The 72,089-nt window shown below is 37.6% G+C and overlaps 1 long non-coding RNA gene across 1 annotated transcript; it reads left to right on the top strand.

Annotated features, from left to right (window-relative positions):
• The first annotated feature begins 15,976 nt into the window (after window positions 1-15,976).
• On the top strand, window positions 15,977-55,461 carry LOC141506938 (uncharacterized). Its single transcript, XR_012474024.1, has 3 exons — window positions 15,977-16,128; window positions 49,861-49,927; window positions 53,577-55,461. It is a non-coding gene; the product is annotated as an uncharacterized LOC141506938 (long non-coding RNA).
• Window positions 55,462-72,089: the final 16,628 nt, after the last annotated feature.

The following is a 72,089-nucleotide window of genomic DNA, read 5'->3' as shown; positions in this document are numbered from 1 at the left end:
AATAGAATGTGAATAAATACAAATATCCACCAAAGAGTTAAATGCAAGTTTAAGATTGAGAACAAAAACACTTGGTGGGAGAGAATTCAGGAAAACTGCAGAAGATGGTATTGGAGGTTTATATTGAAGGAAGAAAGCATATAGTTTAGTAGGGACTGCTTTCCAGACCAGGTCAGCCAACATAGAGGCAGGGAGGGAGAAGGTGAAATGGTGATTCTAAGGAATAGGAGGCCAGTTGGGCTGCATCCCAGAATTCAGGAGGGGAATGAGCCCTACATAAGGGGCCAGTTCTATAGGGCTCTAAAAGTTGAACAGAGAAGTTTCTATTTAATTGTATAGGCAACAGGAAACCACTGGAATTGGTTGAATAGGGAAGTCAAATATCATATATGTGTGAAGGAAAATTTGACAGTATTGTATAAATTTCACTGGATTGGGGAGAGACTAATTGAAAAGACAAATTAGGAGGCTGTAACAATAAACTAAGGGAGAGATGATAAGGGCTTAAATTAGGGTGGTTCATATGTGAATGAAGTGAAGGGATTGGATATAAGAGATGTTGGAAGGGCAAACTGGCAAGATTTGACAACCAATTGGATATGTAGGATGAATGAGAATGAGTTGTCATATAATGCTGAAATTACAAATCTGAGACACTGGGAGTTTGTGCTGTTCACAAAAATAGGGAAATCTAGAAGACTGGAAAATTTAGGGGGAAAATAATGAGTTCAGTTTTAGAAATTGAGTATATCTCTCTGAGGTTTATTGACTGAAATGCCCAATAACAACTGATGATCTAGGACTAAAGCTCAGGAGAAAGTCTGGGAATTATCTGAAGAGAGATAATAGTTAAACTGAAGAGAGACAGACAGGAGTAAGGGAAAGGGGAGAAAAAATGGAAGTTCACCACCTCATCAATGCAGCCTCTGAGGCCGAGATGCCACAAAGTATAGATTCTCTGAAATTTGTACTAATTTTGGCATAAGAATTAACACCAAGAAAATAGAAGTTCTCTACCAGCCAGCACCACACCATTCATACATGGAACCATCTGTTACTGCAAATGGAAAAATTTTGAATGCTGTAGATAATTTCACTTACCTTGGCAGTATATTTTCCAGGGATGTATACATAAATGAGGAGGATACACACATTGCCAGAATTTGCTCAGTGCTTGGTGGGGGGGCCCTCAAAGGAAAATGTATGAGAAAAGAGGTATTAGACTGCCTACCAAATTGAGGATCTACAGAGCCATTGTGCTGACCTCATTGTTGTATGCCTATGAAACCTGAAGAGTCTACCAGGCCTATGGCAGGAAACTTAATCCCTTCCATTTGAATTGTCTTGGGAAGATTCTGAAGGTCACCCAGCAAGGGAAGGTATCAATATTGGGACACTGTGTGAATTGCCAAGCATTCAAACTCTGCTGCAGAGAGTATAACTCTTCTGGACTGGTCATGTTGTTAGAATACCAAACATTTGTCTAAAAGCCTATTTTAATGGGGAACTCGCACAATGCAAGGACTCAAGAAGCTATATAAGGACACTTTCAAAATATCTCTGAAGAACTTTGGAATCTATTGTGAGACTTGGGAGACATTGACACAGGATCATCCAGCATGGTGTGCCTTTATCAAAGAAGGTGTTGTGCTTTTTGAGCAGAGCAGAATGGTAGTAGCACAAAAGAAACCCTTTAGAGATATCTCCTTTCTAAATGTGCCCCACCTGTGGTAGAGCCTTTCAAGCTCATACTGGTCTGATCAGCCACAGTTGGACTTTGTACCTTGACCCCAACATAATGATGCTATTTTGATCCTTGTGGAGAATGGAGGGCAACAACCAACCAACCAACCAACCAATCTCTTGTTTGAACTATTGCAATAGCCTCCCAATTAGTCTTTTTTACCTTTAGTCTCTCTCCTACTTAATCTAACCTCCATACAGTTGTCAAATTATTATTCTTAAAACACCCAGATGTGATCATGTCATTTCCCTGCTCATTAAGTTCCAGTGGCCTCTAGGTCTCTTATGTGGCATCTAAAGCCTTGTATAATCTAACTCAAGTTCATCTTTCCAGGCTGTTGGCCTGTTTTAGTTGATGTTCTAGCCAAATAGACCATCGGCTATTCCTTGTTGATGACATTCCATCTCCCATTTCTTTGCCTACTCTTTGTCTACTTTTTGAAAAGATAGTCCTGATACCTGAAATGCACTACCTCCTCGACTCTGCCTTATAGAATTCCTAACTCCTTTCAAAGGTGATTAAATCAGAGAAATGCAACGTAAAACAACTTTGAGGTGACACCTTACAACTATTGGAGTGGCTAATATGACAAAAAAGGAATGTTGGATGTTGGAGAGGTGAGAAAACTGATACTAATGAACTGTTGGTGGAGATGATCCAACCTATCTGGAGAGCAATTTGGAACTATGCCTAAAGGAAGTGCCCAAACAGGCAGATCCTCTGATCTTTCAATACCACTGCAGTAGTCTCTATCCCAAAGACATCCAAAAAAGGGGAAGAGGACCTATTTGTACAAAAATATTTATAGTAGTTCTTTTTGTGGTAGCTAAGAATTGGAAATCAAATAGATGCCCATCAACTGGGGAATGGCTAAACAAGCTGTGGTATATGATTGTAATAGAGTATTATTATGCTGTGGAAATGACAAGCAGAAGAAAAAAGAAATGACAAGCAGGATCATTTCAGAAAAATCTAGAAAGACTTATATGAACTGAACATAGTGAACAGAACCAGAGAATGTTGGACAATATTGTTCAGTGAATAACTGGGAATGATTTAGCTATTCTTAGCTATTCAATGATCCAAGACAATCCCAAAGGACTCATGATGAAGCATACTATTGATAATGATTGAATAAGGACCATTTTTCATTTTCTTTCTTTTCTTTTTTTACTTTGTATGAAATGACTAATATGAAAATAATTTACCTAATTGCATGTATATAACCTACATCTAATTGCTTACCGTCTCAGGGAGGGGGGAAGTGGGAAGAGAAAGAGAAGGATAGAATTTGGAACTCAAAACTTTAAATAAAAATGATGAAAAATTGGGGCAAAGCCCAAAGTGGACCAAGTATCACTTCCTAAACATGACTTTGCCTGATCCTCCTAGTTGCTAATGCTCTTCTTCCACTAGATAAATTATTGTTGTTTCACCTGCATTAGTATGTAGAAGAGTGAATCAAAATACATTTATTAAATGCTTCCTATGTGCTGGTGTTGCAAATTTGTAAAAATTGAGATAGTTCTTGCTCTCAAGAGCTCCCACTCTAATTGGGGGGAAACAAACTGCAAAAAAGAGGGTAGATGGAGAGGTGACCTATATGACCTAAGGTTTCAGCAATGGTATAAAAGAGCTGGGGATCCCTAGGTTACATGGGGGGTTCAGATGAAATGTCAGGGTTTTTTAGGAAATAGAATCAGGGCAGGTAGTAAAATATGGAGGACCTTTGGGAGCATTAGCATCACCAACAGCAAGTCAGGTAGTCCTCATTCACTGGAAGGAATAGTGTTAATGACTTTCATCTCATTCATGCTGTTAGGATCAGAGAGGAAAAAAGGAAAGTTCAGAATCTCACCACCTTTCCTCAGTACAGCTTCTGAGATTGGGATGCCACAAAGTATGACTTGATTCTCTGCAGCTTGTGTTAGGATCAGTCAAGTAGCCCAGAGTCAGTCCATTTGTTGGGAGGAGAAATATGTGGTTTGGGAAGAATGACCATTTCCCCATTCCAGAGGTGGAAGGGGGAAGAGAGTGAAAATTTCCTTTTCTTTTCCCACCTCAGACTTTCACACCCTTTTAGACACAGCTACCCAATAGTTACATTGAAAATGTACATCTTTTGAAATTACTTCTCTATATCAAAGTTGTTTCACGCCAATACAATATAAGCACTTTGAGGACAGAGACTATTTTTCTTCTTTGGTGTTTTTGCACCCTCATGGACCCACATGGTCCTTGGAAAAGAGTTGTTTAATGCTTGTTGGATTGAACCTGAGTCTTATTTAAAGCCCAACTGCCTACAGAACGAATGAAGAAAATGAAAGTGAGACTGACATTCCTGCCAGAAGGGAGATGGGGGAAAATGTGTCCTAGGAAAGGACAGAAACAACTTCAGGAAGCAAATGATAGGGATGATCACCTTCTTTGCTTTGCCTAGTTAAGTACTTACTATTTGCTGAATGAATGAGTTAGTGTTTATACACCACTGTCTCTGTAACTTTTGAGTAACTCCCACAAATTATCTGGTTCAGGGAAGGGCACTTAAATGTAAGGTAGGTTTAGGATGAGGTGGAAGGTGATTATTGGCTGAGATCTCTCAACCTGCCTTCAGGCAGTTGATCCAGTACTCATTATTTGGTTAAATGACCTAATATAGCTGAATTGACAGACTTAAGCAGGATGTTATCCCAAAAAATGTGTTCAAAGGGATAATCACCTAGAAGGGGTGCTGAGACATCGCTCATCTATTTAATCTAACTGAAAGAAATATTAGGAGCCATGATAATAATAATAATAATAATAATAATAACAATAATAATAATAATAATAATAATAATAATAGCTGATACTTTTATACTACTTTAAGGCTTACAAAGGATTTCTTATATATTATCTCATTTGATCGTCACAACAATCCTGTGAAATGACTGCTATCATTATCCTCATTTAACAGATGAGGAAATTAAGAGGTTAAGTGTCTTGTCCAGGGCCACAAATCCAGTAAATGTCTGAGTCAGCATTCTACCCCAGGTCTTTTTGACTCTAGCTGGGTGCTCTATCACTTCACCATCTAGCTGACCTCAAAATTATTTTTGTTTGCCAGTCCTAAAAGCCAAATAAGAGAAATATTTCTTTTCCTTTGGAGAACTATTTCTCTCTGTCTTGACAATCCAATAAGAGTAGGACTGTGATAAAAGGTGCTTTTCTTGCATATTGTTTAAAATTATGAGAGCATTTGACTCACTGGCAATAGGAACTTAATTGAGATCGAATTAGCAAAGGGTACCTTAAATAATAAAGTCTGTTATTGCAAGGGTTGAATGCTGACTCAAGGAAGTAAATAATTTGCTTTATTAGTAACACAGAAATGTTCTCCGATGAAAAAAAAAGTGCCAGGAAAGAGAAAATAGTTAAACATTCAAAGCGTCACTGAACTGGAGAGAGGGGATCCTGAAATGTTTTTTGATATTTCCTACTCTAGAAAGGACTATACCCAAGACAACCTTACATCTTGGATTTTTTAGAAGTGCTGATTTCTAAAAAAGAAATACTACTTTAATAAGGCTTCATCAAACCACAAGTCCCAACTTTTTGGTTTGAAAAATTTGACTATTTTACCCAGACCCCTTTTCCAACAACATCCACCAAAGAGACAATCGGAAATTCTGTAAAGTCTTGCAATGTTGGTACCTCTACCCTACGTGACAAAATCTTGTTTGGTTCTTAAGGTAGCACCTCCCCTAGACTCACTCTTCTAATCCTCACTTGAATATGCAGGTTGGGTTCCCCAGGGATCAATTGACTTACCCTGAGGTTTCTAGGGATAACCCTGACAGTTGTGGCTTTTTATACTATCTCATTAAATCTGTATCGCATGTGCTTCCTTCAACAGGAATTAATTGACATCAATCATTTTTATTAAGGGCTTTTAAATAAAAGTGTTGAGCCTGAAGTTGGGAAGACACCTTCTTGAGTTCAAGTCTGGCCTCAGATATTTAACTAATTGTGTGATCCTAGGCATGTCACTTCAGCTAAGTGTCTGAGGCCACATTTGAACTCAGGTTCTCCTGATTCCAGTGCCAGTCCTCTATCCACTGCGCCACCTAGCTGTCCAAGTTTCAGTTTTCTCATCTGAAAATGAACTGAAGAAAGAAATAGCAAATCACTCCAATATCTTTATCAAGAAAATCCCAGATGGGATCACAAAGAGCTGAACATGACTAAAATGAATTAACAAGCCTTTTTATAATGGGATGTTTATTGAGAAGATATAGGAAGGCAATAAACTAGAATGTAATCTCCCCTTTCACATACAAGGTCTTTTGATCACTTGGACAGCAGGCTCAAATTTAAAGTACAAAAAGTAGCTAACACATGGATAGGGAAGAACTGGAGCTTAGGAATAGCTTCAGATTCCTGTTTCCGAGATTGTTTTTCCTTCAAGGAGCCCTACCAAGTTCATTTTGGGAATGGGGTATCAGTAATGGAATAGCCACTTCCCTTTCCTATTAGAGCTGGCTCCTTGATGTACTCAGTTTCTTAACTAATATGCCAGTTGCCAGGTTGGCATTGGACTCAACTACTACTGCTACTGTCTTTGGTGGACTTCTGCAAAGGACCCCATTTGTTGGGAGAACTTCTGATGGTTCTCTCCAAAATCATAAAGTTATAACTGAGTAAATTCTGTCTCTGGATACTCATTCATCTAAGATCCAGAAATGATGGTAACAAAAGAAATAGGCACCACAGCATCTGGATGGGAGAGAAAACAAATTGCCCTTTTCCTCATCCAGATATTGTGGGACTTGATGGTTGGAAGAATAAGTTAATGATAATAGGAAAGTTTGACAGAGGGTAAAATTTGAATGAGAGATTGGGATACCAGTATCATCCAGGCCAATGTAGGTCTTGATGCAAGTAAATGCTCTAAGGATGGTGGAAGAAGGCAAGGCATACAATTCTGTTAGGTGGGCAGAAGGAGCTTTGGGTGTGGTTCCCTTAACATCAGGTTGATGAAGAGGCAATTAATCATTAATTTATGGGTGCTAGTAAAACTGTACTATGGCATTTATCATTGAGACCATTAGGGTTGTTCAGCCTTAGTCAAGCCTAAAGACCACCCCATTTGTCTACAATGTGCTGCTAGACATTGGCCTACAGTGTAGTATCATATCAGGGAGTGACTGAGGCACCATAGTTTCCCTGGAGGGTTTTAGAGGGTAATGACGAAAAGAAGAGATATCATAAACTTTTGAGAGTCATTATTTATATAGGAACTTGGGGCAACCATTATGCCAATTGCTGCAGATAGGACCCTTGGAGCACTCTTACTTTAGCCACCCCATATAGTTACGCCCAAATAATACCTAGTTCCAAGAAGGGTAAAAAACTTTCTTTCCTAGTGATAGAGATGAAGTAGACAAGAATACTTCAGTATATCAACTTTCAACAGCCCTGCATGGCCATGAAATAGGCTTCTGGTACCTCTTTCCTGTGTTAACTTAAAGTGGTCCCTAATAAAAATGTCACATCTCTTGTTGAGATTGTTCTTGACCTAGCCAATGGGATGGACTCAGTATCTCAGGCCTGAGTGTTGTGAGGTTGCTGACCTTGAGAATACCTTTTTTCTTGTGCTTTCCCTTTAATTCAGCCATACTCCTATCAGGTCTGTATCCCAAAGAGATTATAAAATAGGGGGAAAGATTCAAAAGTACACAAATATTCATAGCAGTTCTTTTTGTGATGACAAAGAATTGGAAATTGAGGGAATGCCCATCAGCTGGGGAATGGCTAAACAAGTTGTGGCATATGAATATGATGGAATATTATTGTTCTATAGGAAACGACAAACAGGAAGATTTCAGAAAAACCTGGAAAGACTTATATAAACTGATGCTGGAGTGAACAGAACTAGGAGAACATGTACATAGTAACAGCAACATTGTGTGATGATCAAATATGATAGACTTAGGTCTTTTCAGCAATAGATAGAAATGCCATCCTCACCTAGAGAAAGATCTATGGAGTCTGAATGAAGATCAAAGCATACTATTTTCACTTAAAATTTTTTTTTTCTTTTTTGTGGCTTTTGCCTTTTGTTCTAATTCTTCTTTCCTTTTATTTTCAATTTTATATTTTTAATTGGAATATTTTTCCAGTTATATGTTATGATAGTTTTTCAACATTCATCCATTTGCAAATTTATGAGTCACACTTTTTTTGCCACCCTCCCTTTCCTCACCCCTCCCCTTGGCAGCAGTCTGGTAAAAGTTGAACATGTATTTTGTGTTTAACATATTTACATATTAGTCATTTGTATAAGAGGAATTAGAACTAAGTGGAAAGAAAGCTATAAGAACATAATAAAAAGTCTTAAAAAGTGGATATAATATGCATTCAGATTCAGATTCTGTTTTTTTTCTCAGGATGTAGATGGCATTATTCATAGCAGGTCTCTCAGAGTTGTCCTTGATCTCTGAATTGGGGAGAGGAACTGCATCCATCATAGTTGATCATCTCACAATGTTGTTGTTAATGTGTACAATATTCTCTTGGTTCTGTTCCCTTCACTCAATTCTGATTCTTCTTTTACAGCATGAAAATATGGAAATATGTAAAATATGATTGTGCATATATAACCCATATCAGATTATTTGCTATCTTAGGGCAAGAAAAGAAAAGGATGGGAGAAGTTTTCTTTCCCCCAACCCTCAGATAGCAAATACGTTGATAAAGGTTGTTATGTATATAGTTGTGTTACGCATATTTCTGTATCAATCAGGCTGTGAAAGAAGACCAACAAAAAAGGAAAAACCATGAAAAGGAAAAGGCAAAAAATTTTTAAAAAGTGAAAATAATATGCTTTAGTCTACATTCAGACTCTATAGATTTTTCTCTGGATGTAGATTGCATTTTCACGAGTCTTTTAGAATCACAAATCTTTTAGAATTGTGTTTGATCACTGAACTTCTGAGAGAGGCTAAGACCATCATAGTTGATCATCATGCAATGTTGCTGTTAATGTGTACAATGTTCTCCTGGCTCAGCATGGTCTTTCCATGAGTTCATGAAAGTCTTTCTAGGTTTTTCTGAAGTCCACCTACTCATTATTTCTTAGAGAATAATAATACTCACATTTGTATACTACAATTTGTTCAGCCATTCCTCAGTTGTTGGATATTCCCCTTAATTTCCAATTCTTTGCTACTATAAAAAGAGCTGCTATAAATATTTTTGTACATGTGGACCTTTCCCCATTTTTCATGATCTCTTTGGGATACAGACCTAAAAGTGGGGTTGATGAATCCATGGGTATGCACAGTTTTATTGCCCTTTGGGCATAGTTCCAGAATGGTTGGATTAGTTTTCAACTCCACCAGTGTCCCAGTTTTCCCATATCCCCTCCAACACTGATCATTTTTCTCTTCTGTTATTTTGGCTATTCTGATAGGTGTGAGGTGGTACTTCAGAATTGTTTTAATTTGTATTTCTCTAATCAATAACGATTTAGAGCATTTTTTAATATGACTTTAGTTAACTTTAATTGCTTCATCTGAAAGTGGTCTGGGAACAAGACATTTATAACTCACTTTTTCACAATTTAAAAAGGAAACCCAAAGGCTTATTAAACCAGATCTAATCCTAATGGGGGAAATCCAGAAAAGTTACAGGGTCTAATATTTCCAGCCCATCTTGACACAGGGAAACAGACAGGGAGGTCTGGTGAGACTAGGTAAAACAAAGGGAGAAACTATGCACCTAGGCAAAGGGGGGTTCCAGACACATACCTAGGGGCCAGACAGGTGGTACAGTGGATAAAGTTCTTGGCCTAGAGTTAGGAAGACTCATTTTCCTGAATCCAAATCTGACCTCAGATATTTACTAGCTGTGACCTTGGGCAAGTCACTTTGCTCTATTTGCCATAGTAAAATGATCTGGATAGGAAATGGAAAACTACTCCAATCTCTTTGCCAGAAAAAACCCAAATGAGGTCATGGAGAGTTGTACTGGATGGAAAGATGACTGAACAACAAAACTTGTCAGACATCACTGCATTGGGGACAGGTGAGAATGGCAGCTTTTTTGTCTACTACCTAGCTTAGGGTCACAGGTCCAGTATGGACTGAAAAGGGGATCAATGTAGATGGAAATGTAGGAGGAAAATAATATTCCCAAGTAAGGAGGTCCTGCACTGTTTGAAGAAAGAAGGAAGTTCAAAAATCTGCAGCAATGATGATGGTGTTTCAGACCTCTGGTCTGAGCAGGGTTTTAATTCTAATATCTTACCCAGCTTTCAGAAAAATAACCAGGATAGAGATTCCAGGCCAAAGAAAGCAGCACAGGATCAGTCCAGACCTCTTCTCCAGAAGTCTGGCAGAACCTAGTTGAAATTTCAGATCTAACATCTGAAAATAGACTGGAACAATGGCATATATAAAAAAAGAATTCCACCATAACAGTGGTAGATTTCCTCAAGACACAAGCAAAGATGAATAGAATGACCTCAGGTAAAAACTACAATTTGGGTACAAACTCAACAAGGATGACTAGCAGACATGAAGCAATAATTTTTTTTAAAAAGTTAAAATGTTTTCATAAATGAAATGGGAACACAACAGTGGATAGAGCATAGGCCCTGGAGTAAGGAGTACCTGAGTTCAAATCCGACTTCAGACACTTAATAATTACCTAGTGGTGTGGCCTTGGGCAAACCACTTAACCCCATTTGCCTTGCAAAAAGCCAAAAGCCAAAAAACAAACCTAAAGTAAAAAGGATGGGTGAAGGAGAAGACTGCTGATGTACATACCTTTCATATCTGGATAATGACAAAGAGTAAATTACAAAGATGAAGAATAGCAGTGAAGGTATTCCCAAACTGACAAAATCCAGAGGAAAAAAATCCAAGAAAATGGCCAGTAGTAAAACTCCTTGGCCTCAAACATTCATTACAAAAATTTCATCAATTAAGTAAAAGAAGCTAGAGAGCCTGAGGTAGAAGGGCAAATTTGATCTACAGGTATCATTGTGATGAATGAAACCCAAGACTGGACTTTGATTTTGGGTGGGTGTACCTTATTCAAAAGAAACAGGATGGGTTAAAGGGATAAGGAGGGGGATGTTACATATTATAAAAGTATATTCATATAAAACAATCTAGTGGTCAGGAGTGGGGGATGGGAAGATTATTAGGGAAATCCAGGAGCCAGAGGGAAGCTTCTGTGATAAAATGATCTCTATAACTCCAGCTTTTATAATCTACAAATATAGGGAAGGAGGGAATCTAGAAGGAAGATGCAAGATTGAATTCTGGAAAAAGAGAATGACATTATTGGAACTTTAGGCACCAGAATTCCTGCCAGCTAGCTGATGATAAAGGCAACTACTGAAAAGGGAGAGGAGAAAGCTGGGTTAAGAATGTCTAGTTAGTTTCTTGAGCTAAGGATTAGTTGTCACTGGGGAATTAAATAACTTCAACTGATTATATACAATATAGGCCCCCTTCATGTAAAATGTAATGGAATTTCCCTGTGCTTACTTGGGGTGAAAAGAAATGGAAAAACCTTAGCTCAAGCAGATGGAGTTTACTGCAGAAAAAATTCCATTCACTCTTGGTCACTAAGAAGAGAAAAGGCATGCCTGTCTGGGTTGCAGCTGTCTTCAAGGGCATTCTGAAGTGGCCTCTTGCCTCCTCTTCCTTGTCCTTTGTCTGCCTCTGGGTAGTGGGGAAAATGTGGTGATGGAGCATGATTCTAAGGAGCCAGAGCTAGAGATCTCTCTGAATGGCAAGGGGAAACATTGTCTTTCTGGATCACAGATAAATTTCACAGCTTTTACCTATTCCGGGAGGTTTCTGAATTAAAGTCATGTTCAACAGTTCTGAATGTATATTTACATTTCTATGCAAAGCACACATAAGCTTCACAGAACAGGAGAAGATCTTTTGTTTTTGGTTACAGTCAGATTTGGTATTTAGCAGGTCCCCTATATCCAAGGACCCTCCCAAAGGAAAGCCATAGGATTTAAAGATTATCTAGTTCAGGAGCTAGTAATCATTTTTAGGATTAATTTTAAGAACTTCTGGTAATCTAGTGAAATCCTTCTTAAAATGTTTTTAAATGTAAAAAATAAAATATATTAAGAGTACAAAGGAAACTAAATACATTAAAATATGATTATCAAAATAGTTTTTAAAAATAAAGCTTCTGGGTGGTACAGTGGACGGAACATTAGTCCTAGAGTCAGGAGGATCTGATTCAAATTTGACCTTTTGACCAGAGTGAGATTCTGGGCAAGTCACTTAACTCCAAAAGTTTCCCCACTCCAAAATCCCTCAAGCTCAATGACTCCTGATTTAGACTAATCTCTTCATTTATATTTCATTAATTAAGGAAGAAAATTAGGACTTGGGAGCACATTGTCAGTTGTATAAACAGAATCAAAATTTGAACTCAGCTCTCACATCTGATCCAATGTACTGCTAATTCAATTCAGTGTACTGTCGATTTTTTTTTAATGCTTCATTGTATATTTAAACATCATTAGTTCTGTTTTTGGGAAGGATAATTTTTTTTTATCATTAAGTCCTTCAGAGTTCTCAGCATTGCTGAGAAAAGGTTAAGTCATTCATTAACTGATCATCCTACAATATGGCTGTTACTTTGTATATAGTACATTTGCCATTGTATCTGCTCCTCTAATTGTTTAACTGAGAGTACCCTGTTCATCATTTCTTATAACAAATATTATTTCATCTTAATCACATTCCAGAGTTTGTATAACCATTCTCTTATAGATGGATTGCTGAAAATTTTGCATCTTGCCACCCTTACCTGGTCACTTGTTCTGGGCTAATAGAAATAATGTGTTGAGGTATCTGGCTTGGTTTATGTATGCATATAAGTACCTACACATTTATATACATATATTTATAAATAGCAGAATACTTCTGGTGAAACTTGAAAGCTTGTGCTTGTGCTTAAATAAGATCTTACAGGTAATTAAATTCAATCTTATTTTACATATTAAAGTTTGGGTACCCCCTCTTGAACATGGGACCCTAAAAATGTCACCTCAGGTTTACAGTACTCTGTGGGTTGGAAGTTATTCAAAATATATCCCATAAGTCCTTAACCATATGTTTACTTTTATTAATCTGCCAAAGGACACAATTAGTACAAAGCAAAGGTGGATAATGAAATGATAGAACACAAGTAGCAATAGAACATTTTCTGTACAAATAAGTACCTATACCAAATGTGAAAAAAGTGATACATGGAATCATACGTGGTGACCCATATCAAGAGTAGAGGTATGGTCAAGGGCAAAGGCACAGGGAGACAATTCTCACCTCTAATGCCTTAGGAACTCTAGTATCTTCTGGTGAAATCATGAAACAGAAGAGTTCTGGGGACAGAAAATATTGTTATCTTTTTGTGTTAGGAACAACTCTTGTGGATTTTTCTGCACTGTTAAAGTATTTACTATACTGTATTGGTTGAGTGAATGGCTTCAGACACATCCTGGGGGCAGGCATAACAAAACACTCTTCATGTTTAGTCACACCAAATATTAACTAAGCACTGCCCTTGCAGTATTCGAAGTAGAATCTGCTATTCCCACACCAGGTGTTTAATTAGGCCCCACTTTAGGAGTATGCATAATAGAGTCTACCACTAGGGTTTAGCCACTCCTTAAACACTACCATCCACCCACCACAGAAATGTATTTAAGCAAGGTTCTGGCTAGTTTGCCTCTTTTTTTCCTATGTGACTATGCTGGGCAACTGCTATTTGGTTTCTTTTTCCCTTCCTTCCCTTCTCCGAGCTGGATCCATGTGATCCCAGCTCCACGAGGTTAGATCTATATTGATCTACGCCCAGTCTTATGCCTCATGGTTGCTTTCCTTTCCCTTTATCATTTCTACCCCCTTTGTTATTTTCCTTTAACCAGCTCTTTTAGCTTAACCCTATCATCTCCTTAGAAACTCTCACTTTCTTGGCTATCCCCTTTGCTATTCTCCTCCAAATATCAATTTTGTTTAAGCTTAGAAACTCACTCTTTCTTAACTTGACTGTCCCCTTTGTTGTTTTCCCTCAACTGTTTTTTTTTTTGCTTAACCTTATTATCGCCTTAGAAATTCACCCTTTCTTAACTTGACCTTATAACCTCCTTAGAAACTCACCCTTTCTTAACTTAACTATCCCGTTTGCTATTCTCCTTCAACTGTGTTTTTGGTGAACCTTATTTACCTCCTTAGAAATTCACCTTCACCTCATTAAAGTACCTAAACTTGATTCCCATGTGACAACTCTCACTCCTTAGGGATCAGAGGTTTCACTTTAGCCCTTCTTTCCCTCAGCTTCTATCAGCTTGCTCTTTATGTCTCTTTTCCTTTAGCTAACAGCAATACTAAAACTTACTACCTTAACTGATTCACCAAAGAATCTAGCTTGTGAACTTTTGTAGTAGCTTGTAAACTTTGTGCAACCTGTGAATTAAAGTCTAGGCCTTTCTTACCTTTCTGAGTCAGAGTTGGTGATTTTGTCACCCAAAGGAATCACAGCTGTCCCTCTCACTAGCAACAATCATACCACTGCTCTTTCTGGGCCTGCATTTCTAGGCATAGCATCTGGTCTCCACTGTTTTCCTCTTCTCTGCCTCTCAGCTCTCTGTGCTCAGTATTTCACAGATCTCATGGTTGAGGTTGGATGTTTTCTCCCTTATATCAACTTGATTTCATCTTTTCAAGATCACTTGATGACCACTTAACTATGTACTTCAGTTGTATCCAACTCTTCATGACTCTATAGACCATAGTACACCAATACTGCCCAGGAAGTTTCTGGGCAAGGATACTGGTAATGGTTTGCCATTTCCTTCTTGGGGTAACTCCATTTTATAAAGGCATAATAACTGGAAAGGTTCTCCCTGATAAGGACTGTTGGAAAGCTGTTTAGTGATTCAGAGGCTAGGAGTTACTTCATTAAGTTAACAAAAACCAAGTAGAGTGACTAAGATTAAGGTAGTTTCCCATAATCCCAGATATGTATTTAACCTGGGGTTAAAAAGTTCCAAGATTTTCCTTTCTAATTTGGCATATGAACAGAATGGAAGTAGTAGAGTCTTATAAAAACAACCTTGATGAAAATCCAGCTAAGGAGAGTGAGAATGAAAGATCATAAAGGTAGGAGAAAATTACAGGACAACTGCTACTATCGATCTCATAGGGTAGCCTTGGGTTTCTCAGACCCAGAATCACATTAACTTCCCAGGACCTTTGTGGGAATTATAAGACTATCTGAGGATCATAGAGATATTGGAAGACTTTAAGGAGAGATAATCCAAAGATTGGACCGTTAGCAAGGAAACTCATTTTATTTTGAGATACCAGTAGGTTTTGATAAAGAGGCAAGTTTGGGGGTAAAATAAAATGGTAGGAAGAAAGGTAAAATCCAGACATTGGTAAATGAGTGCCTGAATCAGAGAATTAATGGAGAGAAAGGAATTATATGTCAGGAAGGGAATGGAGCTGAGGCAGATTGAACAGCAACTTAGCAGTTATAGCTGCGAGTGAGAGGAACCTTCATCATCATTATCATCACTACTGCCCCTCTTTCTTTTCCCTTCATGAGGTGACCTTAGCAGTGAGCTTTAAAATAGGCTTTTCTATTCTATTGAAATGTTTATACTTGATCATAGTAATTAATTACATGGTCATTAAGAGTAATTTTCACCAAAAAAGAGTAATTTTGTTTAAGTCTATTAATTTGGGGCTAACAATTCAATGAAGATGCTAGTTCATGGGAGAAAAACCTTTCCTGGTTTTCTCTAGAGTGCAGTACAAGTTAATCAGGGAAGAGTTTAATTTGTAATGGGTGGGCTGCAGGAGTCTAGAGAGACTGGTCAATGAACCCACTTAGCAAGTATAGAGCTCAATGTTGATAGAATCCTCCTGCAGACTTCAGGTGTTTTCTCTTTCCTGCATAGCTGTTTTTAAATTATAAGGCAAGGGCTGTTGTAATCTTCCTAGCAGGATGAGAAGTCTTTGCCCTTTCTTGCCTGATTGGGGCTGCTACCACATGCCCTATTAACTCATGACTTTGTAGTTATTTCTGTCCAAGTTGTCTCTATTCCTTCCTGCTTTAAGATGAAGAAATATTAGGCTCCCAGAGCCAGCATCCAGGCTGGAGTTTGTTGTTTGACAGCACAGTTGAGTGATAGAGATCTAATTCAGTTGTGAGTGGAACCCTTCCCACTGGCCAACTGACATCCCCCAAGATGTCAGGTCCTCAATGAGGGAAGAACTTCTCCATCAGCTATGCCACATTCAGAAGAGTTTTAGTTTAAGCCTACTCTCTCAAGGGACTAAGTACCATCACAGGTATTGGGCAAAGAATATTTATACTTCTATTCTTGCTCTATCTTTTCTATAAATATCCTTTTGAAAAAGATAACTGATGTTAAATGAAACTGGACACTAGTTATTACTAGTTGATATTAGGAAGAACATACTTGAATGAGTTTGAGCTGACAAATTAGAGAAAGATGTGCCCCAGTCCCTTAGGAGTACTCCTATAACTGAGAAGTAGTCACTGTCATCCTAGTTCAAGGATGTGACTCATCAATATGACTAGTCATTAAGAGTGGGAGTTAGATCTATAGTCATATGAAAAAATGCTCTAAGTCATCATTGATTAGAGAAATGAGAATGAAAATAACTCTGAGGTTCCACCTTACACCCATCAGATTGGCTAATATGACAAAAAAGGAAAATGATAAATGTTGGAGGGGATGTAGGAAAATTGAAACACTAATACAGTGTCCCAAATGGAGCTATGAATTGATCCAACCATTCCAGAGAGGAAATTGAAATTATACTCAAAGAGCAATAAAACTTTGTTTGATCCAGTAGTACCACTCCTAGATCTGAATCCTAAAGAAATCATAAAAATGGGAAGAGATCCACAGGTACAAAATATTCATAGCAGCTCTTTTTGTAGTGGCAAAGAATAGGAAATTGAGGGGATGCCCATCATTTGGGGAATGATTGAACAAACTGTGGTATATGAATATGATGGAATACTATTGTTCTGTAAGAAATCACAAACAGGTGGATTTTAGAAATACCTGGAAAGAATTATCTGAACTGATGCTGAGTAAAGTGGGGAGAACTGTGTGATGGTCAGCTATGATGGACTTAACTCTTTTCAGTAGGACAACAATCAAAAGACAATTCAATAAAAGCATTTTGATGGAAAATGCCATCCATATCCAGAGGAAAAACTATGTACTCTGAATATACTATTATATATTATAATATGCTATTATATATAATATACTAATATACAAAACATACTATTTTCACTTACTAAACATTTGGTTTTTTTTTTAAGAGTGGAAGTTGGGAGAAGGATCTGCAAAATTTATTTTAGGTACATATACAATTTTGACAGTTTCTGAGAATTCCACTAGGCTGCCTTTTAACCCTGAGATAAAAGAATTAATAAAGTGAAGGGCCAATTAACTGGACTAAGAGGCTGTTTTGAGTATTCAGCACAGTATAGATGAAGAGAAAAAGTGTTATGCTAACAAAGAATAAACTATTGAGTTAATCTTCTTTGTACCCTATTTCTCAACTGAGGCATTTGGCCATAATTAGCTGTCCTGGGAAGAATCCTGATCTTTATAAGTCACTTCCTACTTCTTCCTCCAGGAGAATTCCAATAGGCAACATAGCTCACTCTTTGAAGGAAGTAATAATTATTTTGTAAATAAACTTTATGTCCCCCATAACTCTGGGGTCATTGTTTTGTGAGTTCTTCACTCTGCTCAACTGAGACTTCAACAATGAGACAATATCAAAATTAGAAGTCTTTTGCAAGGGCCCATCACACCATGGTTGTTGGACCTGGAGGTTACAATGACCTCAAACTGGATCCACAAATTCAACAAGCAACGTGTTACAGCATTTCCACCTGCCTTGGAGCTTGTACGGATTGGTCCTGTCCCAAAACAATTAGGAAAGAACAAAATTAAAAGCCACCAGGGGGAGTACATGAATGAAGCCAAGAACCCTCTAGCTCCAAATACCGATAGCTAAGACAGCTGCAACTCTGTATTTACAAAATCCTTCCACTTCTCTTCCCCCTCTGCTCATTCAAACTTCAGCAGAGGTAGCTGGCCAATCTAGGATTTCCTCAGGCTAATGTGACTTTTTTTTCCACAGTATAGGGGCTTTTCCCACTTACAGTTATTATTAGTTTTTCCTATATCTAAGGAATGGCTTATGCACTTTAGAAGGTTATGAAAATAGCATCCTCTGTCTCCTTAGTTCTGGTCCTCACCCTCTGGCTTCTACTGTGGAGAAAAGCATATCATGCCCCATTTACTAGTCTGCTCCTGTTTGCCCCTTCCCCCTTCTCTCTCATTTCAAACATTTAGCAAACAACATGCTGAGGATTAAAAAAAAATCAGCTTAATTAGTACAGAACCTGAACATAAATTACTTGTTTGGAATAGCAATCATAAGGAGATAAAATTGACTTTCCTCCCTTTTACTCTAACTCTTACAAATTAAAGGATAGGAAGGAGGAAGTGAGTGGTAGATAGGTAAACAAGATCAGAGCTATCTTTTATACTGGAGCGATGGAGGTAGAGAAAGGACTTAGTCATCTCACCCACTGCTATCTGTGACCTCAGCCTGATCAGTTCTATGACTTGGATCTAGGTCTGGTCTCACCCATAGCTCCCAATTTGAAAATCTCTTCTACCTTCCTCTCCTGGCCATTGCTCTCTGCTCATGCCAAGATGGTTCAGGATGTGTCCCAGGGAGGTTCTATCCTGGTCTGTCTGTCCCACAAGGTGTGTTCTGTGGGGCCACCCTCTTGGCTTTGATCAAGAGTAAAACTACAGGAATTTAGGGAATTTTGGGTACAGTCATCCTGGTACTAGGCCCATCAAGTTTTCATGGCAATGACTCTGAGAGTTAGGATTAGCTCAGGGGTTATTAAATAACTTACTTGATTAAGTCATCCTGCTAAAATAAGTGCTAAGATGCCTTGGAATCTTAACTAGGTGAAACTAATCAAACTCAAACACAGCCTTTCATTTATATCAATCATAGGATTTAGATTAAGTATGAAAAATCCTTGGGACTGTATTGAAGCTGCAAAAAAAAAATTGTGTTGGATAGACCGAGGAAACCTGGTCCTGCCTGCAGAGACAATCTATAAATTATTAAGTTATTATTAAGCTGGAGTGTAGCCTTTCAGGAAAGCCCTTGAGGTGGAATCACTACCCACCTGGATGAGAAGGAGAAACCAGACAGACTTCCTATGAGAGTTAGCCTGGTTGTTGGGAGTTGACTATGGAGAAAAAAGAAAAGGCCCAGAGAACCCAGATGAGTTCAGAGGAAGAAACATGAGGATGACAAGAAGAAAATGGATAAATGTGGGAGCAATGCCCTCTAGTACCAGAAGAGAGATCTACCTGACAGACCAGAAGAGAATTGACTCTAGAAGAAACCATCTTGAGAGGAGGAGTTGTTCCTTCTACTTATCTAGGAGAGGGTGCCCCAAGTTTGTGGGGAAAGTTTATTTTGCTGCTATTCCTTTAATGCTTTCACACTGCATTTGCTTTGAGCTAATTCTGTCAACTTGTTTGTGGGGCTTGTAGGCTATTATAGTTTTTAGGATTATGGACCCCAGATGAATAATCACTCCCTGGGAAATTCAATCTTTAAGCTCTGAGGAGGTTGAATCAGGGAAAGAGATATACATAAATTTTATAGAGAAGATTTAATTTTAGATATAGGAATTAATTTTATTTATATTACATACATATCTACAGACATATATAATATACACATATGCATGTGCATATACATAAACATACAAAAATAAATATGTGTATAGGAATTAGGAGCCCTGGATTCTAGTTATGGCCTTGTCATAAATTTGCTCTTAAATCCCATTATTCTTCCCTTTTACCTTCTTCATATCTATTCCAACTTGAGGTATACCTTATGACCGGGAAAGGACAAACCATAACTCAAAGGAGAAGGTCTATAACTTAGATCTATAACTTCAGGAGGGAATAGTAGGGATAGTAAATAGTAATAGTGGGGAACTGGTTAATTGTCTTAATTGATCTGCCCTTTCTCCCTACTCTCTAGGATGTGAGGGTCTCCTTTGAGAAGCCTCAGCTCTCTGGTTCTCTTCTCTTTGAATCCCTTGCTCCTAGGCCTCAAACCTTATTGTCATCAGTAGAGAAGGATCAAGTATAGAGACTCATTCCATTCAAAATGCTGGTTTCTTCTTCCTTGCTAAGCACCTGTTATGTTTGTGATCCTCTTAGGAAACAAGAGAATTGACATGTATTTGAGACCGAAAATATTAACTGAGACAAAGAGAAAGGAAATATACATCAGAAAATGCTGCAGTCTCCAGGGACTGAGAGCATGCCTCAGATCTGCAGGACTGATGTGGTCCTTCTACCTGCAACTGTCCTTTTTGCTGGCTAGTCAAATTCTGCAGTGAATTTATCTGCAAAGTACCATCTACAGCTTGATGATTTCAGGTAGCTCAGAAGATGCCCTCTTCTCTTTCCCTGCTTCCTCTCTTCAAGGTTCAATTCCTGTGAGTCATTTAGAACACAAAAAGAAGCAAAACACAAACAGATGTTTCCTGATTCCTGTCTGTGACCCTGCTTTCTGTTAATAGGGATGACTAGCTCTTAACCCCACTTTCTTTGTTCTACTCTAAGGAGGAAACAATGATATTTAGACAAGATTCTCATATTTCATGAAGGAATAGTGGTTTAAGGAACAAAAAAAGACACCAACACAGGAAACCAAACTGGGTGAATGCATTTGTTCAGGCAGTGGGATAGCAGAGAAATTACAAGGCTGATCTCAGGTGTGCCCAACAATGGGATGGATGGGAGAACCCATATGTCGTCTGTGGTTTCTGTAAAAAGTAAGTCTGCATTACAAGGTCATGCATGGACTTGCAAATCTGCCCGATTTAGGACAAAAAGGAGTCGAATTTCACAAAGCAGGCAAGGAGAGTAGTAGCTTCACAGTAACAGTGAGTGCTCCACAGGAAATCTTTGATTAGAATAGGGAATCTTTGCCTATTGAAGACATGGGTATTCAACTAGCAGATGTTCCGACCCCCTAGTTTCAGTATAGTCCTTTTTGGCTGATTTTTCTTTTCGTCTTTCCTCTTATCTGTACTTGCTGTTTTTAGGAAAAAATAAACTTAAAAGCAGACAAAAAGACAAACAAACTTCCAAACAGTATACCTTGTCCAGAGAGCAGAAAAGGACTTAGAGGAAAAAAGAGCCATATATATATATATACACATACATATATATATGTATGTATATATATAAACAGGGAGCCTCAGTCCAAACAAAACATTGCCAGAGAGATAAGAAAACTTATCTCTCCCCATGAGCTCCTTAATGAGCAAAACATAACTTTCTATTTCAGAGATCAAATTTCTTAAAAACAAAAAAACAAAAAAAGAAAAGAAAAAAATCTGCAGTATACTATAATAATTCTATTAGAGGCAGAGCAGTTTAATCTCCTTTTTAAAATATTCTCTTGCTCTATCTTTTTTTTGTCCTCCCTCTTCAATTATTTTTCATCCTTTCATTCATTCAGTGATTGTTTTATTAAGTGTCTACTATGTGCAGAATACTCTGCTACATTTTGGAGATAGAAATGAAAATAATTAAGACATGATAATGGGCCTTAAGGAGTTTAAAATTAGCAGGAAGCTTGTAACACATATACAAATACACTGTAGCAATGGGAGGGAAGCAATATGTATGTTATGTATATTATATAAGATTATATAAAATTTCATTTTACTCTCATAACAACCCTGGGAGGTAGGTGCCATTATCCACATTTTACAGGTGAGCCAACTGAGGCAGACAGAAGTGATGCAATTAACTTAAGTTCATATAGCTAATAAGTGTCTGAGATAAAATTTGAATTCCAGGCCTAGCCCTGTACACTCAGCTTCCTCTGACAGTACAGAATAGAGTGTATTAGAGCAGAAGGGAGGCATCAAATGTTCTGCAATGATTTGAAGAAGAAAAAATCATTTCTGCTTGCAGGAATTAGAGAAGACCTCCTAAAGATCATACCACCTGAGCTTAATCCTGGAGGATGGTTTAGGATTTTAAAAGATAAAGGAAAGGGGAGGACATTCGAGGTTTTAGGGATATAAGTAAAGGTACAGAGGTAGAAAAACCTTCATGTTTATAACAGGTATAGCACAGGAAGCCAGTATGTGAACTATAACTGGAAAACTATGGTGGTATCAAATCTTGTAGGGCCTTAAATTTAAACCAAGGAGTTTGGATTTTCTTTAGTGGACAATAGGAAGGCATTACAGAATTGTTCTTGAGTCTTTTCAGTTGTGTCTGACTCTGTGACCCCTTTTGGGATTTTCTTGGCAGAGATACTGGAGTAGTGTGGCATTTCCTTCTCCAATTCATTTCGCAGATGAAGAAACTGAAGCAAACAGGGTTAAATGATTTGCCCAGGGTCACACAGCTAGGCCAGATTAGAACTCAGGAAGATGATTCTTCCTGACTCCAGGTCCAGTGTTCTAACCACTGTATCATCTGGTGGCTCTAAAAGAATTTTATTTTTTAGGTTTCTTTGCAAGGCAAATGGAGTTAAGTGGCTTGCCGAAGGCCACACAGCTAGGTAATTATTAAGTGTCTGAGACCGGATTTGAACCCAGGTACTCCTGACTCCAGGGCTGGTGCTTTATCCACTGCACCACCTAGCTGCCCCTTAAAAGAATTTTTAGAAGAGGAACGAACGATATTCGGATTTATCTCTAGGAAATATTAAGATGGCAACTATGTGAAAGATGTATTGGAAAGGCATGAAAATGGAAGTGGTAAACCAGGAAGAAGACTGTTTCAGTGGTCCATTGGAGTGTAATGGTAATGGGACTAGAAAGGGAGAGACAGATAATAAGAATGTGATATTGTAAAGGCTTTTGCACTTGGCAATTATTCATTAGATGTAGAAAGTGAAGATTACTGGAGAGTCAAATAAAATATTGATATTTATTGCATCAGTGACTGAGTGAATTGTAGTGCCAAACTGAGAAGAAATAAGGAAGCTAGAACAAGGAACCAATCTGAGACAAAAATCAGGTTCTGTTTTGGCTGTGTTGAATTGGAGATGCCAGGCAGATGGAGGATAACCAAGTGAAGGTTCAACACAGAAAGTTAATGTCTAGAACTTCACTGAAGATAGAAATTGGGAAAGCATCTTCATCAAGGTGGTTACTGAGGCCAGGAAAAAAAAATAGAATTAAAAGGAGAGAACTTGGAAGAAGGACTTCAGGGGTTAGAAGAGGAAGAAGGGAGAGAATATCCAGAAGGAGGTAAATAGCAATATCAAAGACTGCAGAGTAGTAAAAGAGAGTTAGGATAGAAATCGTCATTCTGAATGGTACATATATCACTATTAAATTGGACCCAGGTAGATAGAAGCTCATAAACCCACAGACTCATATTAGGAGGAGACTTGTCCTCTTTATTTTACAGATGAAGGCACCGAGTTTCAGAAACGTAATATGACTTGTCCAGTTAGTGAGTCAGTAAATATTTATTAAGTACCTAGGTCATGGGGAATACATAGAAAGACCACATAGAAATAGCTCACAGTCTGATAGGGGAGACAACATTAAAATAATTATGTATACAGGAGAAACTGGTGATAATCGTACAAGATCTATACAGGATATATTGGACATAATCTTTTTTTTTTTTAGGTTTTTTTTTTTTTTGCAAGGCAAATGGGGTTAAGTGGCTTGCCCAAGGCCACACAGCTAGGTAATTATTAAATGTCTGAGACCAGATTTGAACCCGGGTACTCCTGACTCCAGGGCTATCCACTGCGCCACCTAGCTGCCCCGGACATAATCTCAATGAGAATAAGTGGCACAACTTGATTTTGATTTTGGACCCCTTTATCCCCAAACTCCCAGTATCAAAAAATTGGAGAAGCAGACTTCTACATAGACTCCTAAATAGACCTTTCCTGAAGGCTTAGTAATTTTCCTTCCTGGAAAGGGCCCTCCTTCCTCTATTCAGTTAACCATAAACCTATTCACCTCTTGGAGAGTATGAGAAATCTGGAACCAGTCCTTATCTAGGCTTAAAACAAGAAGCCAGATATAGAAAAATAGAATCTGCTTATTATTCCCAAACCAAAACATGATAATATGTTTTACAGGAGTTGTCCATGGAACCTTGTCCTCTTTCAATGACAAGTTGATCCTTAAAGAAAATACCTAAGGATCTTTTGTGCATATCTCTAACCCAGGTAGAGAAACAATAAATGTCTTCAAAGTCAGACAGATTGACACAGAAAGAGAGATGCCACAAGAAAATATTTTTTTCCTTTTTCTAGCTCCTGATAGCTATTTTGAAAAGAATGATTTTATTTTCTCTCTCTGCCTTGGAGGGGAGCTCAGAGGATATTCTTGATATCTTCTCTCACCCCCAATCTTTATCTTAGAATTTTCTCTTTTTCTAATGCCAAGAGGCTCAGTTGAATTTTTGTTTTTGGAAGTTTGAATACACTAGCTAGTTCAAAAAAAGCTTTTGACGTTTTTAGACCTTTTATATAGAAAGATCCCTTAGTTTACAGAGACACAGACACACACACACATACACACACACACACATAACACACACATACACAAGGTAAACTGTGAAATGGAAATATATACATACATACACAAGGTAAACTGTGAAATGGAAATTCATGGTATTACGTTGTCTCCTCTTTTGTGAATGGAAATTTTTTTTGTCTTTTTGTATTTAAGTTCAAAATGAATAAAAAATTACTTTTCCTCAAATTACATGTGAAAACAATTTTTAAAACTTTTTTTAAAGTTTTGAGTTCCAAATTTTGTCTCTTTCCCCCTTCCTGAGATGGTAAATAATTAAATATGGGTGTAATCAGGCAATATTTCCTTATTAGTCAAAATGAATAATTTAAAAAAAAATTATCCCTTCTTTCTTTTTGAATTTTCTACATTAGATACTTTCCATGTTAAAAACTTCCATCTCCCTTGCAATTTTCTTTGATTGTGACAACAAAGAATGAGAAAGCAAGTAGATAGAGACTCAGCCTTTCATCATAAAGCCCTATTCCTATTTAATATCCCTGAGCTACTTGGAGTGATCATGTACTCAGGAGTCATACTCATGCAACCTGGAATATTTGAAAAAGACCATGACATTAGGGAGGTGATGCTATGACAAGCACATGAATCATATTTGAGTGAGGGGTCCTGTGCTAAGTCACCAGCCTCACTTTCTTCTCCAGAGTCAAATGGGTCCAGAGGCCAGATATGAATCAAGATGACTGGAGTTGGCCCTGGATGCGAGACAGTCAGGGTTAAGTGACTTGCCCAAAGTCACAAAACTAGCAAGTGACAGGTGTCTGAGGCTGGTTTCGAACTCCCATGTTCCTGACTCCAAGATCAGTGCTCTATCCACTGTATCATCTAGCCCTGAGAGGTATAGTAAGAGTTTGGTGTAATCATGCACTAAGTTGGAGTGTGAGCTCTCACAAGACTTTTCTCTTTCTTTACATTGGCAACCATGATCCCTTCAAGACCCTGGTAACATCCTGGGTTATGCCTCTTTTCTATCTTTTCCCATCCTATTTTGGAAGTATCTGTTTCTGCTCAAAGGATTTGTTTTTGTTTTTGTTTTGTTTGGGGAGGGGGGGTGGTCCTTTGCTGCCCTAGTAGTCTTCTCTTTACTCCTCCCGTTTATGTTCCTGCCCTTGGTTGTTTCAAGTTAAGATGCAGGCATCTTCCAAGGATTGTCTTGGGTCTTCTCTTCCCCCTCTATGCTATCTTGATTTGTAAGCTCAGTCCCTATGGTTTCATTTATCTTGTCTATATAGATAATTCCCACATCTACTTTTCCAGTCTCATCTCAATCCTGAGTTTCAGTCTCATATCTGAGACTTTTTTGCCTGGTGAACTTTTTGAATTGGAAGTCTCCTAGGCAGATCAAATTTAGCTTGTCCAAACAGAACCCACTATCTTTCTCCCCAAAACTCTGAGCTTTCCTACTGCTGTCTAGAGCACCTCTGTTCCCTCACTCATTCAGACTTGAATCCTCAATGGCATCTTTGACTTCTCCCTCTCACTCCACATGTCCAATAAATTGACAAACCCTGTGGAGTAAGTACATAAAAATGCTTGTTGACTGATAACATGGTTTTCCCTTGTATGAGTTAAACTATGTCAAACAAATGTCTACTTCTTTTGCATTGAATGACTATCCAGTTCCTATAGAACGTAATCATCAAATCTCTAATACACTGTATTGAGCTGAGAAAAGTGATATTGGCCCAATGAAACCATAGGAAGTGTCTTTATTTGCTTTGTCTTAGCTCCTGAACCCAAGACTTCCACACTCCTACAACAGAGGTGGCTGGTAGCTCACTGAATAGGGCACTGGGTCTGAAGATCTTCCCAGGAAGATCTGAGTTCAAATTCTAGCTCAGTCACTCCCCACACAAGTGAATTTGGGTAAGTCGTTTAACTTCTGACAAAATGGATCCATTGAAAAGGGAAATGGCAAATCACTCTAGTATCTCTGCCAAGAAAACCCTGAAAGGGGTTTTGAAGGGGTGACTGAACAACATTAACAACACCTTCCAAGGATTAAGAACTTGTTTCAACTTTAATTTCTGTTCCTAATATTTTCTCTGGGAGATATAGCTCCCTCTCATGAACCATAGCTCTGTTTAGTCTGCTTGCCAATGGTTTGTGTCATTTCATAATGGAAATGATTAAAGGTAACTTCTAGGTATAAAGTAGTTAGGTGTTTGAGCAAATTCTTATTTTGATGAACAAAGATTTACCTATTTGTCTATGAGCTGACATTTATACTGTCTGCTTAAAACACTTGTCCTGTTTTCAAAGAAAGTCTTGGGTGGGGCAGCTAGGTGGCCTGATGGATGATGTTTGTCCTTCATGCTTGAAAAACACCATTACAGCTGGGAGGTGATACCATGATAAGCAAATGAATTGGATTTGAGTGTGGTGGTGCTGTATTAAGTCACCTGCCTCACTTTCTTTTTTAAAAATTTTTTATTGTTTTTTTTTAATTTTACAATTTTTCCCCCAATTGGATACAGATGGTATTCTCTATTACAGATAACCCAAAATTGTCCCTAATTGTTACACTGATGGAATGAGCAAGTCCATCAAGGTTGATCATCATTCCTGTTAGGGCGTACAATGTTCTTCTGGTTCTGCTCATCTCACTCAGCATCAGTTCATGCAAATCCCTCCAGGCTTCCCTGAATTCCCATCCCTCCTGGTTTCTAATAGAACAACAGTGTTCCATGACATACATATACCACAATTTGTTCAGCTGTTCTCCAAGTGATGGACATTCACTCAATTTCCAATTCTTTGCCACCACAAACAGGCTGCTATGAATATTTTTGTTTAAGTGATGTTTTTACCCTTTTTCAAAATCTCTTCAGGGTATTTGTAGGGATATTGCTGGGTATGTACATTTTTGTTGCCCTTTGGGCATAATTCCAAATTTCACTCCAGAAAGGTTGGGTGAATTCACAACTCCAGCAACAATGCATTAGTGTCCCAAATTTCCCACATCCCTTCCAACACTGATCATTTTCCTTACTGGTCATATTGACCTGCCTCACTTTCTCCTCTGGAGTCATCTAAATCTGGATGATCATCACCATCACCATCACCATCACCATCACCATCACCATCACCATCACCATCACCATCACCATCATCATCATCATCATCATCATCATCATCATCATCATCATCATCATCGTAGATTTAAAGCACCAGTCCTGAAGTCAAGAGGACTTATGTTCAAATATGGCCTCAGATACTTACAATCGGTGTGACCTTAGGCATGTTACTTAACCCCAAGCCAACAAAAAAAAAAAGTGATGAGTAAAGTATAAGAAGGATAGGAAGAAGCCAAGTGCCAAACCAAGGTTTTATATTTGATCCTTGAGGTAACTGGGAACCACTGAAGCTTATTAAGTTAGGAGAGTGATCTGTATAATTTAACCTAGATTACCTCAAATAAATAAATTAAAAATAAAGACTTGGGATGATGTGAGCTGTTGGGTACAATCTATTGAGATAAATTATGGCTAAATCTAAAAGTTCTCAAGTTTGGGAGACTCATAGGATACAAGTAGAAACTGCTAGTGTCCACAAGCAATGCTTTGCTACCATAGAGTAAAATGTAAGGTCTCTATAGGCACTTTTTCATCTATGGACTGACTATATATAGCAAAGTACCTTTTATATAATTGGTGCATATTAAATGTTTATTAAAATAAAAAGGATAATGAAGGGACTGGAGAACATGTCATATGAGGATGAAATGGTGGGTGAACAGCCTACAGCAAATTTAACGGGGTGCAAGCTGTTTCAAGTATTTGAAAGTCTTTAATTTGGAGGAGTGATCAGACTTGTTCTCCTTGGCCCCAATGATAATTGGAAGTAGCAGTAGCAGATTTTGGACTGATACAAAGAAAACTTCCCTAATAATTTGAGTTATCTGAAAAATACAATGGACTACAGCTTTGGGAATTAGTGGGGGGTCCTGTCACTGGGTGAGGTTTAGGTAACAGCCTATGTGTGAGGAATGCAAAAGGAGAAACTCCTCTTCAGGTGTGGGTTAGATTAGGGTGGACTCTTGTGGGACTTCCCCCCTCCCAACCCTCTCCCCCTTCTCCTGTCTCTGAGCCCTTGCACTGACTTTTCTGGGCAGTGAAATTGTGTCTGGAGCAAGTACACTTCTTCCCTTCAGCCAGTCACCTCCCTCTTTCCTGTAAAACTCTGTTTAAGCATCATCTCAAATACTAATTTCTTGCCTTCCAAATTACTTTGTGTGCGTTTAATAATATAAAAACCCAAATATGATAAAATATAATATCATAATATATAATATACTAATTTAAATATAATTACTATAATAAAATATAAAATCTACATGTATACAATAGGGTAGGAACTATTTCTTTTTTTCTTTGTATTCTCAGTGTCTAATGAAGTATCTGACATATATTTGTTGTTGTTCAGTTATTTTTCAGTTTTGTCCAGCTCTTCGTGACTTCATTTTTTATTTTCTTGGAAAAAAATACTAGAGTGTCTTGCCATTTTTTTCTTTAACACATTTACAGATGTAGAAACTGAGGCAACAAGGTTAAGTGGCTTGCCCAGGATCACCCAGCTATTAAGTGTATGAGGCTGGATTTGAATTCAGGAAGATAAGTCTTCCGGACTCCAGCACCTTGTACACTATAGTACGCTCTAGTTGCCCTTTTGACATATAGGTCCTTAATGATGATGTGTGTGCTTTGTTCTCAAAGACCATGACATCATGGAGGTAATACCATGGCGAGCACTTCAATTGGATTTGAGTGCTAAGTCACCAGCTTCACTTTCTCCTCCAGAGCCATCTGGGTCCAGTGACCAGAAATGAATCGGGAATACTGGAGATGGCCCTGGATGCAGGTTAAGTGATTTCCCCAAGGTCACATAGCTGGTAAGTGTCTGAGGCTGAATCTGAACTCTGGTCCTCCTGACTTCAGGGCTAGTGCTCTAACCATTGCATCATCCAGCTGCCCCTAGGTGCTTACTAATTGATCTTGATTATCTGACTCATCTAGTTTAGAGTGGTCAAAGAAGTAGACAGTGAAGTAAGACAGTGTATTTATAAAAGTCCTGCTCCAATGGAAGACTAAATTTAAAAGGAATTTATTCAGGCAAATTATTGTAAACAATAGTCAACCGAACACCTATGTACTTTGACCTGTTCTTAAGTTTCAAGGCCAGTTGAGTACCAATAGGCTAAATTTGCTCCTTCCTGATAGGTTGAGACTGGGTGTCTCCTGATCCTTTATTTGTTAGATACCAAACCAGTTTCTCCATGGCTGGGACTCCACCCAAGCCTGACCTGTATCATTTCATTATTTCACATAGTTGGACCCATTGTAGGTACAGTGAGTGAGTCATGACCTTTGGCAACTTGGGGCCACTCCCTCCAGTCTTCCCCTGAAAATAGACTAGAGTCCATGAATCTGGGTCCCACTCTAGGCTTTGCTGATCTGACCCCAATTTTTAACCAAGATGAGTGCTACTTAGCCTCAGTCAGCTTTCCAGTGGTAACCCCTTATTTCATGACTCTATCTGGTCACCAGTAGCAAGTGCTAAGCAAGTGTGCCAACAGACACCCTACCCTGACTGTTGGAGAAATTGGCAGATCACTTATGCAATGGAACCAGCCCATTCCAAAGTCATGAACTAGGGCAGGAAGCTTTGTTGCCACAATTACCTAGACACCCCATTATTTGTGAACAGCAAGTTAATTTCTACACAACTTGGCATTTCTGGTTCTTCTTGCCTAGGGGAAATTCTGGTTTAACTTGGATCATTATGTTTAATACCAGTCAGTCTTTTTGTTACTTTAATGAACAGTGCCCACACTGGGGTTAAGCCAGCAGGTCTATGGAAAAGATTTCTCGTGCTTCTATACTTGAGAAGTCATACTCTGAGGGCCTCTGCTGGTGCCAGTGTTTTGGACACAACAAATGCTTTAGCACTTAGATTACTTACCCAATGTGGCTAAATACATCAAAGAGTTGATTCTAGTCAAGTGCTATTTGAGTTTTTGAGATTAGAAGTTCTCTTAGTATCTGCCAATTTTTGTGAAACTTTAGATTCAGAAAATATTGACTTGAGATTCAGGAGATTTCCCATCCTGACATTAAAGTCTCTTCATAATTTGGAGGTCACTTTAGGTCTAATCCAATTGACCTACTCCTCCAGCAGGGACCTAATAAGTCCATGTCTCTTTCACATCCCCAACAATAAAATCTGAATTCTTTATAATTGGGGGGCTGAAAAAGGGGAGAACAGTTTGGAGGAATCAGTGGTGAGAAGCAAAACAATTTGAAAATGGACAGGGTGAAAGGAGAGAGATGTATAAACAAGAAAAATAGGATGGATGGGTGTGAAATTTTTTTTTTACCAGTTTCTTGATAAAAGCTTCATATCTCATATATAGAGAATGGAGTCAAACTGAAAAGAAGACAAGTCATTTCTCAATTGATAAATGGTCAAAGGATATGAACAGGCAGATTTCAGATGAAACATTAAAACTATCTACAATCATATAAAAATTCTCTATTTACTAGAGAAATGAAAATTAAGACACCTTTATCATATTGATTAAAATTATTGAGAAGAAAAATGACAAATATTGGAGGTGAGGAAGGAAAAATTGGGATATTAGAGCTCTGTTGGTGGAGTTGTGAGCTCATCCAATCATTATGGAGAACAATTTGAAACTATACCCAAAGAGCAATAAAACTATGCATATCCTTTGACCTAATGATACCACTAAGTCTGTATCCTAAAGAGATTAAAAAGGATCTATATGTACAAAAATACTTAAAGCAGCTCTTTTTGTAGAGGCAAAGAATTTGAGGTGCATATCAATTGGGGAATAGCTGAACAAGTTGTGGTATATGATTGTGATGGAATACTATTATGCTATAAGAAATGATGAGCAGACCCTACAGCACATTTAAGAAGAGGGACAGAGTGAAAGGAGAGAGAAAATACAGTATATGGTAGTGGGGAAGTATGAATGGAAGGAGTTGAGATCAGCAATGGCAATGGTGAAAAAATATGGAAGTAGCTTTTGTGATGGACTTATAAAGAATATGATCCACCTGTGACAGAGCTGGAGGTGTTGGAACACAGACTGTAGCACATTTTTTATTACTATTATTATTTTTTTGTGGGGGATTGACAGGGCAAATGGGACTGGGTGGTTTGCCTGGGGCTGCACAGCTGGGTGATTGTTGGGTGTCTGAGGCCGGATTTGGGCTCCTGGCTCCAGGGCCAGTGATCTGTCTGCTGCGCCACCTGGCTACCCCTACTACTATTATTATTATCATTTTATTTTGGGTCTTTTTTTTGGGGGGGTTGCAGGGCAATGGAGTTGGGATGGCTTGCCTGGGGTCACACACCTGGGTGATTGTTGGGTGTCTGGGGCCGGATGTGGGCTTGGGAGCTCCTGGCTCCAGGGCCAGCACTCCATCCACTGCGCCACCTGGATGTACCTGTTGTTATTATTATTTTTTTATTTTAATTTTTTTTCTCTTTATTTTATCACTCATACAGGTCTATATTTTTTTGGGGGAGGGGGTATTATGTTTACTCTTAAACAAGAATATTTTAGTAATGTATAAAAAATTATCTGTACAAAAATGAGAATAAATAAATAAACAGAAGAAATGATGAGCAGGCAAATTTCAGAAAAAACCTGGGAAGACTTAGATGAACTGATTCAAAGTGAAATAAATTTTGTACACAGTATCAGCAATATTGTACAATGGTCAACTATGAATGACAACTAAGCAATACAATGATCTAAGACAATTCTAAAGGACTTATGATGAAAACTGCCATCCACCATTTCAGAAAATCCTGGAAAGACTTATATGAACTGATGTTGTGTGAAGTGAACAGAACCAGGAGAACATTGTACACATTAACAACAACATAGTGTGATGATCAATTATGATAGACTTAGCTCTTATCAGCAATACAATGATTAAATACAATTCTAAAAAATTTGTGTTGAAAATGCCCTTCAAATCCAGAAGAACAATGGAGTCTGCAGACCAAAGTGTGCTATTTCCCCTTTTAAAATTTGTTTTATGGGGTGGCTAGGTGGTGCAGTGAATAGAGCACTGGCCCTGGAGTCAGGAGTACCTGAGTTCAAATCCGACCTCAGACATTTAATAATTACCTAGCCGTGTGGCCTTGGGCAAGCCACTTAACCCCGTTTGCCTTGAAAAAACCTAAAAAAAAATGAATGTTGAAAATTATCTTTACATGTAATTGGAAAAATAAAATATTATAAAATAAAAATAAAGTATTTTTAAGAAGTAAGAGAAACATCACAGTCTCTCCCCTTTAGCTCTGAAGAGGGAACTATGACTTGGACAGAAATTATAACAGCTATGTAAGCTTTGTATCTTTTTTCAACTCCAACTTAGAGTTTCTTTCAAAAACCTTGCCACTTTATGGTTATCCATTCAGAGTCTACAGCAAAGGAATATTTCTGCACTCCTGATATCAGTCTGATCTATATACTCATTAGGTCAAGTGAGGCTACATCCAGTGTTTCATATGATACAAAGGACCTAGAACATTCCTCTCATTTCTCTTATTTTTATTTGCTCTGTCCTTTGATAGTTTACAAATAGTTTTGATAGTTTACAAATGAGGCAAATTACTGAGTGAAAGGATTCAGAAATAAATTTCTACAATGGTCTAAGAAATGCTCAGGCTCAGCCCAGTCTGCTCATTACACTGGGCTTCACCACTTGTTCCCAGCATCTTCCCAAAAGATCAATTAATTAAGCAAATACCTGACTGTAGTATGAGCCATTTTAACTTTGTTGCCTGGGGGTAAAGTCCTACTTAGGATGCTCTTCATTTTTGTTTTAATCACACAATACAGAATAGTTCTGAGTCCTTTTGATACTACACACAGTTCTTGCTTTACATAAATTTGCTTTTCAGTAAAGAATACTGAAAGAAATGTGCATTTCCATGGGGGCGGCTAGGTGGCTAGGTGGCGCAGTGGATAGAGCACTGTCCCTGGAGTCAGGAGTACCTGAGTTCAAATCCTGCCTCAGATACTTAATAATTACCTAGCTGTGTGGCCTTGGGCAAGCCACTTAACCCCATTGCCTTGCAAAAAAAAACCTAAAAAAAAACAAACCAAAAACCCAAGAATAAGAAATGTGCATTTCCAAAAAAACTAAACCCCAAACCCAAAACACACACTATTGTCCAGAACAGTCTTCTCTCTATTTCTACCCTTTAGTTAGGCTCTCTACAGCCTCTCCCCCACCAAACTTCCCCACCACCAAAATCCTCCCTGCCCCCCAACCTCCAAATCCCCTTCCATGTGAAAGTAGAAGAACTGACTGGAGGAGAGACTGCTCCAATATCCAGCTAGCAGGCTTGGTTTGAGATCTCCAGGGCCCAGAGAGAGGACACTTTTATCCTGCTGTCTCACAAGGCTGTATGTCTGTCTTTCACAGAGCCCTGGCTACCTATCCTGTCCTGTCTGTGTCTCTCTGTCAGGTCATGTGTCTACTCCTATGTTCTTCCTCTAAGTTTCAGTGAGGTCCTCATGTGGCTGTCTGGTCCTTTTTGTTCCTTCTCCTGAGCTTGCTGTTCTGTCTCTATTTTTTTTTTTTTTAGGCCACATGGCTAGGTAATTTATTAAGTGTCTGAGGTTGCATTTAAACTCAGGTACTCCTGACTCCAGGGCCAGTGCTCTATCCACTGCACCACCTAGCCGCCCTTCTGTCTCCTTTCCCAAGTGTCTTTGAACAATGTGCTGACCCCCTCCCTCCATAACCTGGTTGGTATCCTTCCTGTTCCTTTCCCTGCCTTCCCCATATCTATAGGCAAAATCATGTTACATAAAAATCATTTTATGTAAAGGCTGTGGAATGGCCTACTTAAGTAAAGTAAGTAAAAACTGTATCATTTCCCCCATTTCCCCCATAGTAAGACTAACTTCCTTCTTGCTAAAGATGCTATGGATTAAAGAGATAATATCTCTAGAATAAGCAAGAGTTGGATGGGGTTGGACAATCTGACTTTTTTCCTTTGGTGGATGGGGTTTACTTACTTTGTTTATCTCCTGAAGCGAGAGTGGGTATAGTAGCTGGCTCTGACACTCCAGGGCTCTCTAGCTCAGAGCATGGCTGGGAATCATGAAAATTTATCAGTAAGAACATCTCTCTCCTAGGGTGGCCCAGATCCATTGTGGATAACATACTGGGCTGGGAATCAGAAATATCAAAGTTCAAATTTCACTTCTTAAACTTTCTAGCTGTGTGACCATGGACAATAGCTTCTCTGACCCTTTTGCTCATGCTCCATGTCTGGAGAATCTATCTCCCAGGATTGTTGTAACATTTGAACAATATAATACATGTGAAATATGTTATTAGTTTTAAAGTTAACTTTTAGTCATAAATACCAGTTATGATTATTTTAATTATCATTGAGCTATCGGACATTTCTCACCAGATGTTCTCTAGGGATCAAGGTGGTGTGGTGAATAGAGTCCTAGATTTGAAATCAACAAGATTTCAAGGGTTCAAATTCTGCCTCAGACACTTACCAGGTGTGTGACCCTGGGCAAGTCACTTAACTTCTCTAAGTCTTAGTTTTATCTTTCATAGAATGCAGATAATTATTGCACTTATCTTAAGGGATTGTAGTAAGAACCAACTGCAAAACTTTTTTTTTTAGGGTTTTTTTTGCAAGGCAAATGGGGTTAAGTGGCTTGCCCAAGGCCACACAGCTAGGAGATTATTAAGTGTCTGAGACCATATTTGAACCCAGGTACTCCTGACTCTAGGGCCGGTGCTTTATCCATTACGCCACCTAGCCGCCCCTGCAAAACTTTTTTGAAAAAAATTTTTAAAGTACTCTATCCTTTATCCCTACCACCACCACCACCATCATCATTATCTTAAATCCAACATATCCAAAGCAGATATTATCTTTCTCCAAATAAATAGTTATTTCTCCCCCAAATTTCCCTGTTTCTCTTGAGGGCATCAGAATCCTTCCAGTCATCAGCATTTGCAGTCTTGATGCCATATTCAATTCCTCAGTCTCTCCCTCTAGAATCTGATTGTCAAGGTTTGTGGATTCTATCTTCACAACATCCCCCATATCAACCCACTTCTCTCTTACTCATACATTCACAGTCATAGTTCAAGGTCTCAAAACTCCTGGCCTGGACTAATCATCTTTTATTTGCTCTTCCTGCTTCAAGTATTGCCTCCTCCCTCCCCAATTTCTATTTCCGTCCTGCACAAAGCTGCTTATGTGCTATTCTTAAAGTATTATTCTATCTCATTCCCATCATCAAAAAGATATAGTAGATCCCTGTTATATCTAGGATAAAATACAAATTCCTCTATTTGGCATTGAAAGCCCTTACTAATCTAGCAAGACTTATGACATTTTACTCCCCTATAAGCACTCTCTGGCCCAGCCAAACTGGACTACTTATTGTTCCTCACATACAGTTCCATCTTTCATATCTGTGCCTTGTGCAACTATCTGCCACCCAGAAAATGCCCTCCTTCCTCACCTTTGTCTCTTAGCATCCATAAGTTACTTCAAGGTTCAAATCAAACTAAATTCAAGCTACTTCTCTTACTTTGCTGATTCCTCTAGATGCCAGTACAACACTCCCTTTCTTTCCCTGCCCACTCCCCCCAAGAAATTGCCTTGTGTAATAGATTTAGAGATTATGAAATTCTCTAAAATCTAGCCTAAATGCGGTTGGGTTGTGGCCTATGCTATGTGTAACAGGTAACATTTATACTAACTCTTACCTCTCTAGCTTCTATTGGCTCATATTCTCATTAATTCTCCACCTAGGTTCTAAGACAACCAAAGGGTATATATAATCTTCATAAATGAGTGGAAATGCACAATTCTCTCTTTAACTACTCAACTATCTCAGTTTATAAATACTCTAGATAAACTTCTATTTCCACAAACTTTTTTTTTTAGGTTTTTGCAAGGCAAATGGGATTAAGTGGCTTGCCCAAGGCCACACAGCTAGGTAATTATTAAGTGTCTGAGACCGGATTTGAACCTAGGTACTCCTGACTCCAGGGCCTGTGATTTATCCACTATGCCACCTAGCCGTCCCCTAATAAATAGTTTTTAACCAGACATGATCCTAGAGAGATGGACTGAATGCTTCCATTACAGACCATCATCAATCAGTGCAGACGTCACTGACTTTTTTTTTTAGGGTTTTGGCAAGGCAAATGGGGTTAAGTGGCTTGCCCAAGGCCACACAGCTAGGTAATTATTAAGTGTCTGAGACCGGATTTGAATCCAGGTACTCCTGACTCCAGGGCCACTGCTCTATCCACTGCCGCCACCTATTTCCACAAACTTTTGCTCCATTCTCCATTGCAAACCCCCTGCTTTCATGGATTTAAAACAATATCCATATTACTACTCATGTTATTTATTACAATGGCCAATTAGGATAAAAATAAATATTTTCAGTATATTGGAAATGAGAAAAGTTCATAGCCTGAAGTTACCCCAATGTACTTGGAAAGCAAGTAAAATGGATACAGATTGGAATAGTCTCTCAATGTTTTCATGTACTCCTCAACTGTAAACACAACTCTCCCAAGATGGTTGTTCCATCCTCTTAGAAATCCTCTTCAAATATGTTTCTTTAGGTTCTCACTTAAGATAATAGCTAACTGTTGTATTCCTCTTCTTGACTTCTTGGAGTGGCAATTAGCTCCCTCACAGTATGATTCTCTCACAAAATCATGACTCAGTCCCTCATAAGATGATGACCAACTTTCTTGGCCTCATAGGACTCTTCCAAGATGGCCATAAACTTTCAATCTGTTTCCTCAGGAATTGTCAATTTAAACTTATTCTCACTCCTACTGTCATAGTTAAATTTCACTTGCCCAAGATTCTCTTTCCCTCCAAAAATACAGGAAAAAGGTCCATAGTTTCTGTGGGGAAAAGCTATTGAAGTTGATGTTATGTTTGTAATTCCTTGGTATATATTTCTTATTTACCTATAACTGTTCATTCATAGATCCTAAAGAGAACCAATGATATCACTAGTTTTGTTTTATGATTTGATTTATCTAGATCTGATAGCGGGAGGTTGAGGTCTCCTACTAGTAGAGTTTTGCTGTCTATGTCTTCCTGTAATTTTTTCAGCTTCTCCTCTAAGAATTTGGGTGCTGTCCCACTGGGTGCATATATATTCAATATTGAAATCACTTTATTGTCTATGGTACCTTTTAGGAGGATAAAGTTTCCTTCCTTATCTCTTTTAACGCTATCTATTTTTGCTGCTGCTTCGTCTGAGATAAGAATTGCTACCCCTGCTTTTTTTACTTAAGCTGAAGCAAAATATATTTTGCTCCAACCTTTTACCTTTATTCTATATGTATCTCTGCTTCAAATGAGTTTCTTGTAAGCAGCATATTGTAGGATTCTGGTCTTTTAATCCACTCTGCTATTTGCTTACGTTTTAAGGGAGAGTTCATCCCATTCACATTTAAGGTTATGATTACTAATTCTTTATTGCCCTCTGTGCTATCTTCCCTCTGTTTGTATTTTTCCCCCTTTACCCCCCTTTTATCCATATTCCCCAATATTTTGTTTTTGAATACCACCCCCTTCAGTGTGTTTGCCCTCCTATATCACTCCCTCCCCTTTCTTTCCCCTTTCCCCTTTCCCCTTTCCCTGTTCCCTTCCCTTCCTTTTGTTATTTCCCCTTATTCCCTCCACTCCCCTTCCCTTTCTCTGTCCCCCCTCCCCTTTTCCCCTTTTACTTCTTGAAAGGTTAGATGTTTTATAAGTTAACTGAGTATGTGTAGGTTGACTTAAGCCAAGTCTGATGAGAAGAAGATTCAGGTGTTTCTCCTCTACTCCCTTCTTCCCCTCTATTACCATAGGTTTTTTGTACCTCTTAGTGTAATGAGATTTGTCCCATTCAATCCCCTCCCTCCTCCCGTCTCTTTCCTGTCCCCCTTTTTAGGGAGGTAGTGTATTTTTTTTAGATCATTCTATCTAAGTCATAGAAAATTCTGAGTGTCTGACCCTTCTAGCTCAGTATATTCTGTCGAATAGAGTCCAAATTCCTGAGAGTTATTAGAGTCTTTCTCCCCAGTGGAGTTAAAGCCAGTTACATCCCATTAGATATCAGTCTCATGGATAGGTCATGGATGTCCAGCATTTCTGGCTAGGTATATTCTCTCTGTTAGAGTTACATTTCTCAGGATTCTCAGGATTTATGAGAGTCTCTACCCCCCCCCCCCCCATGCTGGGATATAGCCCGTTTCAACTTGCTGGATTGCATTTTTTTTCCTTTTACCGCCCCCCCCTTTTTTTTTTACCTTTTCATGTGTCTCTTGAACCTCCTGTTTGATATCCAAATTTTCTGTTTAGCTCTGGTCTTTTCATCAGAAATTTTTGGAATTCTTCCATTTCATTAAATGTCCATCTTTTTCCCTGGAAGAGAAGGCTCAGCTTTGCAGGAAAGTAGATTCTTGGTTGCATTCCAAGCTCCCATGCTCTTCGAAATATCTCGTTCCAGGCCCTTCGATCCCTTAAAGTTGATGCAGCCAGGTCCTGCGTGATCCTTACTGTGGCTCCTTGATATTTAAATTGTTTCTTTCTGGCTGCTTGCAGGATTTTCTCTTTTATCTGATAGTTCTGGAGTTTTGCCACAACATTCCTTGGTGTTTTCATTTTAGGATCTTTTTCTGGTGGGGATCGATGTACTCTTTCAATAACTACTTTGCCCTCCGATTCCATGATATCAGGGCAGTTTTCCATCACTAGATCCTGTAATATTAAGTCCAGCCTTTTTTTCTTTTCAATGTTTTCAGGAAGTCCTATAATTTTCAGGTTCCCCCTCCTCGATCTATTCTCGAGGTCAGTGGTTTTGTTGATGAGGTATTTCACATTTGCTTCTATTTTTTCTATTTTTTGATTTTGTTTAACTGACTCTTCCTGTCTTGTGGAGTCATTAGTTTCTGTAGACTCCATTATTTTTGGGGGGGAGGAGTTTTCTTCATTAACCTTTTCCAATTGGTCGATTCTACTTTTGAAAGAGCTTTCCATTTGACCAATTGAGGTTTTGAGAGAATTAATTTCTTTTTGCATTTGCTCATTTGAGGATCTGAGAGAATTATTCTCATTTTGCAAGGTATTGTCTCCCCCAAATTTTCCAGTTGATTTTTAAACTCCTTCCTTATTTCTTCAAGGAAGTCTTTCTGTGCTGGAGACCAGGTTGCATTCTCCTCAGAGGTTCCAGGTCTCTCTGGGTTGGGGTCTTTCCCTTCCAGGAATTTTTCTATGGATCCACCTTTCAGCTGACCCTTCTTCATTATGCTAAATCCTTGAGTTGGGTGGGGTGATATCACTAGTTTGCTGTCTTGACTTGCTAATGAATTGTATTTAAGTGAGGCAGAGCTGTGCAAAGTCGTCAGCCTCATTCTCTTCTCCAGAGTCATAGGAGTCCAGTGGCACTTCAAAAGTCAAGATGACTGGTGATGGCCAAGTATTTACTGATGTGTGGAACTGAATCCCAAGTTCTCCTATCTAGGGCTGGAAGAAATTTCTTGTTCTTTCATTTGACAGAACATAAGCTCCTAAAATGCAGATCCAACACTGTTTGGTGCATAGTGAATGTGTGTTTATTAACTGATTGATTTCTGTGACTTTGACACAATACATGTGACTACTTAATTTGTGTAGAAGAAATTCCAAATGCTGTAGTAACACCAAACAATATAATGAAAATTTTTTTGAATGTTGAATACTGAAAATGAACACTGATTATTTGGACAAATCAAGAAAGGCACACATAGTTATCCTGATTTGGATAGGAAAAATTCTTTAGGCATTTATTCAATTAACAAAGGAGATTTCCTATAATATATAAGAACGCAAGAGCCTGCCTAGCTCACCTAGTTCTTGGAAGTGGGCATTTTTCTATCAGACATAATAGAATAAATTTAAAGTAGTAGAGAGCCCAGTTTTCAGAGGGGTTATGTAATTAAATGTAGCTTCAAACTCTCTTGTGAACTCCGACCTTTGTGCCTTGTCATTTATAGTTTATTTCTCTTGGAATAGGGTGAGCTAGGTACAGTGGCTAGAGCACTGGGCTTAGAATCAGGAAGATTCCTCTTCTTGAATTCAAACTGAGCCTCAGCCACTTACTAGTTGTGTGACCCCATGCAAATCGCTTAACTCTTTGCTTCAGTTTCCTCATTTGTAAATGACCCGAAGGAGGTAAATCACTGCAGTATCTTTTTCAAGAGAACCCCATTTGGAGTCACTAAGAGTCTGAAACAACTGAAAAACAACATGTTTTATTGTATTTTTATTTATTTTAATATTTTCCAGTTACTCACTTGGAAAATTTTTGGATAGTATGGGGACATTGTATTTGACACCCCTGACTGTGCCTTGCCCAGTATTTATTAGAAGTAACTTTTAAACACTTGTCATTCTGACTTTGAAGACAATTCTTTATCTATTATGCAATACTGTTCTTTTTGACTTTATCTTTTTTTTTTTTTAGGTTTTTGCAAGGCAAACAGGGTTAAGTGACAAGGCCACACAGCTAGGTAATTATTAAGTATCTGAGGCCAGATTTGAACCCAGGTACTCCTGACTCCAGGTCCGGTGCTTTATCCACTACACCACCTACCCGCCCCTTGACTTTATCTTTAATAGTTCTTAGTATATACTGGAGTCAGTAACTATTGTTTGATCCATTCTAATTTTCCATGAATTTGTTGCTTGAGTGAATGTTTTGCTTTCTTGCCTAGGCTATTCACTGTTTTCATTTCTTTCTAAATTCTTTCCTCTATTGCTCTCATTTTATTTATAACATCATTTTAACTTTAAAAAAACCTCATATCATTTCAGGATTCTAATTGATTTTATGGACTAAGTTGTATTCCTAATTGATCTGGGGTGTGAGGCTATATAACTGCTTCCTCCTACTCTGGCTGTCTTAATTTGAATTGGTATTTTGACCTGGAATGAATTATTGGATAAATTAAGATATTGATAAATTGGATAAATATTGGACAAATTATTAGATAAATAAATGCTACTGAGTTATGGTGGCTTCTGAAGTGGAATATTAAGGATAACACATATCTTTTCAAAAGTTGATTATATGCTTATAGCATAAGTTTCAATATTAGAACTAGATATAGTTTTGTCAGTTGAAATGACACTAAAGATATTCTTGTTATTCATTCTTATCTCTCCTTTATATTCTAGCCAAACTAGATTACTTGCTAACAGGAAGAATCTATACATTTCTAATGACTCTGAAGCAGAATCCCTATTAAATATCTCCCTATTAAAATGTAAACTTTTTTTTTTTAGGTTTTTGCAAGGCAAATGGGGTTAAGTGGCTTGCCCAAGGCCACACAGCTAGGTAATTAATAAGTGTCTGAGACCGGATTTGAGCCCAGGTACTCCTGACTCCAGGGCTGGTGCTCTATCCACTGTGCCACCTAGCTGCCCCAAAATGTAAACTTCTTAAGAGATTGTCTGGCTAGTCTTTTTGTATTTCTAGTACTTAGGTCTCTACTTTGCACAAAGTAAACACTTAATACTTTTTCATTCATTCATAAAGGAATCATAAATATAAGAAAGCAGGTATAAAATACTTATTTTTAGACCATAACAATATAAAAATGAACAAACTGTCCATATCTAAATGGAAACTAATAGCTGACATACTAAATATTAAATGGGTCAAATAATAATGTTCATGATAACAATGAAACAAAATATTAATACTTATATGACACTCAAACATTTCTTTTTTAAGTTGATATTTTTTAAATTTAAATTTAAATTTATTTTTATTAAAGATATTATTTGAGTTTTACATTTTCCCCCAATCTTGCTTCCCTCCCCCCTCCCCCCCCCCCCACAAAAAGCACTCTGTCAGTCTTTACTTTGTTTCCATGTTGTACCTTGATCCAAATTGGGTGTGATGAGAGAGAAATCATATCCTTAAAGAGAACAGAAGTCTAAGAGGTAACAAGATCAGACAATAAGCTATCTGGTTTTTTTTTTTCTAAATTAAAGGAAATAGTCCTTGCACTTTGTTCAAACTGCACAGCTCCTTATCTGGATACAGATGGTATTCTCCTTTGCAGACAGCCCAAAATTGTTACCGATTGTTGCCCTGATGGAATGAGCAAGTCCTTCAAGGTTGAACATCACTCCCATGTTGCTGTTAGGGTGTACGGTGTTTTTCTGGTTCTGCTCATCTCACTCAGCATCAGTTCATGCAAATCCCTCCAGGTTTCCCTGAAATCCTGTCCCTCCTGGTTTCTAATAGAACAATAGTGTTCCATGACATAAATATACCACAGTTTGCTAAGCCATTCCTCAATTGAAGGACATTTACTGGATTTCCAATTCTTTGCCACCAGAAACAGGGCTGCTATAAATATTTTTGTACAAGTAATGTCAAACATTTCTTAAAAAATAATTTATGTCTAAAACCAAAATAACAAAATAGAAGAAACAATGAACTGAGCCTGTAATTAAAGACTATAAAAGAAACAGATTAACAACTCTAATCCAAATACAAAACAAGAAATCTTGAAAATTGAACAGGAGAGAAATAAAAATAAAAGCAATAAAGTTGATAAAGAGATTTTTAAAAATCTTAGGTTTTTAGATATTTATTTTAAATTTCATTTTATTTAAATTGATGACTTTTGGTTTTGTACATAATTTGTTCCTAGCATATTCCTGCTCCTTCTTTCCTGGTGTGCTATCCCTTATAACAAACATTAAAAAATAAAGAGGAAAAAAGTAGTCCAACAAAATTAAACATCGATCATGTCTGACAGTATGTGTAATATTGTACATTCATAGTACCCCATTTCTGCAATGAAGGCAGAAAGATTTATTTCTCCAATTCTTCTATGAGACCAAAGTTGGTCATTAAAATTATAATGTTGTTTCCTTTTTTGTGGTTATTTTTATTCAAACTATTGTAGTCATATATTCTTTCTTCCTAATTTTGCTTTCTTCACTCAGTTCAAATATATTCCGAATTCTTCCTATTTGTCATTTCTTGTGGAAAAATAATATCCTATTACATTCATGTGCCACAATTTGCTTAGCTATTTCTGAAATGTTGGGCAACTACTTTCTTTTTATATTTTTAGTATCACAGAAACTGCTACTGTGAATATTTTTGTTTTTATGTGATTTTTCTTTCTGTCTTTGATTTTCTTAGGTCATACCTATCAATTGTATCTTTGGGCCCAAGGATATGAATATTTTGCCACTTTTCCACCATAGTTATAGATTTCTATCTAGAATGGTTAGATTAATTCACAGGTCCTCTGATCGTGTATTAGTATGCCTGGTTTTCTGTAGCTTCTCCAACATTACCTCTTTCCATCTTTTATCAACTATTCCATTATTAGAATGGGTTAAATCCTAAAAATTGTCTTGATTTGCCTTTAATTCTATTTTTTCCTGTTTAACAAATATTTTATTTATAATTCCAACCACATACAATGGTAGTTTTTGCTAATCAATTTTTTTGCAAGGCTTTGAGTTTTATAATTTTTCTCCCTCTCTCCCTTCCCTTCCCCCTACCCCTGACAGAAAGCAATCTGATATAGGCCTTTTCATCTGTAACCACATCAAACATAGATCAAAATTGAACACCTTACAAGAGATCTAAATGGAAGAAAGAAAACATTAGAGATAACAAAATTACGTAATACATAAGATATAAGACAACTTTAAAAAACTGAGGGTAATGAATGAGCATTGGTCTTTATTTAAACTCCACAGTTCTCTAGATATGGAGGGAACTTTTCCATCGGAAGTCTCCCAAAATAATCTTTTTATTGCTGAAATGAACAAGCCCATCAAGATGTTGTTGTTAGTGTGTAAAATGTTTTTCTGGTTCTGCTCATTTCACTCAGCATCAATTCATGCAAGTCTTTCCAGGCATCTCTGAAATACAGCCCTTCACGATTTCTTATAGCACAATAGAGTTCCATCACTTCCATATATCACAATTTGTTTAGCCATTTCCCAATTGATGGGCATCCCCTCAATTTCCAATTCTTTGCCACTACAAAAAGAGCTGCTATGAAGATTTTTGTACATATGGAATTTTTACCCTTTTTCATGATCTCTTCAAGGTATAAACCCCATGGTGGTATTGCTAGATCAAAGGGTATGGACATTTTCACTGCCCTTTGGTCAATAAAGTTGGATCAGTTCATAACTCCATCAATAATTTTGCCTTTCATTCTTAATTATTTTGTGCAATCTATTATTTAGAGCAAATATGGTTATTCACAGTTTATAATTCTTTTGACCCATCTATCCACTAAAGAATGGTCTTTATTTTTATTTTTTCTATTCTATTATGTTCTTTTATTTCTTTTGTTTGTTTATATTCCTGGTTGTCAAATTCTTATCAGAGATATTTGATGCAAAGATTTTTTTTTTAACCACTTGACTATTTTCCTTCTTATTCTAACTGTATCAATTTTGTACAAAATCAATATTTTGTACAAAATTGATATGCTCAATTTCTTATAATCAGAAATATGTTGCTGTTTTTTTGTGATCCTTGCTATACCTTATTTAGTTAAAAATCCTCCAACTACATATGTTGTACAAAGTAACTGATGTCCTCTTCTAATTTTTTTTGGAAGGTGTAATGTTTAGCGTTCAGATTTCTCATTTATTTTGACCTAAATTAAGTATATGTGGTATAAGATGTTATTTCACTCTAATTTCTATTACAAGGCTTTCAGGTTTTTCTAGCAATTCTTGTGAAGTATGGAATGCTTCCCCAAATGGTTTGCTTTCTCGGGTTTCTAAAGCAATATATTGTTGAATTTGGTTATTCTTACCTTCTTATCTAAGTTTGTTCCACTGATCTTTTTGTTTAGTTGTTTATCAGTCATGTCTGATTCTTTGATTTCCTCTTTGGGATTTTTTTGTTTGTTTGTTTTTGCAAAGATACTAGAATGGTTTGCCATTTCCTTCTCCAGCCCATTTTTCAGTTGAGGAAACTGAGGCAAACAGTATTAAGTGACTTGCCCAGGGTCACATAGTGTCTGAGGACTCATTTGAACTCAGGAAGAGGAATCTTCCTAACTCCGGGTTTGGCACTCTATTTGTGCTCCTAGTGTTTGACTTTTACTTTTTTTTAAATCTCTAGCAAATAGGGTTTTTTTTAAATATTTTATTTTTCCCAAATTACATATAAATAGTTTTTAACATTTAAAAAAATTTGAGTTCCAAATTCTATCTTTTCTTCTCTTTCCTTAATTCTACTCCTCCCCTCCCACTTAAGTAAGCAGTCTGATAGAGGTTATACTTGTGCAATCATGTAAAACATTTTCTAATTAGTGGTTTTGTACAAGAAGACTGAAAAAAAAAGAAAAATAAAGAATGAGAAAAATAGTATACTTCCATCTATATTCAGACAATGTCAATTTTTTCTTTGAAGGTGGATAGTATTTTCCATCATGAATCCTTTGGGATTATCTTGGATCTTTGTATTGCTAAGAATAGCTAAGTTATTCACAGTTCTTCATTGTACAATATTACTATTAAGATATTAAGGGCAGCCAGATGGCTCAGTGTGTAGAGTGCTAGCCCTGAAATTAGGAGTATCTGAGTTCAAATCCAACCCCAGACACTTATAAGTTATGTGACCTTGGACATGTCAACTAATCCTATCATGCCTCATATGAGCTATCTCTAGTCATCCTGATTCATATCTGGCCACTGAACCCAGAAGGCTCCAGAGGAGAAAACGAGGCTGGTGACTTAGAACAGCACCCCCTCACTCAAATTCAATTCTTGTGCTTATCATGGCATCACTTCCCTAATGTCATGGTCTTTGAAAATGGACAAAACATCACATTACTGTGTATAGTAGTTTCCTGATTCTATTCATTTCATTTTGTATCAGTTAATATAAGACATTTCTAGGTTTTTCCTCAAATCATCCTGCTTGTCCTTTCTCATGGTACAATTATATTCCACTACAATCATACCACAACTTCTTCAGTCATTGCCCAACTAATGGGCATCCTCTCAATATCAGTGCTTCGCTACCTCCAGTAAATAGTTTCTAACAACTATTACTTTCTAATAAAATTTGAGATCTGGAAGCACTGTTTTCTCATTGTTAACATTTAAAAAATAATTCAAGCCCCAAGTTTTCTCCTTCCCTTTAACTCTTCCTCTATCATAGTCTCTTTTTGTTATTTTTTCCATTCTTTTCCTTGAGGTTATAGAGCTTTTTGTTCTTACAAATGAATTCTATTATTTTTGTCTTGCTTTATAAAGTAATTCCATTTGCTAGTGCAGATTAACTCCACATTATTCAAATTGATGCTCTTCATATTAAAGATTTTTTTCCTGTCTGCTTGAAGAATTTGTAGTTTGGTCAGAAATTGTGAAATCTAATCACTGCATGCTCTGGAGTTTCAGGTAATTTTTTTCCCTTATCATTTATCTGTAGGTTTCATCAATAATTGTTTTGTTGACTATACTAAAGAGTTTCTGGATGTTTTTCTTGTTTATGTGTGGTATTCAGGTATTTTGATTTATCGTGTTCTTCTGGAAGAATTACAATGCTTAGATCAGTTCATAATAGCTTGTCTTCAAGATGCCAATCACTTAGGTTTGTATAGAATTTATATATTTTAACATTTTTACCTTTTGCTTCTTTTGATTAGCAATTTTTCTTTTACTTTTATATTTTTATATTCTAAATATTTTATCTTCTCATTTTGTATCTTTCCTTCTTCGGAGAAAATTCTTTATTATAGTCCCTCTTATATCTTCCTCGGACTTCTAGACTTCAAAACTTTGTCTCTGAAGGCTATGTTATCCTGAAATTTCCTCCAGTGTCTGTGGTCTTCTCACTCTACTGACCTCCCTATCTCCCCTTCTCTTATTAGTGCATTCCTCCTTTTTTGTGGAAGGACCCAAGGAGGCTAATTTTTATTCTGCTCCCAATTCTGATCCTGACTTCTAGACTTCAAAAACCATGTTCTAAACCATTTGCTGTACCATCAGCACCCTCAGCCCCTTTTCATCTCTTTGTTTTTCCTTCTTTCATGAGAATGTAAGCTCCTTGAGGGCAAGGATTTTCTTTTTTTCATCCTTCTATTTGTGCACCCAGCATTTAGTGAAGAACCTGTAAGATAACAAGAAATTAGATTTGGACTGTACCACCTAACTGTCTCATGATCAATTACTTAAAAAAATTTTTTTTTTGTTTTTTTTTGAAAGGCATTGAGGTTAAGGAACTTTTCCAAGATCACACAGCTAGGTAATTATTAAGTGTCTGAGGCTGGATTTGAACTCAGGTCCTCCTGACTTCAGGGCTGGTGCTCTATCCACTTGCACCCCATCAATTATTTTTTGAAAATCCAAGCAAGCTCTTTGTGTTATACAGACTAGAGGATTTGGAAATAGCTTTGCTCTGGTAGAATAGTTATCACTTCCTGTTGCATTTGCCAATAGAGAAATCAGTGTCAATTGGGGTATTTATTTTTTTCCATAAACTAGAATTCTTGGCTTTGAAGTGGGTTGTTATTTGTTAAAAATAAGGTGGTTTTCAAAGGAAAAACCCCAGCTACTTTTAAAAAATGAAAATGACTCGATGAAGGTTAAAAATAACCATTTGAAATTTTCAACAACTAAACTTAATTATCTAAAACTTTTATTGTCTAATTCTTAACATGAAATATTTATTTAGACTGTTTTATGAAAAGTAGTTGGGAAAGGACTAGACATTTTTTAGAATAAAAATACACAGAACAAAATTAAAAGCATTTCAGCAAACCCAGGCTTATGCAATCAGAAGCTTGGAAAGCTCCTATAGTATTGTTGTTAGGGAAGAAGTATTTCTCTGAGTATGCTTTTCCAGCCAAGATCCATTCTCATCAAGGTCATGATTTTGAAAGCAAATTACTCAAAGAAATGCTATCCTTGGCAGGAATCAAACAGTCTCTAGAACTGTACCATAATATCCCTGGGGAAATTCCCCAGCCAAAGGACCTTAATTGTTCCCTGTTGAACATGCTGGGTACCCTGAGGCCTGAGGAGAAGGCGCCATGGTGTCAGTATCTAGCCTTTCTGGCATATACATATGATGCTGCCAAGAATAATGCCACAGGCTTCCTTCTGCACTTTGTCTATGTTTTGTTATCTCAGAAGATGGAGAAGTATGCAAGCAACTAGAAATTAGTTAAAGGAGGTCAGCTGCCTAAATATGTCTTCATCTCAGAGAAGATCAAGAACTGACAACTATTTGTTTTACTGACAGGAATTCTTGTCTTGGTACTCAATTTTACAAAGAAGTCCAAGGTAAAACACAAGCTAGCAGACTAGCAGAAAGCTACCCCCATTCAAAGAGTTGAAAAGATGGGTAATGTGAGGGTCTACAAAACAGCCTCAAAATTTTGAAAGTTAGTGAGATTCTCTGGAAATACTGGGGAGTTAGGGGTGCAAAGTTAGGATGCCTTATTTATAGATGGATAATTGCTACTATAAAATTATTCACTAGATATTGATATCTCTTGAGAAGTTAGAGAAGACAGACAATATTGTGCCAGTCTACAAGGAATTTCTGCACAAATAGGGAGAACTGAATCAAGGAATAGCCTATCTCATCTAATATGCTAGAAGATGTGTAGTCTACAAGGGAACTGAATGAATCAATGATATTATGTATTGACTATGATCTGTGGGTTTGCTGTACTGTAAATAACTTTGCTATGTAATATTATGTACCAAATACTTCCATATGACCTATATGTTTGCTATGTGATATGCAATTCTAATTTCTTGCATGTGGTCTAAATAATAATTGTCTGTAACTATGCCAAAAGCAAATTAATAGTCATATTTGGCATATACCTATAATTGTGTCTGTGCATCTAGAGTGATGAATGGGGGCTACAATTCTTAAGGAAGTAAGGAAACAAGCATTTATTAAGTGTCTACTATATGCTATGCACAGTATTTTATGATTCGATTCTCACAATGCCCTGAGAGCTAAGTGTTATCTTCATAACCAGTTTACAACTGAGGAAACTTTTGAGGAAGAGAGCTGAGTTGTCCAGGGTCACAATAGCTAGTAAATTTCTGAGGCTAAATTTGAATTCAGGTCTTCCTAAGTCCAGATCCAGTATTCTTACCCAATGAACTACTTAGTTGCCTAACTAATTTTGAACTAGAGGAGATTGTAAAATGCTTTGGGCTTTGTTGTGGTGATAAGATTGGCACAGACAGCCAGCTTTTGCTTTTTCACTCCCAGTGTTTCTAATTCCTCCTTACAGCTGATTTTATCTTTACAGAAATTTGCATCACACATCTCTAGTTACTGGGAAGCAAGATGGAAGTTTGAAAGGCAAACAGGAAGAGGTGAATTTATTCCTGCTTCAAAAAGATCTTGTGGGTGTTGTTTACCATGTAGGAGTCACACTTCCTCTATTCTGTTTGGGGGTAGGGTGGGAGGGTGGGAAAGGTGAATGTAATACATTCTCCTTAACTCAAGTCAGTGGAATAGTCTGAAACCCTTCATTGAGAAGGGCAACTCTGAAAGTCTTAAAGCTATTTGATCATCCCTTTACTGACTTACCTGGGAAGGGCTGATTAATAAGGGACCTGGAGATGTCTTTCTTTAATCCCCAGGGCAAGTTGTTGGCTCAGGTGGTCTCATTGGGAAAAAAAAAAGATATACTTCCTTGAAACTAGGGTTCTAAGGTTAAATGAATTATAGCTATGGAAGCAAAGACTAGAAGCAGAGCATCAAGTTTTATTTGTAAAAGGGTGCTGGTTGGAGCATCCATAAAGGAATTCATGGACCATGCCAAGGAGTCACAGGAAGCACCTTTCATTGCCAGGAGACAGAACCACAAAGATGTCTTCTAAAAATAATGAAGTCTGTGGGGTTGGGGGTTACTCAGAGAGGAGCCCCAGTCCTTTCCTCACTGATATATGAGTCTGACGTGGATTGAAAGATGAAAACCAGTTCTTCTTTTCCCATATTGGTTACTTTGTTCCTATGCCTCAATTAAATAATTTGCTATTTGTTTTCTGGTTCTTTCTTCATCTGTTAAAAAGGTAGGTGCTTGATGGTAGCTCAGGAACAGTGTTTGGCACATAAGAGGTACTTAAGCCATAAGGAATTCCTGAGCACTGGAATACCAAAAAAAAAAAGAGTCAAAAGGCAGTCCCTGCTAAAAATCTAATGGCCTAAGTCCAAATCTTAGACTAGCTATGTGACTCTGCCTCAGTTTTCTCATTCTATAAAATAAGAATAATTAAAATTTATATAGTGTATTAAGGTTCATAAAATGTTATTTCATTTGCTCTTCATAAGAACCCTGGAATGTAGATGCCATTATCTTTATTTTAAAGAAACAACTGAGAGAGGGTTATGCTGCTATTAAATAATTGAGAGAGGATTTGAATTCTGGTCTTCTTAACTCTTAGGCCCAATACTTTCTCCACTTCCTCACCTAGATGGTTTAAAATGGGAATAATAATAATAATAATAATAATAATAATAATAATAATAATAATAATAAATAGCACATATCCTGCAGCATTGTTGAAAGGATAAAATGAAATGATATCTATAAAAAAACTGAGAACCATAAAGCACTATGTAAATGTTAGTTATTAATGTAATGGGGTTTGGAATGTTTCCAGACCACATAAAATGGTATCATCTATAGAGGAAGTGATGGGTTCCTGCTCCTGGGACTCAGAAGGACTGACCCGTGCATGAATACTTTGTGTTAGTATACCAAGTGATTGGAAGCAGTTTCTCCCACAGGCTAAGTAGCTAGAACTTGCACTTCCCTGCTTCATCCAGAGGTGAAGAATTCACAGTTGGTGATATTATACGGGAAGTAGGGAAGGACCTGGGAGATATCTTTTTCTCTCCTTAGAAATAGTAACACAAAGTAACAGGTCTGAGTTTCTGTGTTTCGTTTGTTCTTTTCAGTTCTAGGTGCAGCGAATAGAATCCTGAACCCTGAACCCGTGGGGACATTGGAATCTACGATTCCAGGCTGAAAGTTGTAACAGTCAGGATTCCAGAACACAAATCCAGTGGTAGTACATTGGACTTGAATTTGGTGGGACTAATGCATGGGTGGGGAACCTTTTTTTCTGCTAAGTGCCATTGGGAAATTTATAACCTCATTCACGGACCATACACAATTATTAATTTAAAAATGAGCTTGCTATATTTGGCCAAACATTTAATTAATTCACTCCTAAAAAACTCCTAGATTTATTGAATTTCAAATCCCGCCTGCAGTTGTTGGGACAACAGCTGACCCAAAGATTTTGACCTTAAAAGACCTGTCTTGGGACATTCCTCACCCCTGGGCTAGTGCTATGTAGAGTTTAGCTGTGAACCCAATCTCTATCCTCTTGAGGTAGTGTAAAGGGGATTATATCCCACCTCAAGGGACTAGGGGGAAATATTTGGATATTTGTTTTTGTTTCAGCAAATACTCCTTTGTAAAAGCTAACCTACTAAATTGTTAAAGGGAACTGGGGTGCTTAGTCCCCTAAAAGTGGGTGGAAATGAAATTGTTAGGGGTTCTAGACAAAGGTAGAGATATTTCCCAACTCCATAATACTAGAGGATACTGGAAGAAGATTTGGGAATAGAACAGAACTGTTTCTTGGGGTGGGGGGATTGTTATTTAAATATCATTATTATTATTATTACTATTATTATTGCCCAAGATGGCACAGATACTAAATAGCAAACTCTCTTTCCTTCCTTCCTTCCTTCCTTCCTTCCTTCCTTTCCTTCCTTCCTTCCTTCCTTCCTTCCTTCCTTCTGAGTGGAATAGTCCCTCTTAAGAGTTAATATTCCTAGTGAAGACCTCTCAGGGTTAAAAAAATCATTAAAACAAAGACAAAGTATTCTTAGAAGAAAGAGGTAGAGAGTTCTTGCATTCCCAGTCAGACACCCTTATGATTCTGTTAGGGAAAGAAATAGTGGAATACTTCCAGAGAAGAGACCTTGCATTCTTAGCCACCTATTTCATGATAGACTGGGAGAACAGTAGACTGCCTCCTCTTGTTTGATGATAAGTACTAAGAAGACCTTGCATACTCGGATATTATTCATTTAGAGAGATAACAGAAGGTCATTAGAAATTTTCTTATATCCTTACCATCTGGATGGTGAGGTAATAGTCTTTGAAAACATTTTATTCTTCTCTTTGTTACCAAGTAGATTTTTTGTGTAAAGATTGTAACTCTGAAAACCTTAACCCATCAGGTTGGAAGAGAAGGGACTAGGGAGGGGGGAATCACACTAGGCCATATCTTGCTTGACTGTCACCTCGGGGCAGCTCCTTGATCTTCACTACCTTTGTGAAACTTGGAGTATGCCCTTTTCTGGAGAAAAGCCAAAATAAACTTTCTTTTTTGCTCAGAGGAGTCTCTATATATTTTTTGTTTTTTAGGTTTTTGCAAGGCAAATGGGGTTAAGTGGCTTGCCTAAGGCCACACAGCTAGGTAATTATTAGGTGTCTGAGACCTGATTTGAACCCAGGTACTCCTGACTCCAAGGCCGGTGCTTTATCCACTACGCCACCTAGCTGCCCTCTGTATTTTTTTAAAGTGGATTTTTATCCCACATACTACCTTCCTTCCTTTGCAGTGACCATATATAGTTCATATCCCACTGCTTATTGACACAGAAGCTTTCAATTTTGCTTTCCTAACCTAGTCCAATTTAGAGCTCCTTTGGTAGGCTGATGGCCACCCTGCTCTTGAGGATATGCCGTTTTGGCGCCAGAATTATTGCAGATACCTAATGACCCTTAGCCCTACTGAAGCTCAGTTCTCTTGAGCTCAAAGGATCCAAGAGCCTGTGCCTTCCCTGCAGCTGCTGTATTATAAGCAGCACACTTGATTTAGAGACTGGATTCAAATACAGATCTTCTGACTCCAAATACAAGGTGTTACCTCACATTATTTCTTTTCAAATAATCATTTAATCAATATGTTAATACACATTTTTCATTCATTTCAGTGAAAGTCTATGAAGCAGCTATCGAGGGTGGACCCTACATGAGTCAACAGGTGAGGTGTAGCCCAAGGCTCTTCAAAGTCACATGCTACTTCTTCAAAGGTTTAGCTTGGCTTTGTTGAATGATGCTTCAAGTTCTTCACATAAACCCAGCATTTCCTAGCCTTTCAGCTGCCCCCCCTTTGGCGGCAGCAGTCCCAAAGCATTGTTGACTGTGCTGACATGTCTAATACAGCAAAGAAGCTTCTATTAATTGTGCTCTAGGCAGCTCAATCCCAAGCTTAATAAGCCTTGCAAATATTAGCATTCTTTGACAGCTCAGGACTCAGCTTGCCCTTCAGTTTGTCCTTCATCTTCTAAGAATGCTACTATGAATCCCTCCTGGCAGAATGGGGCATCTGTTCCATACAGAAAATATCTGGAGTATCTGCTTTTAAATCCCAACAGACTTTAATAGAATTCTTTAAAAAAAGAACCAATTACAGTTCTATCCTTGGGAAAGAGAATGGTGGGATAAAGATACATATTCAGCTCAAGAAATATTTGTTGAATGAATAAATGAATGGAGACACAAATTGGGAAGAAGAGGAAGGCTAGCTAGCTACCAGTTGATTTTTGACTTGGATTAACATCTAAATTCAGTTGCCAGTTAAATGATTTTTAACAGGTTCCCAGGATGGGATGGGATGGGATGGGATTCTCTAGATGTTTTCTGGGTAGCAACACTGGTGCAGTTGGCTTATTGCCTTATCATCTCTATTGCCCTGGGGAACAATAGGTCAGATTAGTTCTCTGGCTTGCCATATCACATTATTGTACTGAGCTTGCTTTCCACTAAAATCACTAGCTCTTTTCACTTGAACTGCATTTTAGCAACCTCATCTTCAACCTGCATTTTTGCAAGTTTGTTTTTTTTTTTTGTCCAAAGTTAAGAGTCTTTCTCTTTCTCCAGGCATGGTAGAGTATCCCTGTAATCCCAGCCACCACACTGAAATTGTTGGATCTCAATTTCAGGAGTTTTGAGCTGCAGTGATCATCTTAGTTCACTTAAGATGAACTAAGATGATCACTTATCTGAGCCTCCTAAGGAAAAGGGAATCAGCCCAATTCAGAAACAAAACTGATCAAATCTCCCATGATTCTTTGTAGTGAAATTGGGTCTATAAGTGGGCCTGTGAGTTGCCCCTGTACTTCCAGTCTGGATGAGATAAGGAGATCACATTAAAAAGTTCATATCTATAAACTTGTATATTTTTATAACATATTAATATTTTATACATTTATATATGTTATATGTATATATCCAATTAAATTTATTTATATCTACTATTAAATTTTATCTTGTTAGAATCAGCCCAGAATTCCAGACTGCTAATAACTTTTTTGACTGCACACCTTATAATCCCATGTATTTGCTCTTTCTCCCTATATGTTTTCCTTTATGAATTTCCAGTTCATTGATAAATGGTTGAATTTAAGTACCCTGGCACATTCCACTAGTTGCTGCTAAGTTTGGGTGCCATTGTGGAAATGCAGGATTTGAGACAGAAGTAATTCATAAAGAAGTACATGACTTGATTGAGCTGCTCACATGATGGCTACATGATAGCTATCATGATGATCAAATTTTCTATCAAAATAGTAATGGACCAAAGTAAAAGAGTACAAAGCACCAAATCTGAATCATTTTGGTCTGAAAAAATCCCCAAGAGAATAAATTGAATTATTTCAGAGGATCAATGATTAATCATACTACCCATCTCCTAACAGAACTGGTTCAAAATGAGACTTTTTTGGACATGGCCAATGTGGGAATTTGTTTTATGTTAATACTGCAAATTTGTTATAAGGACTTTGTTTTTCTTTTTTCAATGTGGAAGGAGATAGAAAGAAGCAAAAATAGTCTTTTTAATAAAAACATAATTAAATGTTTAAAAATAATTTGAGTGAATTTATTTAATTGTGGTTGGCTCTTCATTAATGGCAAGCATTCATTAAATAATGATATAAATTAAAAAGCATTATCAGAAATAACCATTCAGGACAAAATTGAATACAACTTTATCATGTGACAGATAATGAATATAAGAATCTTAGAGAATGGAAACTTGGCATGTAAATAAAATATCTTTTTGGCCAAATTAAATATTAATGATTCTCAGTCAATCTTCTTATTGCAGAATATTAACCTTTTTCTAGATCAGTTCTAAAACTCATTCAATTGTACAATCTTCCAGGTCACAGTTTTCTATTTTCAATTGATTTCTTGCAAACCAAATATACTATAATAAATGTATTTATTATATTATAATATTATATTGCAAATACTAATTAACAATGGCTAAGGATAATCCCTCTCAGGTAAAAATCCCTTTGTGGGTGGTGCAGTGGATAGAGCACTGGCCCTGGAGTCAGGAGTCCCTGAGTTCAAATCCGACCTCAGACACTTAATAATTACCTAGCTGTGTGGCCTTGGTCAAGCCATTAAACCTCATTGCCTAGCAAAAATCTAAAAATAAAAATCCCTTTGTAAATTGAAAAGTATGTTAGAAAAATAGGAGCAGTGAGATGGGGAAGAAGGTAAGAGTGTCAGGTGTGGAGTCAGGAAAACTGATTTTCTGAGTTGAAAGCTGGTCTCAGATACTTAGTATCTGTGTGACCCTGGACAAATCACTTCAACATGTTTGCCTCAGTTCCCTCATCTATAAGGTGAGCTGGAGAAATAAATGACAAACCACTTGAGTATCTTTGCCAAGAAAATTCCAGATGAAGTCATGAAGATTTGAACATAACTGAAATGACTGAACAAGAACAACAATGTTAGCAAAGATAATTCTCAGATAAGCATAATCAGAGAGTCCAAAAAAGAGATTTATATAGTATACACAATGTTATATAACTCTTCCCAAGTGTTGATTTATATTTGCCTCAGGGGATTCGTTTCACCAGTCTAGGAGCTTTATATTCACTTTTGGTTATTAATATCTTTCTGCTTACTCCTATAAATCAATTTGAAGTGGCTCAGGAAGACAATGGTAAAACCCTCCCAAAGTATTTGTGAGACCTTGGAGGAATCACTACCATTGCTACTTCCCACAGGCTCACACTAAAGCAGGTTCTGCCACTCTGTACCCAGACCTATGCATTTCCCCAAGCTGCTCACAATTGCACAAGGAGAATTTGTAGCCATCAGTTTCTTTAAGGAAAGGGGAAATAAATGATAGTGATGAAAAACCATTGAGCCAAATAGGAGGAGGACTTTGTGGACATATTGCAATCATCACTAAAGGCTGCTAGCTGTAGCAGAAATGGTCTTTTCCTGTTTTAGACTTTAGGAGGGGGGAAAAACAGAAGAGGAAAGAAGCTCAGAAGAGGAAACCCAATTAATGGACTTTCTTCCCTGATTGGGAGTAATAGAAGAAAAAAATTGCCTCTGAGTGCTTGCTTCTGTAAGTTCACCAACCATGGTCTACACTAGACACAATAACACATTGATCTCAGGCTCTTTTGAGAAGGGAAAAGCTGAAGGGAACTGCCAGGACACTTCAGCACTTGTCCCCATTGTCCCCACATTGAAGACAACTTTCCCACACCAAGTGACACTCTTACCTTCTTCCTTTCTGGCATCTTTCTTCCAGAAATCTAGGATCCTCTCAAAAGTCCCAGACCTAAAATATCACTAGCTGTTGGACTCCAAGCTACCATCATGATGCTACCATCATCTCCATGGCAACTCAGAGTTACAATACCATGCCAGAGATTACCTTGAATTAACAATTTGGAACAAAAAGAAAGAAATGAGATTAGTCTGTCATAGTTTTATTTTTATTTTTTTGCAAGGTAATGGGGTTAAATGACTTGCCCAAGGTCACACAACTAAGTACTAAGTGTCTTAGGTCGTATTTGAACTTAGATTCTTCTGACTCCAAGGACAGTACTCTTTCCATTGTGCCACCTAGCTGCCCCTGCATAATATCTTTTTATGGAGCTCCTATTGACTCTTAGGAAACACAGTTTGATTTTCTAAGATCTTACAAATCATTCCTTTAGTATAGAATTTTACCTGAAATAGAAGACACTTTAGTTGGTTATTCATTAGGGTACCCACATTCTTAACCTTCCTGGATCATCTTCAGACCCCCAGAACCATTTCCCATGTTTTTTCCTCTCTGTCTACTAATAGTGAATTAGTAATCATATCCATAAATCCTTTCAGTACTCTGGATTACAATTTATTCCAAATGATCTGATGTCACTGAAGACAACTAGGTCTTCTCTTACCATTCTTTTGTAAGAGATTTCAGTTCCTATTAGTTTGTATTCAGTTCTTATGATCATTTCTCCTTGAGAGAGAGGAGAAAAACAAAATGTTGCAAATTTCTTCTTTATTCTTTTATGTTATTATATCATCACTTATACCCAACAAGTCTTATCTCTCCCTTGATTTTTCCTCTTGCTCCGGTGGGGCTTTTATTGTCTTTAGCATTTATTCCTAGGTTCAGATCATATTTGATATTAGTCTTTCTGATATTATTCTGGGATTCAACCCAGCTGCAGTAGTGTTTGAATGTTTGGCAGGTAGTTTGAGAAAGGACTTCAGTGTTTGGTACCCTATCCTGCCATGTGATCTTCAGAATCTTCCTAAGATAATTCAAATGGAAGTGATTCAGTTTCCTGGCAAGGTGCTCGTACACTGTCCAGGTTGCACAGGAATACCACAAAGAGATCAGCACAATGACTCTTTGGACCTTCAGTTTGATAGGCAGCCTAATGCCTCTTCTCTCCCCTTTTCTTACTTAGTAATTGAATGTATGGAAAGAAGCAAAATGAAATGAATCTAGAAAGTTGGATGCCATGTTTTGCATTCTATATTTGAGAGGCAAAGTGATATGGTCAAAAGAATATCTGCTGCACAAGCAGAGGCCCTGAATTCAAGCCCCAGCTCTGCTAATTGGCACCTCTAGGAACTTGCACATATCACTTAACTTGCCTGGACCTCCATTTTTTAAATTATAAAATGAGAGCGTCAAGACTAGATGGTCTCTGAGGTTCCTTCTAACTCTAGATCTAGTCACTTCTGGTTCAAACAGATGTTTGCATTTTATCTTAGAAGTAATAGGGAGCCCCTGGAGTTTATCGAATAGGAGAAGTAACATGGTCAGAACCATCCTTTAGGAATGCTCTGGCAGCCATGTGAAGGATGAATTAGAATGAGGAAAGAATGGACATGGTAAGACCAATTAGAAGACTGTTGCAAGAGTGCAGGTGATGAGACCCTGAATATTGATTGTCTAGGTCTCCTGACTGGCCACTCATTAGAGTGTTTTGTATTACATACCAGTGATTGTCAAAATTTTCCCCTTAAGGAAACAGGTTCTGAATGGTGAAATTTTATAACGGAGAATAAATTCAATTCAATGCACATTAAGTGCATACTATATACCAGTCACTGTGTTAAGCAGATGGGATACAAAGAGAGTCAAAGGGCAGTGCCTGGCCTAAAGGAGCTCACAATCCAAAGAGGGAGACAGCATACAAGCAAATATATACAAAGAAAACTATATGTAGGACAAATAGAAAATAATTAATAGAGGGAAGAGGCTGTAGGAGGTAGGATTTTGGTTGGAACTTAAGAAAAAGTCCAGTCCAACTGGGTGAGAATTGAGTGACTTCTCCCCTAGGCAGTTAACAATAATCTTACCTAGAAAGTGGGTTCACCATTCTCCAAAGTGGGGTCACTCTTGTGCCTAGTCCGGTTGTCTCAAGCTGGCACCCTTGTACAACTCCCAGTTACTAGGTCAGTACTAGAGGTAGCTGGTGACACAGTAGATAAATAGCAATGGTATGTATTGCTAAATAATAATAATGAAGTCCTAAGTTCAAATTTCAGATTCAAAGTTCAGATACTTATAAGTTATATGAGCCTTTGTTGCTGTTCAGTTGTTTTTCTCAGTCATATTCGACTCTTTGTGACTCCATTCCAGGGCAAAGATACTGGAGTGATTTGCCATTTCCTTTTCCAGATCATCTTATAGATGAGGAAACTGGGGCAAATAGGGTGAAGTGACTTGCCCAGGTACATACAGCTAGTGTCCTAATACCAGACTGTGTTTTCTATACATTGTGCCACCTTACTGTACCCTATATCATCCTAGGCAGCTCATTTAACTTCTGTCTCTTAATTTTTCAACTGTAAAATGAAAGATAATAATAGCAACTGAGTTGTCATAAGGATCAAGTGAGATAATATTTGTAAACAGCTCTTAGCACATGCCTGGCACATCCTACTACTATATAAAATCCTTATTTCTTTCTCCTTTACCCTTGTCCAATATGGCATAGAGGAAAGAGCACAGGATCTAGAGTCCACACCAGCCACTCTCTGTAACTCTGAAAAATCCCTCTGATTTCTCTGCACCTCAGTTGATTCATCTGTGAAAAGAGTGCAGGATCTGGTGTACACCTTAGCCATCCTCTGTAACTCTATAAAACTGTAACTCTGACAAGCCCCTCTGATCTCTCTGCATTTCAGTTTACTCATCTGTGAAGTGAGGAAGTTGAACCAAATTAATCTTAAGTAGCAATGTATTAAATAAAGGTAAGAATCATCAAAATTTTAAAAGCTGCAATTTTGTTAGTGTGAGTGCCCCCCCCCCCCGATATTATCACTACCTTCCCTTCCTAAGTTGCTGGGGTCAAAATAAATCATTATCTTGCAGCCTTTACATACTTCTCTAGGCTGGTCCTTTGACAATCTATCACTGAACCCAAACTCCAAGGATATCAGACCAAGTGACTCACCTAGGATCACACAGTGTCCACAACTTTCTGAATGACTCTAAACCTTCACCCTCTCCTCTTTATCCACTGCAAACTAACTGCCCCAAGAACCAAAGGTCATTTCTTCATTTTAAGGAGGCTGTATGACCTTCAGGGAGTTTAAATAAACTCAATTCATTGAATCATCATTGTTGTAGAAGATGTATGTGTCTCAAAGATCCTGCTGTCCACACTTTCCAAAGATGTTGATGATGTTTGTCCTTTGTTCTTGAAGAAGACCATGACATCAGGGAGGTGATGCCATGACAAGCAGATAAATTGGGTCTGAGTGAAGAGGTGCTATGCTAAGTCACCAGCCTCACTTTCTCCTCCAGAGCCATCTGGATCAGTGACCAAATACAAATCAGGACCACTGGAGATGACCCTGGATGCAGGGTAATCAAGGTTAACTGACTTGCCCAAAGTCACACAGTAAGTTGACAAGTGTCTGAAGCTGGATTCAAACGCCCATCCTCCTGTCTCCAAGGCCAATGCTCTTTTCATTTCTCCACTTAGCTTTCCAATAGATGGAAAGAGGAATGGTAAGAATCATTGGCTTATACAAAGAGTAGATAAATACACAAAACTATGGTTTCATTTCCCCTCTCAGGACTGTTTCCAACCCAGCTCTACTCTGTTGCTTCTATTAATTCTGTTTTTATTTCACACATTTTGAAATTACCAATCCCTGGCAAAAGGAGGGAAAGAGGAAGTTCAATGTATCCAGACTTGTTTTCCTTGCTCTTCTCTTTGTATTGCCAAAATTATTTTTTGGCAGACTCTCAGAAATTCCTTCAGCTCAGTTCCTTCAGATTCCCCTTCTCCTATAATGTTTTCCTTTATGATTGCTATAGACAAAAAATCCAGGATTGCCTAAATAACAAAGAAGCAGCTTCAAGTTAGCTATTTCAAGGGAAGAGGAGGAAACAATTATTTATTAAAAACCTACTGTGCATCAGTCACAGTTTTTCATGGAGACTCAAGTGGAGGTGGGGAATGATTCCAGAGCCAAGAGATAGATGCTTCTAAGTATAACCAAAATTCTGAGAGGAGTTAAGTTTCATCATGTCCTTCTCCAACCTACTTCTGGGCTGATGCCCCAAATGGAGGGGTGGTGCTCTTCAAATGATGAAGAGGGCAGGTGTTCTGGGTAAATGGAAGTATGTCGAGGATGATGACAGCAGAGTAATCCCCCAGGAACTGTACTGGCCCCAGGACTTTGTATTTGCCTAGTAAGGAACTAATAAAGTTTATGATATGAAGGCATGCTGCAACAGGATTCTACATTAAATATCTCAAAGGCCCAAGGCATCTTGGCCTGGTTACATCACTCTGATTAAATGCTTCCATAGTTGGGTACAATGCCATGGCTCTTTCATTAAGGGGGGTGGGGACTGAGGATATCTGATGCCATTTCAAACCCAGAGAGGCTTGGAGTGAAACAAGTTTCCTGGGACTTTCCAACAGTATCCTCAGAGACCAAGGCAGGAGTCTCTCTTGTCGTCCCTCAAACATATATTCATTGGAGCAGGATGGGAAGGAACATCACAGCATCTCTGTGACAAAATTTTATTTTCCTGTGGCAGAACTGTATTTTGTCTTACTTTCTTTGGAGGAGTTTATTCAAAAATAGTCAGGCTTTGTCCTCTGCCCTCCTGCAGGGAGGGTTACACACTCCTTTTAATCTCCTTTCTCTCCCAAGAAAAGCTGGACCCATATGGAGACAAGAAAGTCAGCAGTCTAAGGCTTATACAGGAAGGGAAACACATCTAGAGATACTTTTAATATTTGTTTTTATAAATGAGAATAGGATTATATACATTTGCTATGTTTATGTCTGTTTTTTGAGATTGGGTCTCAAGATCATGAGTTGGGCCATCATGGGCCCAAATCTAATGTTGATCTGTTAGGAAACTTTAATTCACTGCTCTGTTTCTGGGCCATTTCTACCCCCTCACGAATCTGATGACCCTTTTCTTGAGCCCTTCTGCAACTCAGAGCCTCCAGACTCCTCAGCCTGATATAGCTTCTGAATGAATCTTGAGTGTGTGAGAAAATTTTTCTTGGGGTGATTAAAATATGGAACTCTCTACCCTCCTATCAATTGTCTATGTTGATATTATAGGGAAAACGGACTTTTCTGGGACATGTGGCTTATTAAGTATAGTAAAGTTGAGAAGAAACTTCCTTCTCATGGAGGATCTTGCCCAATTTTCCCTCTTATCAAACACATAGTTATAGAAAGGGAAAGGGTCTGTAGGAGAGAAGGGATGATGTCACCCAGGGGCTAGCTCCAAGTCCTGAATTCAACTAGTGACTGTAATGAGAGAATTGCCAGGAATTGGGACCATTTCCTGTTCTTTTCAAGTGCTGAGATTTGGGAAAACTCCTCTGGTTTTCCTCTTGATCTGGATTAGGCTATCTGCAAACTAACCTCTAGTTGGCAGCTCTTGATCAGAGTCAACTAATAGTTAAAAATCATAACACCTACCATTTATAATGCTTAAAGGTTTTCAAAGCATTGTTAGAAAAAAAATCACATCATTTATAGTTGTCTTCCTTATTTTTCAAATGAGGAAACTGAGGCAGACGGCATTTAAATGTCATAACTCCTATATTCCTGAAGCCAGATTTGAACTAAAATTTCCCTGACTCCAAGTCTAGTTCTATAATCCACTAGCTAGGTCACTCAGATTTTGCTTTCCATCAGTCCTGTAACAATTCCTAGGGTGAATCATGGATGCAGTTATAGCAGCATCTTACCAGGACTGACACTAGCATCACTCCTGGAAGCAAAATGGCATTGTGTCTCTCTCTTCTTCTTGTGTCACAGCAACAATGATTGGCTATCGACTTTGCAGAGTGAAGGACAAGTTCGAATCTCAATGGCAGATATCAGCAAGGAGGAAAAAAAATCCTCTATGCTGACTTCCCAGCTTCAGCTCTGAACTTTAGTGTGGCTTGTCTCTAATGAGTTTGCACTTGTTCAGTCCTAGAGATAGGAGAAATTTCTATAGAGAACTGACTCTCAACAAGAGAATTAATCTTTAGAATAATGAGGATAATTAATTTTGATTCCTTGTATACTTTCATTGATTCTTCTCTCAATAAGGAAACTCTCTCTACCAGTGCAGATTAATTTTAAGGGGTGATAAGAGGTCATTTACCAAGGATCAGAGAGCCAGTATGTATCAAAAGTGAGACTTGTGCCCAGTTCTTCCTGACTCCAAGGTTAGCTTTCTATTAATTATACTGCCCTGCCTCCCAGTGATGTTGATGATGATACAATCACTAGCATTTATACAGAATTTTATCTCTTTCCCCCTAAATTGCTATGACCCTGTAACCTGGGATAAAAGATAATTGAAGAACAAATAAAAACATGGCATAGGGGTGGCTAGGTGGCGCAGTAGATAGAGCACTGGCCCTGGAGTCAGGAGTACCTGAGTTCAAATCCAGCCTCAGACACTTAATAGTTACCTAGCTGTGTGGCCTTGGGCAAGCCACATAACTCCATTGCCTTGCAAAAAAACCAAAAGAAAAGAACAGAGCATAGTTACACATTTTTTTATGTCAGGAAATGACACTCATGTCTCATAGGAAGGTATTTTGTTATAAATCAGATCACATGTCATCCTATAGACATTAATATTCAATACACAAAGGGCACTATTTTCCATTTTCACACTATGTCATCTAGCACACCTTTTCAGAGCTCTCATCTCCAATATGGAAGTCCAATTTGACTTGATTTTGCTATTTCCTCAAAATACTATCTCTATATTTTTTCTTTTTCTTCTTTAGAGTTTTATTTAAGGTAATAGGGTTAAGAGTGACTTGTCTAAGGTCACACAGCTAGGCAACTATTAAGTGTCTGAGGCTGGATTTGAACTCAAGTCTTCCTGACTCCAGGGCCGGTGTTCTATCCACTGCACCACCTAGCTGCTCCCCTATATTTTTTCTTGTTTTTGTATTCAAACTTCTAGAAAAAAATTGTTTATACTCATAGTATCTACTTCCTCATATTCTACTCACCTTTCAACATTTGCAATCTTGCTTCCATGTTTACCACATAATTGAAATAACATTGCAATTTAGTTCCTGTTGAGAGCACCATGATCCTTCCAGTCACCCATATTCATAATCTAGGAGTCATCTTCAATTCTTCAGTCTCCTTACCCTTCATATCTACTCATTTGCTAAGTCCTGTTAATTCTACCTTCATAGGTACACAGAGGTACCTTTCTACTTCTCTCCATTTATGGTTACCACCTATGTTGAGTTACATTCTAGCTCCCAGCTTTTGTCTGTTGGCCTATTTCATGGATGCAAGACCTATCTAATACACTGAACAAAAGACCAGGTAAATGTTAACATGTAGTTGTATATATAGCATGTTTAAAATCTGGAGATTTACAGTTATCTAAGATATAGGCCAGCTCTAAAGAATTGGTTGAGAAGATTTAAATCAGAAATTTAGGTCATAGGAAACCTTGTTCTATATATGAGCTCATAATCACCTCTGCACGGTAGGGTTTCTCAGAAGTCCAGTGAAGGTTGTAAAGAAGAGGTTTCGATCTCTATAAGAATAGACCCATAGTCAACTATGGGTTGAGCCAGACTATCACTCCATTTTCCCCACTTTAATTACAAGATTAAAAAATTCCCAAACCCAGATATAGGAGCCAAGATAACAGATGTAACACTTTGTTACAATAATTATAACATTTTAAGCCTAGTGAACAATATAATGACTTCTAAGGACCTCTTGGTTCCCTTCTTGTTTACTTTGGAGGAAAAGTTCTGGATTCAGTCCCTTTTTCCAAATCCTCAGTTAGGAAAATTCCTAACACATGAAAAGTTTAAGATGTTTGCCTTACCTTATATTTTATCTGTTGCTAGGTAACCACTGGCCTCTGTGGCTGAGGCAAATTTAAGTTTATTAGAAATAGATAACAAGAAAATAAACTTTATTTTAGTGTCTTTAAATAGAAAGGTGTCTGGAAAAGGGAAGTTGGGGAAAGAACCAACCTTTCCTTGGGACTTTACTCAACCTAGGTCCTTTACATGATGCTTGCAGTCATTGACCCTCCTCAAATCTCCTTTCTCTGCTGCAATTGTCTTTCCTTTACTCTTCAGAAATATACTTCCTCCAAGCTACTGAATACAGACCTTCTTCCTCAAGTGCTGAGATAGCTTCTTCTTTCTATACAAATTGCTTAGTGCATGACAAATTCTCTCATTCAATAGTTTTAATTAATTCAAAGAACTGTACAAACCCATTTGCACACAGTTCTGAGTGTTTGTTTCAGTCATCTCAGAGCTTAGAAGGGATGGTTTCCTCGCTAATAGATAACACTTGGGTTCCAAACCTATTACCACCTCCTCCCTTCCCAAAGTAAAACAGGGAAGGTACCCTAATACACATCAGATATAGCACTTGCATTAACAGGGGAAGCTAAAACAGTTATATTAAGAGAAGCTGAAACCACACCAATCTCAACATAGATTTGCAATTCCTCTCTAGTTTCCATTTCCTCTCAAGATCTTGGCTAGTTCTGAAGAAAATCCTTTAATAATTCATTAGGACACCTAAATATTGTGGTTGAGTTTTTTCCATTTATTTCCATTAGTGTGGGCAGTTATTTACCTTATAGTCACTCATTTGGAGAAGCTTTTGCTATCAAATGTAAGAACTGACATGCATAGGAAACTGATCAAGACTTATTTTTTAAAGCTTCTAGAACTCACAGGAAGAGCTATCATTCAAATCATGGCAGTGAATCATCCTTATTTGAAACCCTGTTTTTGGCTGTGTCATTGCAAAAGCCTGTTCATTATTCTTCCTGCCTTTAGTTTCTCCCCTCTCCAAGTCATTCTTCATATAGTTGTAAAATTCCTAAAACTCAAGTCTGACCACACCATTCCCTGTTCAAGAAACTTCAGTGCCTTCATATTGACTCTGGGATAACATATAACCTCCTTTGTTTGTCATTTAAAGCCCTTCATAGTTTCATAGTCTGACTCCAACCTCTCTTTCCAGATCAGTTTGACATTACTGCCCACCTGGTAGCTTTCAACTACAATGGACAGAGTTGAGTCTAGAATTAGGAAGACCTGAGTTCAAATCACATCTCAGACATTTTCTACCTGTTGGATCACTCTAGGCAAGTCACTTAACTCTTGTCTGCCTCAGTGTCCTCAATTGCAAAATGGGGATTGTAACACTACTTGCTTCTCAGGATTATGTGAGAATCAAATGAGATAATGTTTGTAAAAGTGCCTGCTAAGAAGTACTTGTTTCCTTCCACTGAATTTTGGCCAACCTGGTCCTCTTGGTATGTGAATGGCCGAAAAGGTCTAGTTTTATGCACATTTATGGGGTTTCTAATCTAGTTGGGAAGACAGAAAGACAGCATAGCATAAGAAACATTGACCAGCTGTATGACCCTGGGTAAATCATTTAACATGTTTACCTTAATCCACCGGAGAAAAAAATGGCAAATCACTTCTGTGTCTTTGCCTGGAAAACCCCCATGGCCATTATAACCCATCAGGTCATGAAGGGCCTGACACAACACTATACTAGGAAGAGTAATGGATCTTGAGCCAAAAGATGTGGCTTAAAATCCTGATTCCATTATTTATTATCTGTGTAATCTTGGGCCCAAGACACTTAGCCTCTCTAGCTTTTATTTGAAAAGATGAGGGAATTGGCCAAGATACCCTATAAGATCTCTTCCAGCTCAAGAAACCTATAATTTAAAATAAGATACATTATTAATTTTTTCCCCAAGCATTTGTTCCTAGTCTTTCTCCCTTGCGATCTGAATTGATAGAGGATATATATACATCAGTGAGATCACAGTTCTATTGAAGTATATAGTATCAATATTTTCTACTTATTCATACCCATCATCCTATCAGACAGATTTCTCAACTATCCCTTAAGAAAGCACTTTGAAAAACATTTGAGTAGTCTTTTTAGCCCTTGTAAGGAAGAGACCATATTATGCCTTTTTTCATATTACCTTTATTTCCAAGTATATCAGTTCCCTATTCAGTACCCAGAGAATTATCTCTTGTAATGAAGATTTTAAAAGGTAGAGAAAAAAGTACTTAGCAAAATGGATGGTTTCTGACAGTGCCTGTAGTGATGTTCTGTATTCACAGTTCCCATGACTGCCCTATGGCTCCACTCACAATCCCTGTGATTCCTGGCATCAAAATTCCTTTCCTTGACCACCCCTTCCTTATATACTTTTTCCCCTTAATCACTTTCTCACTTTTGTATTCATGCCCACTGTCTAGAACAAAGTCTGCCATATAAAAAGCACTTGAAAATGTTCTTTTATCTTTTATTCATTTTTAAGTATCTACTCTGCCCAGTAATGAGGATACAAAGATTTCAAAAGCAAATGAAACAGTCCCTATCTGAAGGAACTGAAATTCAATTGGAGAAATATAATATATAGAGTAAGAAAAAAAAGCAATGGATTTTAAATTAAGGTTCAGATTCCTAATATCTAATCCTTGAGCAAAATGACTTGTAAAGTCCCCACTAGATAAAAAACAATCTAGGATTGTATGCACATAAATGTCTGAGATTTCAGATCTCCTCCAGACTAGCACTAGCCTTCACATGCAGTGGGTATTCAGTATGTTTAAGAATACTGATTCATTGTATGATCATTAGTATTCTAGGACATCATTAGGAAGGGAAGAGACCCAAACCATTTAATCAGATATACAGATGGCTTGCTGGATCTCATTTACAGACTCATCACAGACTCCCTCCTGTAGAATGACTGGTCTTGACTGTGGAGTCAGCATGCGTTCTGTGGATACTCACTGAAATATAACCCCATGAGGCAATAGCTTTGTTTCATAATCTCAAATACAGCAGTGTGGATGGGGTAATTACTAGCTGATCTACACAACTTGTATCTAAAGGAGCACCTGGGAACTTGTTTCTGTCTATGCTTTTCAGAATATCTGTCATTTTAAAGATGTGAATAATAAATGATTTTTAACGGTGAAGAGAGACAAAGGATCCCTTTCTGTTTCTCCTGCCAGCCAACAACTAATTTCTAGACTTTTCTCCTGTTATTCACTGGAAAAGAGATTCCTCTGTGCTCTCACTCACTATATATAAGTTAAGATATCTTCTAGCTCTAGATATATGAGACCATGATGATGAGGGTGACAGAAGGCAAATTATTTATTACTCCAAATCTTTCAATGCCTTACAATGGATAAAAAGACTACTCAAATGTTTTTCAAATGCTTTGGAAAGTCAAAAAATCTGTCTGATAGGATGATGGGTATGAAGAAGTAGAAAATATTGATACTATGTACTTCAATAGAACTGTGATCTCACTGATGTCCATTTGACAAAGATTTGTTGAATTTTTTTTAAGAAATTAACTTAACAATCCATAGGAAAAAAACTGAAGAGATAAAAATATCTCTTGCCCATGTGATGATGAGCATTTAGATATCTAATTTACTAAGTCAATCATTACCCGAATCTAGGATTATCACTGAAGAGGGCAAGTGGGGCACAAAGAGAAAAATCATAGAAGGAACCAAAGTCCTTTCAAATGATTTTCCCCAGTACAAAACCCCATCTTTTTTTTTTATTCTAAAACCCCATCTTTTAAAGACAAATATTCTCCTGATGTTGCAGCATAGTTGTGAATTTTGGAACTTCATAATTTTCAATGACTCAAAGTTACCAGTGACCCAGAGGTCAATGAAAACATGAATTATGGATTCAATTTCTTTAGGTATTATAGTTTAATATTAAAAAATAGCAAATGTAGACATGGCTGTTCTTTCAGCAGTGTTGGAGATTTTCATAGGCACAAGACCTGGAAGAATGATATAGTGTTCCAAACCAGAAGTCAGGAGATCTGGTTTGAGGTCTTAACCACACTTCTTAGTCATGTGTCCATTAATAAAGCATAACATGAGACTCAGTTTCCTCATTCATAATAATGATGATAATGCTTTCACCAACTATCTGACAGGACTTTTTTCTGATCTGTAAATCTTAAAGTGCTATATAAATGTTAGTATGAGAATTGATATATTATCAACCTAAAGACTTAGCTACTCTGAACAAAATGATGATTTAAGACTATCTAAAGGACCCGCAATGAAAATTGCCATTCATGTCCAGAGAGAAAACTGATGAACAGATTGAAGCAGACTTTTTCATTTTTTCATTTTCTCTTTTTGCTTTTTTCCATTTTGTTTTGTTTTTGCAACACAATTAATATGGAAATGTAGTTTGCGTTATTTAACATACATAGCTGATATCATATTCTTGCCTTCTCAGTGAATAGGAGAGAATTATGAGAGGAAGGGAGAGAATTTGGAACTCAAAATTTTAAAAAATGAATATTAAGAATAAAAAAAATTAAGTTGACAGATCATGTGCTCTTTGGGGTGGGGGACTAATTTTTACCTTTAATTGTATCCTAGTGCTTTGCACAGTGACTGACATACAATAGGCCCTTAATAAATGCTGTTGATTTGTTTCAACAGCCTGAAGCAGGCAATCACAATTTTTATCTTCTGGCATTTGGTGCTGAGGGTTACCTTGAGAGATAAATCACTCTTAAAGTGTTTGATGTCTCCCCTTTGGATAGATTTAGATAAGAAAATTTAAGGTCATTTTGCAAACCAGGAAATAGAGTCCCACTCAGCTAGGAAGTGACAAAAATAAGGCTTGCATCAACAATAAAGGCATTCCCTGTCCGTGTCCCAAGGTCTTTTTTTGGTTTGTTTTTGTAAGGCTATGGAATTAAGTAACTTGCCTAAGGTCACACAGCTAGGTACTTATTAAATGTCTGAGATCAAATTTGAACTCCGGACCTCCTGACTCCAGTACCGGAGCTTTATCCACTTGGCCACTTGGCCACCTAGCTGCCCCTATAGTGTAGTCTTTTTCCATCTCATTCTTCTTTAACAAAGCCATTAAATTGTCTTAATGAAGGAAACAAGTATTTAATAAGTAAATACCTATTTTGTACCAGGCCTTTACAAACATTTTCTTCTTTGATTCATCCATGCTTTTATTAGCTCTATTTCACAGTTGAAGAAACTGATGCTGATAAAGGTCAAATGACTTACCCAGGGTCACACAGCTAGTAAGTGAGGGCAATTAGGTGATGCAGTGGATTACAGTGCAAGACCTGGAGTCAGGAAGATGATTCTTCCTGACTTCAAATCTGGCCTTAGATAATTGCTACGTGTGTGACCCTGGGCTGTGTAACCTTGTATGCCTCAGTTTACTCATCTGTAAAATGAATTGAACAAGGAAATGGCAAACCATTCCAGTATTTTTTATCATGGAGACCCCAAATGGGGTTACAGAGTCTGATACAACTGAAACAACTGAACTTTCTCAATCCAGACCATTCTCTCTCTCTCATTTTTGCAAGACAATTGGGTTAAGTGACTTGTCCAAGATCACACACCTGGGTAATTAAGTGTCTGAGGTCAAATCTGAACTCAGGTCCTCCTGATTCCAGGGCTGGCACTCTATCCACTGCGTCACCTAGTTGACCCACCTAGTTATTTCTTAATGAACCATTCAAACTTGCTTAACAATCTGAGCTTTTTAGGCAGCATAGCTAAACTAGTCATTTTGGGGAGGGGGGAGGAGCAGTAGTGGTATTCAAGCAAATTAACAATCTGACTGTTTTAAGTATATATAAAAAGATATACTAAAAGGTAGCTTAATATTTCCATGCATTGAATACTCAAATAAGAACAATAAAAGAGGTACACAAAACTAGATATATTACCCACAGTAAGCAAATGTAACCTTATGGAGCAAAAGCAGCCACATGAACACAGCAGCCAATGTTGGAACATATGAGAAACCAAAACTCATTCTACTTATTCTAACTCTTTTTTTATCTACTTTCTTGGCTTCCAAAATCCTTGGAATCTTTATTTCTATTGGCTCATTGTGTCCCAGTTTCCTATTGGTTTCACCATTCAAGGAACACCAGCGCACTCATAATATCTCAGGGAATTAAGGGTGTAATACAAAGTGGAAACAAATGACAGCTTATTCCCTGGCTGTTTGGTACTTTTTATCTTTTTGTTATGTTTGTTTACTGAAGAAACATAAACAAAGAATTAAAATGTAATATTTCATCCAAGGTATAATGAATTTTAAGAAATAATACAAGCATAGCTGTCATTTTTTTTCACCTATGGATGGAATGAACATTACAGGTACTTAGAAAATGCTATTCAGTAGATAAACATTAAAAAAGAGTAAGGAATGTAAATTTGTGATTTCTACATTGGGCTGCTGCCCAGGTGCCCACCTTAGAGAAAACCCTGATTTTAACAACTGGTTTTCCAAACAATATAAAATTAGCTAACAGTTCTACCAAACTGGTACAAATTGGCTGAATCCCACCACTGAGGAGGAACACTAGCAAGCTATGGTCTGCCAGAAGTTACTCTTGAAAATTAAATTTTAAAAAATCCAAGGAATAATTCAGGGAATAGAATCAAATTTTCTATTTCTCATGTTTTTGGTTAGTCCATATTATTAAAATTAGAACAGGAAAGATTCTTGGAACCCTTAATTCAAGTCCTTCATTTCATAGAGGAAGTGAAGGACTTTTTTCAAGGTCATAGAAATAAGTAGCAGAAACAGGTTTCAAA

This window comes from Macrotis lagotis, chromosome 1, assembly GCF_037893015.1.
Source record: "Macrotis lagotis isolate mMagLag1 chromosome 1, bilby.v1.9.chrom.fasta, whole genome shotgun sequence".
Lineage (NCBI taxonomy): Eukaryota > Metazoa > Chordata > Mammalia > Peramelemorphia > Peramelidae > Macrotis > Macrotis lagotis.
The sequence above is the reverse complement of the archived record's forward strand: the minus strand, read 5'-3'. Positions and strand labels throughout refer to the sequence as shown.